The sequence below is a fragment of the Equus caballus genome, chromosome 7, assembly GCF_041296265.1.
Source record: "Equus caballus isolate H_3958 breed thoroughbred chromosome 7, TB-T2T, whole genome shotgun sequence".
In the NCBI taxonomy this organism is placed as follows: Eukaryota; Metazoa; Chordata; class Mammalia; order Perissodactyla; family Equidae; genus Equus; species Equus caballus.
Genome location: NC_091690.1, coordinates 49,951,397 through 50,023,270, shown reverse-complemented (window position 1 = coordinate 50,023,270; position 71,874 = coordinate 49,951,397). Strand labels below are relative to the sequence as shown.

Sequence of the window (71,874 nt, the reverse complement as noted above, 5' to 3'; positions counted from 1 at the left end):
GGCCCAGATGATCCTTGGGGAGAGGCACAAGGATTTCCTGCAGTGAGGTTCCAGATGATTATTCTCTGCTTTCCTCTCATGTACAATATCCACATGATGAGGATGGAGGCTGCCCCAGGGAAAGAAGCCCAAGGCGTCCTGCCCTGCATACCAATCTGTATCATCCTCGGGAAGCACAGGACATCTTGACCTGATCCCAGCTGATTCTTATCTAAAGGTACAGGACCACCCAATAACCAAACCCACCTGCACCAGCCACTTTAATGACGTTTTTGTTTTGGAAGATTAGCCCTGAGCTAACATCTGCTGCCAATCCTCTTTTTTGCTGAGGAACACTGGCGCTGAGGTAACATCTGTGCCCATCATCCTCTACTTTATATGTGGGATGCTGCCACAGCATGGCTAGCCAAGCAGTGCCATGTCTGCATCTGGATCCAAACAAGCAAACCCTGCGCCCCCGAAGCAGAACGTGAGAACTTAACTGCTGCGCCACCGGCCGGCCCCACAACTTTTCCACACAATCTTTCCTTTGTCTTGTAAAGAAATAACTCACATACCTATGCCTTATAAGTTTAGCCCTGCCCTCAATCCATTGCAGCTCTTCCTGCCCATGGGTCCTGTCCACACGCTGTTCTCTGAATGAGGGAGCACTACTGCCAGACCTTGAGAGTCCAAGGAATCTTTCTTTCGACTTCTCTGCTCCCGGAGGCCGCATCACACAGACAAATCTAATCTTTACCATAGAGCCATCCTGGGCCCCCGTGTGGCCCAGTGGTTAAATTCGCGTGCTCCGCTTCAGTGGCCCAGGGTTTCGACAGTTCGAATCCTGGGTGGAGACATGGCACCACTCATCAGGCCATGCTGAGGTGGCGTCCCACATGCCACAACTACAAGGACTCACAACTAAAATATACAACTATGTGAGGGGTGGAGCTTTGGATAGAAAAAGGAAAAAGAAAATCTTACAAAAAAAAAAAAAATAGAGCCATCCAGGGCTCTGGGGGATAATGATAAACGGTTAACATATTGGCTCTGGTTGAAACGCGCCATGGAGGACCAAGTGTTGATAAGGATCCTGTGAATCAAAGAGGGGAAGTGGCTTTGGGAGTGCGCGGAGGCATGTGAAAATTTACGGATTTGCCTTCAGTCCCAAGAAGAGCAGCTGTGGGGAAAGGACTGGGGATTTGAGACCCGGTTCCCCGAATATATGGAAAATTCAGAGAAAACAGGTGCCCCCTGCGGAGAAAGGAGGCCCTGGGGACCCACAGACCGCAGGCCCTCCGCGCACGGACCCCGAAGCCCGAGGCCCGACTGTCCTGCGGGCCCTCCCGCGGGCCCCGCACCGTCTGGGACACGCGGGGCTGCTGGCGCACAGCGGCCCAGAGACGCTCCGGCCCCAGTCGCCGCGCGCAGTGACCACAGGACGCCCGGGGCCCGACTGCCGGCCCCGCCCCCACGCTGCGGCCGGAGGGGCCTGAGGACCGAGCGGCGCCACAGCGGACTCGGGGACGCAGACCCCGGAAGGGACCGCGAGAGGCCGGGCCCACCCCGCCGCTTCCCACAAGCCCCGCCTTCCGTGTCCTCGCCCCGGGGCCGCACACTCACCATTTCCAGGGCTGCTGGGTCCTCCTGAGTCCTTCCTACGACCCCAACAGTCAGTGCAGGTCACAGTGCGACAGAGGCTCTGGCAGAGCCACCAGGACACTTACGGCAGAAGACAGGTCACCCGCAGCGCGACAGCAGCCGGAAGCCACCTTCACAGGAAGTCCAGTGCACGGCCCCACCCTCCTGCCCCAGAGCCTCCCCTGATTGGAAGATCCCAAACGCCCCGCCCCTCATGCCAGAGTGACAGCAGGGGGGAGGCTGCAGAGCTCAGCCAAACCCGCCTAGGCTGCGGGCTGGAACCAGACTCACTTTGCACGTCTGCATTTAAACGTACCTTTTTCCTGACCTGGGGCTGCCTCTATTGTTTCCACCTTTGTGAACTCAGGAGTCCAGGTGTGCAGGGGGAAGTACTGACTGAGTTTCAAATGGCGCAAGTACAGACTGATGCAGCCTCGGTGAGCAGGGGAGTCCGAAGAAGGATTTCTTGTACACTCAATGTCTAGCAGTAGTGCTCTTTTATTCAGAGAATAGTATGGAATACCATGGGGACAGGACCCATGGACAGTAAAGAGCTGCTGCCTGGGGACAGGACCCACGGGCAGCAAGAGCTGCTGCAGTATGTAGAGGGTTGGAGCTAAACTTAAGGTATAGGTATGTGAGTTGTCTCTTTACAAGACAAAGGAAAGAACATGTAAAAACAAGTCATTAAAATAATGTCAGTGCAGGTGGGGTCTGGTTATTGGGTTCTATAACTTTAGATAAGAATCAGACCGGATTAAGTCAGGATGTCCTGTGCTTCTTGGAGGATGTTGATGGTGAGGGGAGTCAGCTACATGAGGTTACCAGACAAGCACAATAAACAACACTTAACTCCTTGCCGTCCCTATTAAGAGTTTCTAGAGATAAGGTCATCCCCGCTTCCTCCTGGTGCAGAGAGGGAGACACCCCCAGAGATGGAGACTTCCTTCACAAATTGAAATGTCTCTCATCAAACGGCAAGCAAATTCCACTCCTCAGAGCCTCCTTCCCATCTGCAGTTTTTTTTAAAAGTAATCAGCCTGAAATAATCCTCATCACAGACCATGAGGGTGACCCGGGCCAGGCCACGTGGAAATAATAAGATCTTATGTCCTCTAGGGGCCATGGGCTTGTGATAAGGCTGTGAGGCCAACCGTGGAACTCTGACCCTTGTTGAGAAACACTGACACTTAAATGTGACCTCACCATCTGTGAAAAAGGGTCAGGCTCCCTTTTATTCAGTGATCCTTGTTAGCAATGAGCCTTCCACCCATCCCTCCCCACCCCACTCACTTGCTCCTTAAGATAAAGATTCCATGGGGACTGGCCTAGTGTGTAGTGGTTAAGTTCACACACTCTGCTTCAGGTGGTCTAGGGTTCACAGGGTAAGATCCCGGATGTGGACCTACACACCACTCATGAAAGCCACCCTCTGGCGGTGTCCCACATCCAAAATAGAGGAAGAAAGGCAACAGATAGCTTAGGGCCCATCTTCCTCACCAAAAAAGAAAAAAAAAGATAAAATATCCCAATACACTTGGCTCTGGTGGGAAGTTTGAATGCCACAGCCTAGGCTGGGTGCAAGGACTCTTCTCAGTGTAACCCCAGGGTGTGACATGTGTTCATTAAAGTCTCAGGTGTACATATGACACTGGAAGGAAATTTATTTTAGATCAGTTTTTGCCCTTGTCCCAAGAGACCTCTCAAATGTTAACGGCTGTAACATCCAGATCTAAGGCCGTTGACTTACCTTCCCTGATATAAGAAATATGACGTCATTTTGAATGAATGTCGGATGCAGCTGGAAACTCTTCCTCCACCCCTTAGCTTTATCAAGGGATAACTGAACAACACAACTGTCCATATTTAGAGATCACAGTGCGATGACTTGATATATGTATACAAGTTGTATACTTGAAATTTGCTAAGACAGCGGATGAAGTCTTCTCACCACCACACACACACACACACACACACACACACACACACACACACAATGTGACTAAGTACCCAGGAGTGGAATTGATGGGTCACATGGTAATTTTAGCTTTTATATTTGAGGAACTCCCAGGGCCTTTTCCACAGTAACTACACCATTTTTCATTCTCACCACCCACGTGTGGGAGTTCAAATTTCTAAATACATCCTCAACAACACTTCTTACCTCACATCTTGATTCCAGCCATCCTAGTGGGGGTGAAGTGGTATCTCACTGGGGTGTTGATTTGCGTTTCCTTCCTCATTAAGGATGCCCAGCATCTTTACATATGTTCTTGAGCATTTCCCTGTCTTCCTTGGAAAACAGTGTATTCAGATCCTTTACCATATTTAAATAGAGTTTTTTGACTTTTTCTAATTAAGATTGAAGAGGTCTTGAGGTATTTTTGATACAAGTTCCTTAACAGAATTACGATTTGCAGAATTTTCTTCCATTCTGTAGGTTGTGTTTTGACTCTCTTGCCTTAAAATTTCTGCTTTTGATTGTGGTACCATACGCATACCATACAATTTACATTTTCAACCGTTTTTAAGTGTGCAGTTTAGTTGTAGCCCATGTCAGAATTGGCTTTCTTTTCCAAGCTGAATGATACACCATTGTATGTATGTGCCAGATTTTCTTGATCCATTCATCCGTTGAAGGGCACCTGGGTTACTTCCACCTTGTGGCAAATGTGTAAAATGCTAGTATAAACAGCAGTGGCCGTATATCTGTTGAAGTCCCTGCTTTCAAATCTGCTGCCATTCCCAGAAGCGGCATTGCTAGTTCAGGGATAACTCAGTTTGTAATATTTAGAAGAATTGCCATGTTGCATTCATACCATCATAATAATTTTTCATTCACAGCAGTAGTCACAAGAGTTGCAAAGGGTGTGTTCACCGTCTCGATGGGGTCCTTTGAAGCACAAAAGTGATTGATTGGATGAAGTGCAAATAACGTATTTTTTTCCCGTTTTTGCTCTCGGTGTCTTATCTAATAATTCTTTGCCAAACCCAAGGTGCTTAAGTTCTTTCCTATATTTTATCTGATTGTGTTATTGTTTACTCTAAGTTTTAGGTCTTCATCCTTTATTGTAAATTATTGTATGTGATTTCATATAAGGATAAAACCTCTTTTTGGGCATATGGCCATCCACTTGCCCAGCACCCGTTTATGAAAAGAATATTCTTACCCCGTTCTTGGCAATTTTAAAAAATATCAGTGGACCACAGAGGTATGGGTTTAGTTTTCAAATCTCAATCTAGTCCATAGATCTGTATGTCTGTCCTTGTGTTAGTACCACACACTCTTGATTACCGTTGCATATGACAAAGTTTGAAAACAAGAAATGTTAGTCCTACCATTTTGTTTTTCTTTTTCCAAGATTGCTTTGACTACTCTGACTCCCTTGCAATTCCCATAATTTTATGAGCGAGCCTGCCACTTTGTGTAGAGGAATCACTTGGCATCAATGACAGGTATGTGCTGAATCTCAGGTCATCTGGGGAATAGTGCCATTTCAACAATGTTAAGTCCTCTGATTCACGAATTTGGGAGGTTTTGCCATTTATTTATACCTTTTTAATTTCTTCTGCCCATATTTTGCACTTTTGTGGGCATCCATTTTGTACTTCTCTGGCTAAGTTTATTCCAAAGATGTTCTTCTTTTGAACTTATTGTCAATGCATTTCTTCATTTCATTATCAGATTGTTCATTGCAAGTGTATAGAAATACAATTGATTTTTATATCTTGATCTGGTATCCTAACATGTTGCTAACTGTAATTATCAGTTCTAATAAACTTTGTAGTGGATTCCTGACACTTTTCTAAAACCAAGATAGCTCAGCTGGAAGTAGAGATAGGTTTACATCTTTCTAACCCTTCTTTATGCATTTTCTTTTCTTTTGCTGCATAAAGATTCCAGCTAAAATCTCCAGTACATTCTGGAATAGAAGCCGCAAGAGCAGACATGCTTCGTTGGTTCCTTTCTTTAGGGGAAAGCAGCCAATCTTTTCCAATTAAATATTATACTAGCTGTGACTTTTCCATAGATGCTCATTATGACGTTAGGAAAGTTCCTTAATTCCTGGTAATCTGAGAGCTTTCACCATGAAAGGGTATTGCATTTTGTCAGTTATTTTCCCTGCGTTCTGTTGAAATGATGTGACACCATTGTTACTTTTTAGTCTGTTGATATCCTTGATGACATAAATGGATTTTGGATATTAACCCAACATTTCATCCCTTGAATAGATCCTTCTTGCTCATGGTGCGTAATTCTTTTCTATCTTTCTGGATTGGGTTTGCTGGTATTTGCTGCAACTGGCCTCAGAAAATGAGTGCAAATTATTCTCTCCATTCTGATTTTTAGACGAGTGTGTGGGGAATTGGTATTAAGGGTCTCTGAAGGTTTCAGAGATTTCTGTGATGAAACAATCTGGGCCTGGCCTTACTTTGTGGGTGGTCGCTTGTTTACCAATTCAACCCCTTCACTTGTTTACTTCTATTCCGATTTTCCATTTATTCTTGATGTAGGTTCCGTAGTTTCTGTCTTTTAGGAATTTGTCCATTTCATCTCAGTTCTCTAATTTGTTTCCTTTTCTTCTTGCTTTTGGGTTTGGTACCTCATCTTTTCAAGCCGGTTAAAGCAAAGGGTAGGTTACTGATTTGAGATCTCTCTTCCTTTTTAGTATAGGCATTAACGCCTATAAATTTATTTCTTTGTTCTGTTTTAGTTGCAGGCCATAAACTTTCACCCCACAGGTACGATACAATGTTCCTTATTAGCTCTAGTAATATTTTTTGTTTTAAAGTCTATTTTGCTAGATATTTGTGTCATCTCTCCAGCTGAGTTTGGGGGGCTGAATCCAGACGTACAATTTCCCCTGCGTTTCCTTGCAATCTGTATCTTTGAATCTATAGTGCGCTTCCTGTACAGACTATGTATTTAGATCATGGTTTGTTTGTTTTAATCTGACGTGACAATCACTTCCTCCTGCGTGGATCGTGTAATGGAATCGCATTTAGTATTCCTGACCTAGTTGCAATGACACCTGCCTTTTTAGTTTTAATTTATACAATTCTCATGTTCTTTTTAGTTTCTCCACTCCTTTTTTTTTTTTAAGATTTTATTTTTCCTTTTTCTCCCCAAAGCCCCCCAGTACATAGTTGTATATTTTTAGTTGTGAGTCCTTTTAGTTGTGGCGTGTGGGATGCCGCCTCAACATGGCCTGATGAGTGGTGCCGTGTCCGCGCCCAGGATCTGAACCGACACTCTGGGCCACTGAAGCAGAGCGCGCGAACTTAACCACTCGGCCATGCGGCTGCCCCTCTCCTCTCCTTCTTTATGGCTTTCTATTGCATTAACTGAATATCTTCTAATGTAGCATCACAATTTTTAAATGACTTCTTCACTCTGTTTTTGAAGTTCTTTCTTCTTTAGGGGTTGCTCTACTATTCAACACACGCTTCTTAATTTATAAGAAGGAGCTTCAGATCACACCAACTTCATTCCAGTGATGCACAGAATCTTTACTCATATAGAGCTCTATTCTCTTTTGCCATTTTTGTGGTATTATTCTGATGCAGATTACATCTACTAATGCTAGAACCAATAATATCTTGTTACATTTATTTCTTTACTCTCTATAGTCACTTCCTTAGCACAACACAGCTTTGCTCCCACCCAGGACCTTTGTGCTTTTAATGAGAAACAAATTACACATATATTACAGCTCTATATGGAATAAGGACAACAGCACATTAAATACATACTATTTTATACAGTTCCCTTGATATCAGCTAAAAGAAAGAAAAAATAGGTATGTATTCTGTCTTCAATATACATGCATAATTACGTGGACTGCTGTTCTTCTCTCTTTAGGTTGATATCAACTACCATCCTGGCTCACTTGATTTCAACCTGAAGAACTCCATCAATAACCTCCTAAGGCAATTGCCTATTAATACACGTTGTCAGTTTTTGTTAATCCGGGAAAGTCTTTATTTCATCGTTATATTCTATAAAGTAGTTTTGGTGAATGTGGGATTCTTGGCTGACAGGTGTTTTCTTTGTGCCCTTACAGTATGTTGTCTCTCTGCCTGCTAACCTCTCTTTTCTCTGCTGAGACATCGCTTGTTAATTTTACTGCGGTTTCCTCTAATTGTTGGGTTATTTGTTCAACAGCTGTTTTTTCCCCAGTGTACAGTTCCTACTTTCTGGAATCTTTGCATGTTTCATATCTTTGATACAATCCACACGTTATAGGTAATACATGGAGCAACTGGGTACTGGTCCCCTTCCTACTGGGACTCTTTATTATTATTAGTTTGTTTCTTTGTTCAGTGACTGGGCAGAGTCTTTTAGCTAACTCGCTGCCCTCCACACAGAGGAAAACTTCTGACTTAGCCCCTGGAATTGGGCATGGCTTTGGCTGTGTCTGCTGTCCTGACACAGTGGCATGGGGGCTCTCTTCCTCTTCCATGGACACAAACGGTGCTTAAACGAGATTAACTGCTGGCTCTTGCTCTACTGTTTTCACCAATGTCCTGGGGGCATAACTTGCTCTACCAAATACTCCAGTGAAATGCTGGCTCCTTTGAAGAAATACTTCCTGAAGCCCCTGTTTGATATCTGTTCTCATCGTCCACGTGTTCTTCCAGCAGTCTGATTCCCTGGTTCTCTCAGGAAACCTAGTCAGCCTACAGTCTAAGCTGTGTCTTCATTAAATATACAGATCTACTAATTGTCTTTCACCTCATTCTTCACTTTTTATTTTATTGAGGTCATATCATTTATAACATTGTGAAGCGTCAGGTGTACATTATTATGGTCAGTCACCACATACATGTGCCCCTTTACCCCTTATGCCCACTGCCCCACCCTCTTCCCAGCTGGGAACCACTAATCTGTTCTGTTTGTCCATGTGTTTGCTTATCTTCCACATATCAGTGAAATCCTGTGATGTCTGTCTTTCTCCATCTGCCTTATTTAGCTTAACATTATACCCTCAAGGTCCATCCATGTTGTTGGAGATGGGATGATTTTCTCTTTTTTGACGACTGAGTAGTATTCCATTGTATATATGTCCCACCTCTTCTTTACCCAATCATCAGTTGATGGGCACTTGGATTGCTTCCAAATCTTAGCTATTGTGAATCATGCTGCAATGAACATAGGGGTGCATAAGTCTCTTTGAATTGTTGTTTTCAAGTTCTTTGGATAAACAGCCAGTAGAAGGATAGCTGGACCATATGGTATTTCTATTTTTACTTTTTGAGAAATCTTCATACTGTTTTCCATAGTGGCTGCACCAGTTTGCATTCCTACCAGCAGCATATGAGGCTTCCCTTTCTCCACATCTTTTCCAACAGTTGTTGGTTTTTGTCTTGGTAATTGTACACAGTCTAACAGGTGTAAGGTGACAGCTCACTGTAGTTTTGATTTGTATTTCCCTAATGATTAGTGATGTTGAAAAATCTTTTCATGTGCCTGTTGGCCAACTGTCTGTCTTCTTCAGAAAAGTGTCTGTTCATATCCTCTGCTCATTTTTTGATTGAGTCGTTTCTTTTTATGTTGTTGAGTTGAATGAGATCTTTATATATCTTGGAGAAAACCCGTTATCAGATATATGATTTGCAAATATTTTCTCCAAGTTGGTGGGTTGTCTTTTCATTTTGCTCTTGTTTCTTTGGTTTTGCAGAAGCTCTTTAGTCTGACATAATTCCACTTGTTTATCTTTTCTTTTGTTTCCCCAGCCTGAGTTGACATGGTATTCAAAAACATGCTGCTAAGACTGATGTCCAAGAGTGTACTGCTTATATTTTATTCTAGGAGATTTATGGTTTCACATCTTACCTTCAAGTCTTTAATCCATTTTGAGTTAATTTTGGTGTTTTGACAAAGATAGTGGTCTACTGTCAGTCTTTTGCTCATGGCTGTCCAGTTTTCCCTACACCGTACATTGAGACTTTCGTTTCTGTGTGGTATGTGCTTGGCTCCTTTGTCGAAGATTAGCTGCCAGTACATGTGTGGTTTTACTTCTGGGCTTTCAATTCTGTTCCACTGATCTGTGTACCTGTTTTTGTACCAGTACCATGCTATTTTGATTGCTATATCTTTGTAATATATTTTGAAGTCAGTGGTTGTGATGTCTCCAGCTTTGCTCTTTTTTCTCAAGATGGCTTTAGTTATTCGGAATCTTTTGTTGCCCCATATGAATTTTAGGATTCTTGGTTCTATTTCCCTGAATAATGTCATTGGGATTGCACTGAATCTGTAGATTGCTTTAGGTAGTATAGACATATTAACTCTCTTTATTCTTCCAATCCACACACATGGAATAACTTTTCATCTCTTTATATCATCATTGATTTCTTTTAATAATGTCTTATAGTTTTCATGGTATGAGGCTTTCACCTCCTTGGTTAAATTTATTACTAGATATTTTATTCTTTTTGTTGCAATTGTAAATGTGAATGTATTCTTGAGTTCTCTTTCTGGTAGTTGGTTATTAGAGCAAGGAAATACAACTGATGTTTGTAAGTTGATTTTCTGCCCTGCCACTTTGCTGTAGTTGTTGATTATTTCTAATAGTTTTCTGATGGATTCTTTAGGCTTTGCTTAAATAGAATCATGTCATCTGCCTGCAGTGAGAGTTTCACTTCTGCCTTGGCAACTCGGATTCCTTTTATTTCATTTTCTTGTCTGATTTCTCTGGACAAAACCTCCAGTAGTATATTGAATAACAGTGGCAAAAGTGAGCACTGTTTTCTTTTTCCTGTTCTCAGAGGGATGGCATTCAGTTTTTCTCCAAGAGTATGACGTTGGCTGTAGGTTTGTAATAGATGACCTTTATTATACTGAAGAGCTTTCCTTCTATACCCATTTTATAGATAGTTTTTATCAAGAATGCATGTTGGATGTTGTCAAATGCTTTCCCTCCATCTGTTCAGATGATCATGTGATTTTCATTCCTCATTTATTAAAGCGGTATATCACATTGATTCGTGGATGTTGAACCATCTCTGCATCCCTCGTATAAATTCCAGTTGATCATGATGTATGATCCTTTTAATGTCTTGCTGTACTCAGTTGGCCAATATTTTGTTGAGCATTTTTGCATGTATGTTCATCAGCAATATTGTAATTTTCTTTCTTTGTTTTGTCCTTGTCTGGCTTTAGGATCAGGGTGATGTTGGACTCATAGAATGAGTTAGCAAGTATGCCATCTTCTTAAATTTTTTGGAACAGTTTGAGAAGAGTAGATATTCTTCTTCTTTGAATGTTTGGTAGAAGTCTTCAGAGAAGCCACCTGGTCCTGGAGTTTTTTTTCTTTTTTCTCTCTCTTTTTCATTTGAGGAAGATCAGCTCTGAGCTAACATCTGCTGCCAATCCTCCTCTTTTTGCTGAGGAAGACTGGCCTTGAGCTAACATCCGTGCCCATCTTCCTTTGCTTTATATGTGGGACACCTACCACAACATGGCTTGCTAAGTGGTGCCATGTCGGCACCCAGGATCCAAATCGGCAAACTGCGGGCTGCCAAAGCAGAACACACGCACCTAACTGCTGCGCCACCAGGCTGGCCCCTGGACTTTTATTTTTAGGGAGGTTTTTGATTACTGTTTCTATCTCTTTACTTGTGATTGGTCTATTCAGATTCTCTATTTCTTCTTGACTCAGTTTTGAGAGATTTTATGAGTCTAAGAATTTATCCATTTCTTCTAGATTGTCCAATTTGTTGCCATATAGGTTTTCAAAGTATTCTCTTATAATCCTTTGTATTTCTGTGGTATCTGTTGCAATTTCTTCTCTTTCATTGCTTATTTTATTTATTTGAGCCTTCTCTACTTTTTCTTAGTGAGTCTGGCAAAGGACTTGTCAATTTTGTTTATCTTCTCAAAGAGCCAGCTTTTAGATTCATTGATCTTTTCTACCGATTTTTGGGTTTCTATTGCATTTATTTCCCCTCTGATTTTTATTATTGCCCTCCTTCTGCTGACTTTGGGCTTTCACTTTTGCTAGTTCTGTTAGGTGTAGTTTAGGATTGATTATTTGAGATTTTATTTTTTGTTAAGGTGGGCCTCTATTGCTATGAATTTCCCTCCCAGGACAACTTTTGCTGCATCCCATAGGAGTTGTATGATGTATTTTCATTTTCATGTGTCTCCAGGTATTTTTTGATTTCTCCTTTAATTTCTTCAATGATCCATTGGGTGTTCAGTAGCATGTTGTTTAGTCTCCATATATTTGTCACTTTCTCAGCTATTTTCTTGTTGTTGACTTCTAATTTCACTGCATTTCACTAATTTCACTGCAAAGATGCTTGATATGATTTCAATCTTCTTGAATTTATTAAGGTCTGCCTTGTTTCCCAACATATGGTCTCTCTTTGAGAATGTTGCCTGTGAACTTAAGAAGCATGTGTACTCATCTTGTTGTTTAATGGAGTCTTCTATATATATCTATTAAGTCCTTCTGGTCTAGTTTTTCATTTAATTCCACTATTTCCTTGTTGACTTTCAGTCTGGATGATCTATCCATTGGTGTCAGAGGGGTTTTGAGGTCCCCTACTACTACTGTGTATCTGTTACTTTCGCCCTTTAGTTCTGTTAATAGTTGCCCTATGTACTTTGGTGCTACTGTTTTAGGTGCATATATATTTGTAAGTGTTATGTCCTCTTGGGGGAGTGTCCCTTTCATCAGTGTATGCTGCCTCTCGTTGTCTCTCATTGCCTTTTCATCTTGAAGTCTCCTTTGTCTGATATAAGTATTGTGACACCTGCTTTCTTTTCTCGGCCATAAGCTTGGAGTATCATCTTCCATCCCTTCACTCTGAGTCTGTGTTTGTCTTTAGAGCTGAGATATGTTTCCTGGAGACAGCATATTGTTGGGTCTTGTTTTTCAATCCATCTTGCCACTCTGTGTCTTTTCATTGGAGAATTCAATCCATTTACATTTAGAGGGATTATTGATATATGAGGGCTTGATACTGCCATTTTAACACCTGTTTTATGGTTGTTCTGTCTTTCTTTGTTTCTTGTCCTGTGTATTTCCGACTGCCAATTCAGTTTTGTGATTCTCTATGATGGTTTTCCCAGTTTTCTGTGTTTCTCATTTGTGTGTCTGTTCTGATTTTTGTTTAGTGCCTACCATGTGGTTTGTATAAAAGATTTCATAAATGACATAGTCCATTTTCTCAAAGCCTCTTAATTCCTTAGTATAAGCAGGTGCCATCCCTTATTTAAATTTTTGTTTAAATTTAGATTATTGCTGTCAAAACTTACTCCATTTTGTGTTGTGAGTCTGTGATTAAAATGAAGTAATTATAGTCATTCTTGATGCTTTCCTTCCATTTATCTTTAATGTTATAATTAAGTGTTTAGTAACCTGTTCTGAAAGAGAGCTGCAATTTTCTGATTTTGTCTATTTATCTCTTTGCTCAAGGCTTTCTAAATCCTTTTTCTCATGTCTGAGGGCTTCCTTGATCATTTCTTGTAGGGGTGGTCTTGTGGAAATGAACCCCCTCGGCTTTTCTCTTTTAATATGGGAAAGTTCTATTTCTCCATCTTATCTGAAGGATTGTTTCACCGGATAGAATATTCTTGGCTCAAAATTTTTGTCTTCCAAAATTTTGAATATATTATTCCACTCTCCTAGCCTGTAAGGTTTCTGCTGAGAAATCTGCTGAAAGCCTGATTGAAGTTCCTTTTAGGTTATTTTCTTCTGCCTTACTGCCCTTACTGTTTTTTCTTTGTCATTGAATTTTGCCAGTTGTATGAATATATGCCTTGGAGAAGGTCTTTTTACTATGATGCTATTAGCGGTTCTATTAGCTTCATTTACATGTAATTCCAGCTCCTTCCCCAGGTTGGGAAGTTTTCAGCGATTATTTCTTTGAACAAGCTCACTGCTCCCTTCTCCCCGTGGAATGTGTACAATCCTTATGTTGCATTTCCTGATGGAGTGAGGTATTTCTCAAGGGTGTCGTCATTTGAGTCTTAGTTCTCTCACCTCCTCCATCAGAAACATTTCTATATTTACATGCTCTAAATTATTGATTCTGTTCTCCATAATATCAGCTCTGTTCATTAAGTATTCCAGATTTTTCTGCATCTCATTAATTGCTTTTCATCTCTAACACTTCTGATTGGACTTTTTTTTATACTTTCAAGCTCTTTTGTGAAAAATTCCCTGTGTTCATTAATTTTATTCCAGATTTTATTGAACTGTCTTTCTGAATTTTCTGGTAACTCACTGAGTTTATTTATGATAACTATTTTGAGTTTTCTGTCATTTGGATTTTACATTTCTGTGACTTCTTGATTGATTTCTAGGTACTTGTCATTTTGCTTCTGGTCTGGAGTGTTAATATACTTATTAATGCTGTTCAATGGAGTGGACTTTTCCCACCAAATAGTGGTACTATGTGGTTGCAGAGTCCACTGGCCACCCCTGGAGGAGGCGGGAGCTGTGTTTTCTGAGCCCACCATGACCCCTGGCAGTTGTTCCTATTATTGGTAGCTGTGCCACCAGGGCCCATCTCTGTTTGCCTGCTGGCTGCTGCTGCTTTACACACATAGGCACAGGCACTCTGTCAGGGACCCCTGCTCTGACTGGCCAGCAGAGCCTATGCACCAGGTAGGAGGGGTGCTTTCTTTCCTGCATGTGGTCCTGCACACTTCTGCTCTCCACTCACTGTCTGCCTGCCTGGGCTGTTTGGCTTGGTGGGGACACCCTCACAATTGCTTAGCTGCCTTGGTGTGGAGCATTCCCACAGGCTGAGGCAACTCCAAGAGTGAGAGTGTTCCCATGGATGGCTGCCTTTCTCCCCTTCTTCTCCGAGTCACGTGCCAGGCACCACATGAAGTCCCACACCCAAATGGCTGCCACTCAGCAGGGAGAAGAGATCTGCCTACTTCCTCCCACTGCCTGCTGGGGTGGGGTTCTGCACCACGACCTTCAGACATATGGCGGCTTGGATCTCTCAGACATCTGTTGTCTCTTGTGAATGTCTTCTCTTTGTTTGCCACTATCCTTTTCATTGTATCTTAGGGGGACAGACTAAGGGAAGATCTCACTCTGCCATGATGCTGACGTCACCTCATTTTTGATATTTGACTCTCAATAAGCTTTAGCTACCTGCTCACCCTGTCTGGCCCACAATGGATAAATAAGTCAGGAGGGTTGACACATGTATTTTTCTTTTTGTGTGAACTCTTAGGAGGGTCAAACCTTGGAAAGCTGCAGCCTCTACACAAATGCACCTTAAAGTTCAAGCTATTCTCCCTCACACAAGCCACTCCAGCCTGCTTAGCATTGCCCTGCTCTCCGTAGAAAGTACCTGTGAGCAATGAACATATTCTTATTCACTTTATGCATGTGGCAACAAAGTGGTGGCATCCAATCCCATTTTATGTAGGGTGTTAATCCTTACCTTCAAAAGGCCAGTGATAAAACAGAAGATAACCAATGGAAAATGTCTTTTGGGTAACAAATGGGTATTCAGGTAATGGAATTTTTAGAAAATGAGAAAAAGAAATCCAAAACCAGAGAAAACAATCTTTTTAGATGCCTTAGACAAAAAAGAAAACTTTGAAACCACCCACATTGCTCTAGCAGTAGGATTCACTCGTGCAAATGGGATAGTCTCCCAAAAGGAAACACAGCAACAGAGGTGAATGGATGGTTTCTTTTCTGATGTATAAAGAGCTCTGAGTGATCTCATCTTCACAAGAAGAAAAAAACAACCACCTGAAAAGCAACACTTCTCCTTAGATCCAAGGGAGATTTGAGATGACACGGCAAATCAATGCTTCCCAAATGAGAAACTGAGAAGTATGGAGAATTACTGGTTACCTGGAGGAGAAGCAACTGCAGCCAGCAACCCCTGGAAACACATATCTGGTTAACAATGAATTTGCTAGAGATACAGTTTGGAGTAGTTTGAGAGTTAAAAGCATCAGGGAGTCCAGTCTTAGGGAACCCGCAAAATGTATGTATATTTCCACTAGTAACCCAAGGACGTTCTCATTTTGAAGACTGGAAAAAATTGTCTCATGCTTCATGCAGGAAAGCAGGGTAAAACTTTTCCTATATGCCCAAAGCTTTCCGTGCTCTGCTAACTTAGGCCATCACTCAAAGAAATCTAATTGGCCAAAACCTTGTCTGATCAAGGAAAGAGCTGTAAGACAACTCCCAGATTCTTCAGAATTTCTCTGACAACAGGGGAGGAATGAACGCTAACAACCTGTTCTGAAGCTCACAGTCCAGAGATTCTGTCTCATCAAAACATTACAGCTTCTTTTTTCTGAGCAAGAGTCACCCTGAACTAACAAGTGTTGGCAATCTGCTTCTTTTTTTGCTTGAGGAGAATTAGCCCTGAGCTTACATCTGTGCCAATCGTCCTCGATTTCCTATGTAACTGCCACAGCATGGCTGAACAGTGGTGTAGCTCTGCACCCAGGATCTGAACCTGCAAACCTGAGCCACTGAGGACGTCAGCATCAGGCAGAGTGAACTTTCCTGGTAATCATCCCCCTCCAATACACAACGAAAAAACATTCATACTCAGAGGACATCTAAACACAACACAAATAACGTCAGAGAGACACAAGCAGCCCTACTACGGAGGGTGGCGAGGCTGGAGCCCCCCTCGGAGGAGGTGGAATGGGGTAAGTGAAAACTTCACCCCACCCAAAGGCCATGATCGGGGAATGCGGGAGGCCTCTGAGAGGGAATGAACGGGGGAGGGGCCGTTCATTTGTGGGAGCAGCAAGCATCCCAGAGGGCCCATGCAGCCTAGAGGGAAGACCTCTAGTGAAGCAAGAGCTTTTGCAGGAGGTGACCTCATCAAGCCAACACCCCAGGGGAGCAGATGGTGAGAGCAGAGGGGGAAAACAACAAGAGCATGCAGGAGAAGGAACCCCTCCCCAACCCCACCCAGCATTGCTCCAGACCCTGGGATTTCAGCTGAGGGCTGATGGCTCAGCATACATGGCTCTTGACCCCCACCCATTAGCGTTGGGAGGTAACTGCAACCTAATAATACCAGGATGCAGAAAAACAGAGTGACCCCTTCTAGCAATATCAAAAACCATTATCAAATTTCCAGACCAGAGAGAAAAATGAGAAGTACCCAGAAATCAGTCCTGAGGACACAGAAGTATCTCGTGTAAATGACAGTGAATTCAAAATAGCTATCATCAAAAAACTCAACGAGGTAAAAGACAATGTAGAGAAACAACTCAGGGAGTTCAGGAGCTACTTCATAAAAGAAATCTAAACTATAAAGGAGAATCAAACAGAAATATTAGAGATGGAAGACACAAAGGAAGAAAGAAAAGAACAATGGAGTCCCTGAACCCTCGAGCAGACATCATAGAGGAGTGTATCAAGAGCTGGCTCAGTGGCACGTCAGTTAAGTGCACAGGTTCCACTTTGGCAGCCTGGGGTTCACCAGTTCAGATGCTGGGTGCGGTCATGTCACCGCATGGCAAGCCGTGCTGTGGCAGGAGTCCCACATATAAAGTAGAGGAAGATGGGCACAGATGTTAGCTCAGGCCTAATCTTCCTTCAAAAAAAAAAAATAATGTACAAGTGACATCTCACAGTGATCTAAACTATTATGAACTCAATAATAAAAAGAAATTGCAAATAAAACAACAATGATGCCTCAACAAACACTTGTTAAATGAGTAAAACTCAAAACACTCAGAACACCAAATATTGGTGAAGATGCAAAGCTACAGGTAAGCCTCATTCATTGCTGGTGGAAATGGAATTAGGTCCACCTACAGTGAAAGACACGAACGGTCTTTCAAATCAAAATGGACTGTTACTATGTAGAGTGAGATCCAACAATCATGCTGTTGGTATTTTTTCAAATGAGTTGAAAACACACAAAACCTACACATGAATGTTTGTTGGCACTTTATTCACAATTGGCAAGAGTTAGGATTTTAAGCAAGATGTCCTTCAAGAGTTGAACAGAAAACACAAACAGTGGTGAATCCATACAAAGAAATACTGTTCAGTGACACAAAGGAGGATGGGGATCCATGAGCAGCCACAGGAATGAAGTCTGGGAGCTCTAGAGGACAAATAGGTTTAATAGGACAAATTAGGCTGTCAAAAGCCCTGGAATAATCAATCCTTCACTAACTAGGCTTCCTCTATAAGTTTTCAATCCTTCAAGGCCCTGGGTGATTTATATTGGGCCGTATTAACTACTTTCTTTGGGTGCTAAGGTCCCTGGGTCCCAATTTGTCAAGCCAATTTGTAAGTGGCAGAGACTTCATTTAATTTTAACTCTGATCACTTAGCTCTGATCATTGGTTCAGAACTCCTCAGCTCACTATGGGATATTTTATGAGGATGGGTGTTATGACCATGGAGACTTTAGGGAGGAACACGGTTCTCATGGCTAAAGATGAAATACTTGTCCTATTTGTCCTCCATATTATATTCTTTAACACCCCTAAGATGATCAGGGGCACCTCTCTTAAATTTAGTGGGTTCCCAGGTGGAACTGTAATATGACACCTAGCACCACCAGGGTTGGGAGCCTCCCCTATAACAACTGGGCTTAAGTCAGGTTTGAACTAATCCCTTGTGTCACAGGGGTGCCATGGGTGTTGTCCCCTGCAACCCTGAAGGTCAGGATCCTTGTGGCAGTAGAGGCAGGGGCAGCAGCAGAGGTACTGAAGCTGCCCGGGGAGCCCTCTGGTGTCAGGAGCGTGGACTCAGCCTGCCACCTACTGCCTGCCTTTCCCCTCACTTCTCTTTTTCTTTAAATGACGGCTCTTTCAAGAGTGACCATGTGATGGACCCACCTCTTGCAAAGGGTATAGTCCATGTCTACCCCCATCCCTGGAGTATGTCAGGGTCCACCCAGACTGTCACAGCTTCACTCTAACAAACAGAAAGATCCCACCAGAAACACGACCCAGGACTCATTTATGGAGGCCCCAATCCATAGTCCTGTAACCGAAAGTTCGGTCTCTGAACCCGATGCCAATCCAAATAATGAGAACAGAGTCTTGAGTGGAAGAGGAAAGGTTTTTACTATGCCAGGCACAGGGAGCAAAGCAAGGGCTCATGCCTCAAAAATTGCTAGCTCCCGGATGGGGAATGGGTAGGGATTTTTATTTGGGGTTTTGGGTAGGGAAGGGGGAAACATGTAGCTTGTGCAGCTCGGTGCTTTCCCACCAGCCTGCGTTTGGCCTTGAAAGGCTGCTTGCAGCAAGGCATGGGGGGTGGGTGAGATAGGAGTATGGCAAGTGGGCGTCCTTCGCTGTTGTCTCCTCTTCTTGTTTGAGGCGGGTTCGAGCGCCCGGAGTCGAGGAGTTGAGGTCTGGGAAGCCTCTGCTCCTTGACACTCTTGAGACAGCAGCTTTCCCGGCAAACTCAAGGACACATGATTAGCTAAACTTTAGTGTGCATCCAACTCCAGGCCACCTGGGCTTTTAACAATGTGTAACTCCCATTTAGTTGTAAAGCTCAAAGAGCCCAAGTTTAAAGAAACAAGTATTTACATATGAGTGGAGCTAGAGAAGCAGGAAAGGGGGTGGTGGGTTTTAGTTTTCACCCCATATACAATGGGTTCAATGTAGGGAACTGATATCAGGGCTGACGTTAAGAGCCTGTAACAGTCCTGCTCCCAACTGCCTATAAATTCTTCAAACTGCCAGCACTGGGCAGCTGAACCTACAACTGTGGCTTAGAACTATAGGGTCAGCAATGCAGCATGGGGCCACTGAGCTCACAGCACGAGCTCCCCAGGAAGCTGCACCCACAGTGCCAGTCACCACAAGGCGGCAGAGCCGGTAAGCAAGTCAGAGCAGAAGACAGACCCACGGGTGGGGTCATGTCTGGACATGCTGTGCAGGGTGCCAACTGTTATGGTCACCTGCAGAGGGCTGGTTCCCTTGTTGACACTGATGCCAGGGTGGCACACACACACACAGACAGGATAGGAAAAGGCTCAGGACTCACATAATAGAGGTCTGAGGGGAGGGCAGGGGCAGCCTCTCAAGCAGCTCTGACAGGGCTCAGAAAGCAAGGAATGGAGCCTGGCCTGGGGGTTCACTGGCCCTGGGGGTGGGGCCGGGGCAAGAGCTCCGTACACAGGCAGGGGCTGGGGTGGTCGGAATCTCCTGCCTGCTCTAGAGGAGAGAGCACCCAGGCTTCCTCCTCAGCTTGTCCAGGTCGGGGCATAAGGGGAAGAGGGTGGGTGATGCTTTAGCTGTGAGCAGTCACCCAAAAATGTGGAGTCTGACTGCTCATTACAAGGACTAATGTCGTTAAGAAAAATATGCATTCCCATTGATCTATCTAAAGAAACACTGACAGCAGTCTCAATGATCAAGGGCCGGCCCCGTGGCCGAGTGGCTAAGTTTGTGCACTCTGCTTTGGCGGCCCAGGGTTTCGCTGGTTCTGATCCTGGGCACAGACATGGCACCACTCATCAAGCCATGCTGAGGCGGCATCCCACATGCCACAACTAGAAGGACCCACAACTAAAAATGCACAACATGTACCAGGGGGCATTAGGGAGAAAAAGGAAAAACAAAATCTTTTTTTTAAAAAAGGGAAATGATCAGACCTGTATTTGGGGGTGGCTAGATTAACAGCCCTGGAGGAGACAAGGCTATATTGGCAGTGAGTCTTCTAGAGTTCGACTTTGCTATCTTACAGATTCATTTCAACTAAGCAAATGTATGTATATGTAGGGGAGGAAGACATTTCCACTACCCACTCTAGGTCCTTCTGCCTGGACAATAAATTAAATTCACATGAGACAGAATAACAGGAGAAAATCAAACAAAGCTTTATAACATGTATACACGGGAGAGAGCCAGAAAAACTGAGTTGCTCCCCAAAATGGCAGAGTTTCTCACCTTAAATACCCTCCTCAGCTAAAGACAAAGGAGGATGCTGGGGGTGGGGAGAGTCAGTTATGGCAGGTTCCCAGAAAAGCACAGTAAACAAGAGTAAGGTCATTATGCAGATTTGAGTCCTTGTCTTCTACACTGAGAAGAGTTTCTAGAGAGAAGGTCATCCCCCCTTCTTCTTGTTACAGAGAGGGAGACACCTTTAGAGATGGAGATTTCCTTTACAAATGGACATGTCTCTTACAAAGGCTAAATTCTACTTTTCAGAGTTTCTGAAAACTAACTCTGATGTGACAGCATTTGTATGTTGTGAAATGTGAGTGACCATAATTGTGACTGGTGCCTGGAGAATGTCCCTCCAAATTGATGCTCTCCAAATAGTATGGCCTTGAAGGTGAAAATTGTCCCACTTCCATTGGCCCAACCAAACCACTAGCCTGTTAGCAACCACAAATGGGTCAGTAAAAATGTGGACAAGAGGCTTGTCATGGGCAATGGCACTCTGCACAGCCATTTGTACTGCCACCAGCTCAGCAAGCTGAGCCAACCCTGACTTGCCATCTTTGATGAGTGGCACCACTGGCAGGAAGGTACACTACTGCTCTCCATCAGGCTCCACCGTGTCCAGGTGTAGCCCATTCCTGAAGGTACCATTTCCATTTTAACAAAGAGGTATTGGTGTCCATGTCGAGCCACTGTTGGGAGGCATCCCTTATCCATGATGTGACAGGAATGTGGGCATGCAGAGACCAGGCCCCTGTCCTGTGAAGGCCTCTGTTTCTAACAAAGCCCAATGAGTGGCCAGAATTTGATATTCCCATGGGGTATAGCAGGCAGCTGGGGGAGGCAGCCCTCTGTTCTAGAAGCCCATAGGCAACCAGGAGGAGGCATGTTTAGTCCAAGGGTCCAGGACGCATAGTGCATGGTGGCCAGGGCCTCCATCTGAAGGAGGAGCCAGGAGCACACAAGGGGAGAGCTTGATGGACTGACCTTTACACCAGCTGTGAGTCTTGCTGTTGAGATTCTCCCTGATGAATTGTGGGGGATTGTGTGACTGCGTGAATGAGTCTGAGAGTGATGGCTAAGTGCGGTGTGTTCCTCCAAAATGTGAAGAGACCTAAGATGTGTTGGGCTTGTAGCTTGAGGGGAGGCTGAATAGTTAAGAATTGATGTTCATTTGCAAGTGAAATTGCCCAGCCTTGAGAGGACCCATGAAGCCCCAGAAATTTAACAGTTGTGGCTGCCTTTGAATTTTATGTGGGGCCAGCCATAGCTCATCCTCTACATTGTAGGTGGGTCACCAGCGATGCTAGGATCTCATGCACCACATCCTCTGAAGGGCCCTGACTTACAATGTCATCAATATAGTGTCTGACAGTGGGAGGGAACACTGTAAGGGCATCCAGGTTTTGCCAGCAAAGATTGTGGGCAATAGCCTGGCTGTTAAGATCACCCATAGGCAGCCGGGTAAAGGTATGTTGGGTCCCTTCAAATATGCAAACAATTTGACTGGGACTCCTTGGGATCAATACTGAAGAGAACACATTAGCTAGATTGATCATGGCACAGTGGTCCCCTGCAGCCCTTTGGATGTCTTCTAATTGGAGAATGTAGGGAATGGGAGCCTTAATAGGGGGCACCTGAGCATTTAAATTTCCATCGTGGACTGTGAGGCCCCACTCCACAGTAGCAGGCTTCTAGCCCAGCCAAATGGGAGAATCGAAAGGAGATGCAGTGTTTCATAAATCTTGAATTGTGGGCCATAATTCCTCAGTCCCCTGTTGGAAATGATACTGGGGGTATTTACTGTCCTTAATCAGGAGTGGTAGTTTACTGGCTCCCAATGGGCAGCTCCCACCAGGAAGGCCAGGAATGTGGGTTTGTTCCAGATGGTGTGGTGGCACCTTGAGGCGTCCATACTATAAGAGGAAAGGGTAGGGCCAGAGGCATCACCACTACTAAAAGATATATATATATTTTCTTGATGAAGATTAGCCCTGAGCTAACATCTGCTGCCAATCCTCCCATTTTGCTGAGGAAGACAGGCCCTGAGCTAACATCTGTGTCCATCTTCCTCCAATTTTTTTTTTAACATATGTGGGACGCCGACCACTGCATGACTTGCCAAGCAGTGCCATGTCTGCACTCAGGATCTGAACCCGCGAACTCTGGGCCACTGAAGCAGAATGTGAGAACCTAACCGCTGTGCCACTGGGCCGGCCACGAAGGGTTTTTTCTTTTTATTATTATTGACTTATTGATAGGTTACAATCTTGTGAAATTTCAATTGTACATTAATGTTTGTCAGTCATGTTGTAGGTGCACCACTTCACCCTTTGTGCCCTCCCCCCACCCCACCTTGCCCCTGGTATCCACTAAACTGTTCTTGGTCTATAGTTTTAAATTCCTCATATGAGTGGAGTCATACACAGATTATCTTTCTCTTGCTGGCTTATTTCACTTAACATAATTCTCTCAAGGTCCATCCATGTTATTCGAAATGGAATGATTTTGTTCTGTTTTGCAGCTGAGTAGTATTCCATTGTATATATGTACCACATCTTCTTTATCCATTCGTCTGTTCATGGGCACTTAGGTTGCTTCCACGTCTTGGCTATTGTAAACAGTGCTGCAATAAACATTGGGGTGCACAGGACTTTTGGGATTGCTGACTTCATGCTCTTTGGATAAATACCCAGTAGTGGGATGGCTGGATCATATGGTAGTTCTATTTTTAGTTTTTTGAGGAATCTCCATACTGTTTTCCATAGTGGCTGCACCAGTTTGCATTCCCACCAGCAGTGTATGAGGGTTCCTTTTTCTCCGCAACCTCTCCAACATTTGCTGCTATTAGTTTTAGATATTTTTGTCATTCTAACGGGTGTAAGGTGATATCTTAGTGTAGTTTTGATTTGCATTTCCCTGATGATCAGCGATGATGAGCATCTTTTCATGTGCCTATTGGCCATCAGTATATCTTCTATGGAGAAATGTCTGTTCATGTCTCCAGCCCATTTTTGGATTGGGTTGTTTGATGTTTTGTGATTGAGTTGCAAGAGTTCTTTATATATTAAGGATATTAAGCCTTTGTCAGATATATGACTTGCAAATATTTTTTCCCAGTTAGTGGGTTGTTTTTTTGTTTCAATCCTGTTTTCATTTGCCTTGAAGAAGCTCTTTAATCTGATGAAGTCCCATTTGTTTATTCTTTCTATTGTTTCCCTTCTCTGAGAAGGCATGGTGTCCGAAAAGATCCTTTTAATACTGATGTCAAAGAGTGTACTGCCTACGTTTTCTTCCAGAAGGCTTATGGTTTCAGGTCTCACCTTTAGGTCTCTAATCCATTTTGAGTTTATTTTGGTGAATGGTGAAAAAGAATGGTCAATTTTCATTCTTTTACATGTGGCTTTCCAGTTTTCCCAGCACCATTTGTTGAAAAGACTTTCTTTTCTCCATTGTATGCTCTCAGCTCCTGTGTCAAAGATAAGCTGTCCATAGATGTGAGGTTTTATTTCTGGGCTTTCAATTCTGTTCCATTGATCTGTGCACCTGTTTTTGTACCAGTACCATGCTGTTTTGATTACTGTAGCTTTGTAGTATGTTTTGAAGTCAGGGATTGTGATGCCTCCCGTTTTCTTTTTTCTCAGGATTGCTTTAGCAATTCGGGGTCTTTTGTTGCCCCATATGAATTTTAGGATTCTTTGTTCTAATTCTGTAAAGAATATCATTGGGATTCTGATCGGGATGGCGTTGAATCTGTAGATTGCTTTAGGTAGAATGGACATTTTAACTATGTTTATTCTTCCAATCCATGTACATGGAATGTCTTTCCATCTCCTTATGTCGTCATCCAATTCTCTCAGAAAGGCCTTGTAATTTTCATTATATAAGTCCTTCACTTCCTTAGTTAAATTTACCCCAAGGTATTTTATTCTTTTTGTTGCGATTGTGAATAGTATTGTATTCTTGAGTTCTTTTTCTGTTGGTTCATTACTGGAGTATAGAACTGCTACTGATTTATGCAAATTGATTTTATACCCTGCAATTTTGCTGTAGTTTTTGATTACTTCTAACAGTTTTCCAATGGATTCTTTGGGGTTTTCTATATATAAGATCATGTCGTCTGCAAACAGTGAGAGTTTCACTTCTTCCGTCCCTATTTGGATTCCTTTTATTCCTTTTTCTTGCCTGATTGCTCTGGCCAGGACCTCCAGTACTATGTTAAATAAGAGTGGTGATAGAAGGCATCCTTGTCTCGTTCCTGTTTTCAGGGGGATGGGGTTCAGTTTTTGCCCATTAAGTATGATGTTGGCTATGGGTTTGTCATATATGGCCTTTATTATGTTGAGGTAGTTTCCTTCTATGCCCATTTTGTTCAGAGTTTTTATCATAAATGGCTGTTGGATCTTGTCAAATGCCTTCTCTGCATCTATTGAGATGATCATGTGGTTTTTATTTTTCAGTTTGTTGATGTGGTGTATCACGTTGATTGATTTGTGGATGTTGAAGCATCCCTGTGTCCCTGGTATGAATCCCACCTGATCCTGATGTATGATTCTTTTGATGAATTGCTGAATTCTGGTTGCCAAAATTTTGTTTAGAATTTTTGCATCTATGTTCATCAGTGATATTGGCCTGTAGTTCTCTTTTTTCGTGGTGTCCTTTTCAGGTTTTGGTATCAGCGTGATGTTGGCCTCATAGAATGTGTTAGGAAGTGTTCCATCTTCCCTAATTTTTTGGGATAGCTTGAAAAGGATAGGTATTAAATCCTCTCTGAAAGTTTGGTAGAATTCCCCAGGAAAGCCATCTGGTCCTGGGGTTTTATTCTTTGGGATGTTTTTGATTGCTGTTTCAATCTCTTTCCTTGTGATTGGTCTGTTCAAATTGTCTGCCTCTTCTTGAGTGAGCTTTGGGAGATTGTAGGAGTCCAAGAATTTATCCATTTCCTCTAGGTTATCCATTCTGTTGGCATATAGTTTTTTGTAGTATTCTCTTATAATCTGTTGTATTTCTGCAGAGTCTGTTGTTGTTTCTCCTCGCTCATTTCTGATTTTGTTTATTTGAGCTTTCTCCCTTTTTTTCTTTGTAAGTCTGGCTAGTGGTTTGTCAATTTTATTTATCTTCTCAAAAAACCAGCTCTTTGTCTCATTGATCTTTCTACTGCCTTTTTCATTTCTATAGTATTTATTTCTGCTCTGATTTTTATTATTTCTCTCCTTCTGCTGACTTTGGGCTTCATTTGTTCTGTTTTCTCTAGTTCAGTTAGGTGTGCTTTAAGGTTGCTTATTTGGGATTTTTCTGGTTTGTTAAGATGTGCCTGTATTGCGATGAATTTTCCTCTTAATACAGCTTTTGCTGTATCCCATATGAGTTGGTATGGCATGCTATCATTTTCATTTGTTTCCAGGTATTTTTTTATTTCTTCTTTAATTTCTTCAAGGATCCATTGCTTGTTCAGTAATGTGTTGTTTAGTCTCCACACCTTTGTGCCTTTCTCAGCTTTTTTCTTGTAATTAATTTCTAGCCTTATAGCACTATGATCTGAGAAGATGCTTGTTATTATTTCAATTTTTTTAAATTTGTAGAGGCTTGCCTTGTTTCCCAACATATGGTCTATCCTAGAGAATGTTCTATGTGCACTTGAGAAGAATGTGTATACAGCTCATTCAGGGTGGAGTGATCTATATATGTCTATTAAGTCCAATTGTTTTAGTTTTTCATTCAGCTCCACTATTTCCTTGTTGATTTTCTGTCTGGATGATCTGTCCATTGATTTGAGTGGGGTGTTGAGGTCCCCTACTATTATTGTGTTGTTTTTAACATCTTCCTTCAGGTCTGTTAATAGTTGCTTCATGAATCTTGGTGCTCCTGTGTTGGGTGCATAGATATTTATAAGCGTTATTTCTTCTTGATGAAGTGTCCCTTTGATCATTATATATTGTCCCTCTGTGTCTCTCTTTACCTGTCTTACTTTGAAATCCACTTGGTCTGATATGAGAATTGCAACACCTGCCTTTTTTTCCTTGCTATTTGCTTGAAGTATTGTCCTCCACCCCTTCACCCTGAGTCTGTGTTTGTCCTTGGGGCTGAGGTGTGTTTCCTGGAGGCAACAAATTGTTGGATCTTGTTCTTTAATCCATTTTGCCACTCTGTGTCTTTTTATTGGAGAGTTCAATCCGTTCACATTGAGAGTGATTATTGATGCATGTGGAGTTAATGCTGTCAATCTGTCGCTCATTATCTTGTTTTCCTGTGTTTCTTTTCCTGTGTGCTTTAGACTACCCATTTAATACTGCAATTTCTTATGCTGGGTTTCTTAGATTTTTCCTTATCTATGATTTGTGACTCTGTTCTGTACTTTATTTTAGTGTCTACCTTGAAGTTTGTATTTAGAATCTTGTGTATAATATAGTCTATTCTCTGGTGGTCTCATACTTACTCGACCAATACTGATTTAGACCCTTTGCTCTTCCCCTCCTAAATAATTATTTTCATTTTTTATTCCAACTCGTTTTAATTTGTAGTTAGAGTGCTAAGATCGTCCTTGTTTTGGTAGTTTCCTTACTTTTACCCTAATGCTATAATTGAATATTTGCTATCCTGTTCTGGTTCTATCCATCGGTCTCCCTAGTCTGTGGCTTGTGTCCCCTTTCTCCCTTTTTTCTTTTTTCAGGTATGAGAGCCTTCTTGAGGATTTCTTGTAATGGAGGGCTTTTAGTTACAAATTCTCTTAACTTTTGTTTGTCTGGAAAAGATTTAATTTCTCCCTCATCTCTGAAGGAAATTCTTGCTGGAAAGAGTATTCTTGGCTGAGGGTTTTATCCTTTAAAGCTTTGAATATATCACTCCATTTTCTCCTAGCTTGTAGGGTTTCTGTAGAGAAATCCGCTGACAGTCTGATAGGGGCTCCTTTATACGTTATTCTGTTTTTTTTCTTACTTCCCTGACTATTCTTTCCTTATCATTCCTATTTGCCAACTTTACTGTTATGTGCCATGCGGTGGGTCTTTTTACATTGACAAATCTAGGAGATCTAAAACCCTCCTCTACACGCATTTCTCCATTGATCCCTAGATTTGGGAAATTCTCTTCAATAATTTCATTAAGCACACTTTCTGCTCCATTTTCCTTTTCCATATTCTCAGGAAATCCTATGATCCCTATGTTCTTACTCCTCATTGAATCCATTATCTCTCGGAGATTTTCCTCATTTTTTTTAATTCTTAGTTCTCTTTCTTCCTCTGTCTGGCGCCATTCAGCCTGTCTGTCCTCGATTATACTGATTTGCTCCTCTAGGTTGTCTACACGGGCATTCAGGGAATCCGTATTCTGTTTTATCTGGTCCATTGTGTTTTTCATCTCAAGTAATTCTGTTTTATTCTTCTTTATGATTTCAATCTCTTTTGCGAAATAACTCCAGAACTCGGCTTGTTTCTCTATCTTTCTCTCTACCTCATTGAGTTTTTTGATTATAGCTGCCCTGAATTCATTATCACTTAGTTTACCTAATTCCAGGTCCTCAGGACTTAATTCTGTGTTTTTATTGTTTTCCTTCTGGTCTGGGGCTTTCATAAATTGCTGGATGATAGAGGAGCGGTTTTTTCTCATGGTGGTAGAATTCAGTTGCAGTTACAGCCTGTCGCCACTAGATGGGGGTCGAGAGCGGCGTGTTAGCTCTCCACCTTTGGGGCAAGATGGCTGCGCCCACTGGCTTTGTTAGGGGGGAGGGGCTGTTACTCACACGCGCTGGTCTGGGTTCAGATCAGTTCTGCTCTCTGGTCTCCCAAGGCCCTGGATTTATGGGGTCCCCGCGGACAGAAGCTTTCCCCCCATCAGCAGGTCTCCACTGAATCAGCGGCAGGAGTCCTGGATGATCCCCCGGTCGCGTGGCCCCTCCCCCGCTCCTTCCCGACCTGCGCCACAGCGATCGCAGACTCTAGGGGAGGGAGCAATGTTCTCTCCTACCATTCCAGCGCCTCCAAAGGGGTAAAGCTAGGTTTATGATCTCCACCTTCTTGGTATTGTACGTCTCTAATGAGCTGGCATTATGTTTATTCTCTGAAATTCAGTTCTTCCAATCTTTTGTTGTATTTTGGAGGGGAGAGAATCCCAGGTCAGCTCACCCCGCCATTTTGCTCCGCCTGAAGGGTTTTTAATGCAGATTGTTTTTTTTTTTTTTGGAGGAAGATTAGCCCTCAGCTAACTACTGCCAGTCCTCCTCTTTTTGCTGAGGAAGCCTGGCTCTGAGCTAACATCCGTGCCCATCTTCCTCTAGTTTATACGTGGGACGCCTACCACAGCATGGTTGCCAAGCAGTGCCATGTCCGCACCCAGGATCCAAACCAGCGAACCCCGGGCCGCCGAGAAGCGGAACGTGCGAACTTAACCGCTGCGCCACCGGGAGGGCCCCTAATGCAGATTGTTTGGACAGCAACATCCAATGGAAGTTGAATGCCTTCTCCTGTCCCACCTGTTACCCCTTGTAATTTAAAGGGCGCCCCTGGCTTAGGTTTGGAGGGGTTCCCAGGAAGCACTGTAACTGGTGCTCCAGGGTCAATGAGAGCAGGACAAGGTTGTTTCTTACGTGTGTCCCAATAGATAATTAAAGAAGTCTGCGGGTGATTGTCTCCCAGGCGACAGACACTCTCTGGGGAACGGCCAGGTTCCTAGCACAGGGGCCTCGATTGCTGCCACTGTCAGAGATCAGGGGACGGATCCCGGATCCTGCTGCCAGGGCTGGGGCATTCTGAGAGTTGACAGCATCTATCCTTGGGTTGGGGGGTCGGCAGTATCTTGCAGTGCCCGCAGTGCCTGAGCAAATGCTTCTAACTCGTGGCCGGGCTGTCCTGAAATTAGGTCATTCGGGACCCATGATCTCCATAGCTGCCAGTGCAGGGAGACCTGGTGGTCATCTCATGAAAGACAGAGATGGGACAAGGTGCCACCCCTCTGTGGTACCAATAAGGAGCCTGGAAGCCCCCATATTCCCTAGGGACCCTCAGTTGTGTTTCTGGGGGAGGGGGCAGTGGGGCTCATTCACCTTTACTGGCAAACAAGATCTGGAAAATTCTCTGTTCTGTGTTCAGCTACAGCATCGATGCAGTCTACTGCTTCTTGTAGTGTAGCTGACACTTCTATGAATTGTGACAGCATGGCCTTAAGAATAGCTGACCCCCATTTAAGAAGTACTCCTGAGATACTGGCCTCAAGGGTGTCTCCTCTGGGGTGGAAATGGTCAGGGGCTCTGTGGGGGCCTGCCTCTCAACAGAACGATACACCCATTGAACCATCCAATTTGACGTAACAGGAGGTGCGTGTCACGCAGGGTTTTCCATGCACAGTGAGCCTTCGCTGTGACAACCATGATGGAAGGCTGGGCTTGGCACCAAGCCATAAAAGTCAAAGTCAGGAGAGCCACGGTGTCTCCCCCTCATCCCTGTGGGCTCCAGAGCTTGGGCGGGGGGTCTCTTCTGCAGAGTCCATTTCCTCCTTTCTTTTGTCTGCATCTTGTGCCCTGGTGGCTCACGTCTTTTGGGAGTGTCCTCGCTGTGGTGACAAGTCCATGGTGTCCCCTAGGGTATCTGTAATAAAATGGGCCCCCAATACCTTGAGGTTTTTTTTTTTCTTAACAAATTGTGAATTCTGCGATCCTTGACCAGTCCAGCCAGCTGGCATGACTCAGTCTCAGTGAGCAACAGCTCGAAGCTGGGTCCAAAGACCTGTAAGAGCCAACAAGTGCCCCTCTCCTCCTCCCTTTGAACAATTTTTTCTAAAAAACCTTGCACTTCTCTCAGAATAATTATTATAGTTACGTGTCTCTGTCTCTCATTTCTGCTGGATAGTGACGGCGAAGACCTGAGCATGTTGCCTCTTCCCGACTCATATGCTGCCGGCTCCCATTCTAGTGTGTCCCCGTCATCCCCCAGAGACTGGAGCCCACCTCTACCAGTGCAGTGTTAGCTGATGCGCTCAGGAAAGCTCCCAAGCCCCGAGAATGGAGCAATGGTGATTTGGCCTTTTGATGCACCACCACACTCAGTGGAGCCCAGGCCATTGGAGCAGGGGTCTTACAAGCAGCTGGTAGTTTTCCAACCTCCTCTGGGGACTTGGGAGGACCTGGTACAATGTGCTCAGGGGCCCTGCTTTTAGGGAGAATTCACTCTGCTGCACCATGTTAGGGGTGGGCCTCCTGATGTCCCCTGGGGTCAGGGATGATTTGTGACAGCCGAAGGAATGCAGCACCATAAGAAGCACTTGCCTCAGCAGCGTTTACCTGACCAGCATGCCAGGATGCCCCTGGGAGAATTCCCTCTGTTATGGTGTAGGGCTGCCTGGCCAAGCTCAACACCTTGATACCTCCCACTGACACTGTGGACTCAGCAGTGGCCTCTCCTCCCAGCACCGATCTAGATGAACTCTCCTCAACTCCAGGACCTGATGGCTCTGGCCCCTGGTCCCTGCCTGGGGGGAAGGGGCAGAGCCCTACCTTTCCAGTCAGCTCTCCTGGGCTCCATGCCAGGGCTTCCTAATGTGATTACAACCCATCACCAGCCCTGACACCCAGCGGGGTCTCTCAGAAAGGAGTGGGAGACACACCCACCTCAGACAGAGGCCTGCAGGCTGGTCTCTGCATGACGCTCTGAACTACAGCACTGACAGTGTACGGCGGGAATCTGAGGCTTCACCCGGCAGCAGCTTATGCAGCAGTGGAAATCCCCACCCCAGACCCCAGCAAGCAGTAGTTCCTCCCAGAGAGACTGGGCAGTCCAGGAGAGGAGGTTAGTAAGCCCTTCACAGCTCCGAGGCATCAATGCATACAAAAAGCCCAAAGCCCCATCCCCATGGCCAATTGTGTGCAGAAGCTGGAGCTGGTGTACTGAATTGACAGGCAGATTATGACCCACTGAAGGAGGGGGCACAGGCCACCCACACAGGGTCAGCAGGGAGCTCCCTCAGCATGCGAGCTCCCACTGTGGGGAAGTGAAACCCACAGGCTCATTTTGATTGAAGGGGCAGTTTCAATGCACCCACCGAAAGGGACCAAGTCACAGGATTTATTACTCACAGGTCACAGAAGCGGTGGCTGAGGGTGCAGTGAGACGGGGGAAGGGCCGTCCTCTGTCCAGATCAGGAGCGAGCAGGAGACAGAGAGCAGGGAGCAAGCACCCGGTACCTTGAAGTGCGCTGTGGCAGAGGTCACTAACTATTCCCGGGCTGAACTCTAAGTGCTTAATTTAAAACGCCCTGGGAAGTAAAGCGGGAACTTAGGGCAGAATCCTAAACTCAGGTCCTTCTCAAACCGTACAGATTCTGGGTGTGAGCAGGGGCCTCAGACTGTAACACGCTGACGCAGCAACTCAGAACAAAAGTTGTTTCTCACCAGCCGCCATACAGAGAGAAACCTCTTCCCCAGCTCCTCAGGTGGGCCCTGCTCTGGGTGAGCCCACTGCTGTCCTGGGGGACAATGGTATTGCCAGGGCACTCTTCCTCCTTTAGGGGCCACACGCGGTGGTTCCATTCAGTTAGCTGCTGCCTGATTGCTCTCCTGTTTTCATCAGGGTTCTGGGGGCATCATTGGCTCTACCAGTTAGTCCAATAACAGTCCGCTCCTTTTTAGAAACACTTCCTGAAGTCACTGTTGCATATTTGTTCCGACCCCTGCAAGCCCATTCCGAGCAGTCTAATTCTCTGGTTCTTTCCAGAAAAGCAGTCAGCCCACAGTCTAACCTGTATCTTTATGAAATACACAAATCTACTCCTAGTTGCCTTTTACCTCATTCTCCACTTCTTTGAGAGTGTCCTTTCACTTGCACTTTTCATGATCTCCTGCCAGCTATCTTAATACTTTGGAAAGGGATGAAGAGCTATGTGCTTTATGGCTTGCTTCACCCCCACATTCAGGAAAAATCTCTGTGCCAGGACCCTGGAGTTGTCTGGAGGACAACGGGAAGCCTCTTTCTGCATGACAATCCCACTTCAGGAGTTGAGTGCCCAGGGGAGGGGAGAGACAGCAGCCAGAGGTCATCTTCATTGTGTCTCCTGGCATCTCATGGATGACTTATGTTCCAGCCACCTCAGCAGCTGGGACAGGGGGACTGGTGCCCCAGGATTGTCAGGTCACCGCCCCATAGATGTCACCTCAGTTCCATGTGGAGGGAGTGAAACAGTGTCCCAACTTTTCGATCCAACTCGCACCCCACTTGGTCACCCTCAGCAACAGGCCGTGGGGGCAGGCTTTGACAATTTGAAGTCCTCTCCTTTCCAGGAGGAAAGCCCTCGGAGGGGCAGCTTGGGTGACAGGGCCTGAGTTTGTTTTTGCTTTATACTCCACGTGAGGAAAACATACGGCATTTTTCTTTCTCCTTCGGACTTACTTCACTTAGCATAACACCCTCCACATCCATCCACGGTGTCAGAAATGGCAAGATTTCATCTGTGACAACACTGACTCAGTAGTTGTTCAGCAGCCTGTTGTTTTCTCTCCACAGATTTGTGATTTCTCCAGCTTTCTTCCCATAGTTGACCTCTGGTTTCATACCATTGTGGTCAGAACAGATTCTTGATGTGATTTCAGTCTTCTTAAATTTACTGAGACTTGCTTTGTGTCCCAACACAAATGTTCCGCGTGCACTTGATGAGGATGGTATTCTGCTGCCTTTGGATGGAACGGTCTGTATATATCTAGGAAGTGTGTCTGTTGCTGTGTTTCATTTAAGGCCAATGTTTGCTTGTTGACTTTCTGTCTGGGTGACCTACCCAGTGATGTATGTGGGGAGTTAAAATCTGCTACTATTATGGCATTGCTATCAATGTCTCCCTTGAGGTGTGCAAATGGGTGCTGTATATATTTGAGTGTTTCCGTGTGGGTGCACATAGATTATTAACTGTTACGGCATCCTGAGGGGTTAGCCCCTTTATCACTATATAATGTCCATCTCTGCGGTTACTGTTTTGTGGTTGGAGTCTATTCGTCTGATGTCAGCATGGCCACACCCCCTTTCTTTTGGCTGCCATTTGCCTGGAGGCTCCTCTTCTGCCCCTTCGCTTTGAGCCCGTGTTTGTCTTTAGAGCTGAGCTGAGTGTCCTGGAGAGTCGGGTCATGTCTGTTACTCCATGCAGCCACTCTGGGCCTTTTGGTGATTTCAATCCATTTACATTTAGGCTGATTATTGATCTGGGAGGACTTACCAGTGCCATTCTGCCTTTTGTTTTCTAATTGGTCTATATCTCCAGTTTTCTTTTTCCCTTGTGTTTCTGTCTGCCATTTTACTTTGTGGTTTCCAATGATGTTTTTCTGTTTCCTCTTTTTTAATGCTTGGTTCCTCTGCTCTAAATTTTTGTTTTGTGGTTACCATGAGATTTGCATAAAGCATCTCATAGATAAAATAGTCCTTTTTCTGTTGATACTTTATCTTGATTTTCCTATACTGCTTCTAAGAATTCCCTACACTGAGGTCCTGTGCATTATGAGAAAGACATTTTCCATGAGCTACCTTCTGTTTCATCATTGCCATTTTGGGGGCAGGATTAATACACTACCTTCAGACAAGATGCCAGGACTATGTTGCCACATGCAGTAAGTTCATATAAAAGTTTATTACTCCAAAATACCTTCTAAAGAGAATAGGCCAAGCGAAAGCTTTTTCATGTGGCTTGTGCAAAGGACCACAGGCTGGCTATTTAAGATGTGTAGGTTTAGAGGCTTCAGGATTTACAGGCCTGAGCCTCCCATCTGCAGACACAAAAAGCAAAGGGGCACATGTCAACCTTCATAACTTGTTTACTGTTGTGGGCATGACAGGGTGAGCAGGCATCTACAGCTGATTGAGAGTCAAATGTTGAAAATGAGGTCAGCGTCTTTATGAGTGTTCACTCCTGAGGTTGGTTGACTGAATAATGCCACTATTCAAATAACTTTGCTTTGAATACTACTTAAACAGCTATGTGAAAAGTGCAAACATATTTAAGATGACAAAGCCCCAAAAACCATTTGAATCAAGTCATCCAAATGTGTGGAGGGATCCAGAAACGTGTAAGTATGTTTCCAGAACTCTGTTCAAATATTTAAGTGATATTATTTTAATCTGTTGTCTTATTTGTTGTGTTATTGGTGTCAGCTTCCTACCCACATACCACAGGCAGGCCTATTAGAGGAAGAGAGCTCTCCCCAGATGGGTAATAAAAACTTTAAGGCCAACTGGTCAGCAGCTACCACGGCTGCCAGGGAGGTTTCCTTCAGGGAAACATCTCAAACACTAGCTGTCTGCTACATGTATTTCGAGTGTTTTGGACATTTCTTGATTGTCAGGAAAGATGTTTGTTGAATGACGTCATGTGTGCCCGGGTCAGTAGCAGTGACTCCCATGACAATGTGCACGTTAGTGCAAATGGTAGGAAAACAGCACATCCGTATGTGATGAGCCAGAGGGGTTTTGAAGGAGGTGCCCCAAATGAAGTATCGACATGCAGGGAACATAGACCACAGGTGATGTGAGGGGAAGACCTGGCAGCAGGATATGACAGTGGTGGCCAGGGTGCACTGTTACAATAAACCAGAGACCTGCAGGAGTGACCGTTCTGGCTGGAATGTCCAGTAGGGAAAGGCCTCTATCTATCAGGTGCCACTGAGCCTGACGATGACAACAAATCAATGAGCCCCAAAGACTGGGATTGAGTCTAATCAATGCCTCCCACAGCAGGAAGGTCCACTGAGAAGAAAGCAAATTGGCCTGAGGAGGCCATTAGACCATCCTAGGAGGGGGGTAGCCTGCAGTGGTAGAAGAGGGAAAATGTCCACTGAACAACCTATTCGAGAGCCCCGTGTTTCCTCTTTTCAGGATTGAGCTGATAATATCAATAAATTTAAGAGCATCTTGGCAAGTCCTTGCATTTTGGCTTCAGCAGGGTAATGTATGACATGAGTAATTTGTCCACATCAAGTTCTACCATGGTATAAGCACACCAAGTAGCCCAAGGAGGGGGATGGGTCTACCAAGCCTATTTGCCGTCAGCTGTAGGGACCCCTTCCTCACCCTTGAAGGTGTGTCCACTGATTTCACCAGTGACTTGCTTTTTCACATCAGGTTCACTGGTCCATCACTGGGTTAACCATGGCAGAGGAGGGAAATCGCTTGAATTTGGCCTAGACTCTTAAGTTGGAGGTCTGTAAGTGGTTTCACGTTATGTGGGACAATAAGGCCAAGGTTAATACCATCAGGTCTGAGGTGCTGATATGTGTCTCAGAAATTCAAGTCAATTTATCACCCTGAACAATACAAATCAGCCTCTGCAGATTGAGGTTTAATATGGGCAGAGTAAGGAACGGCCAGACTTGTACTTGGATATTTGTGAGGCAAGATATTCCCAGAATTCTGAAAGACATAGTGGGCAACCTTGGAGAAGTGGTTGGTGCTATTGGTGGGACCACACAGCTAGATCATCGGTAACGGCCCAGGATCTGTAAAAGTGTAGACGGGTTGGATTTTGGGCTAAGAAACTTTCTATTCCTAACATGACTGCTGTTTGACTGATCACTCTGAGGCTTCAGTCCATTCTTTGATCAAGGACAGCCTGTCTGATGTAGTGACAGAAGGCAGCATCTCTGCAGTGGACTCTGTTGGGTGGGGTGGTGCACACTGTCCATAAAGTTTATGAACACCCTGGTCACCCATGTGCTCCTAAGTGACTGTCCAAGTGGCCAGTGTGTCTAAAATGGAAATGATCTCCTCAGAATGGATCACATCAGACAAGAACAAAAACACTTCTCACTTGTTCATCGGATATTCCAGAGGAGCAATGTTGGCTCCATGCTGTAAATACCCATCTCTTCAATGAGGAGGCTTCTGATTAGATAGCCTGGGATGTCCTGCATGCAGGACCCAAGGCAAAATGGGAAGCTGGCTTGGATCATCATCCACTCAGGCCCCGGAAGGCACTCCATTTACATAAAGACTCCGTCAGTTGACAGCAGTGGCTTCTCTAATTGTGTGCAGCACCCAATGAAGACAATAGTTCTGTAACAAGAATGCCGTGGGTAATTTATGTCCACCACGGGGGTTTAGAGACTCTTGGATGCTCAGTGAGAGGCTGCTAAGGCATCTTTGAGAAGGACTGTGGGGAGGGGGACACTAATGGAATGTTCTATCAAAGATTCCAGAGCTTTCGTTTCCCAATTCAAAGTCAGTCCATTTTAAGTCTCCTGTGAATGAGTAAGCAAGCAGATCTGATAAATTTGAAATGGCTGTCATTGTGGCTGACAGAATGTGCCCATGACATGGTTTCTACCATTGCTTCTGTCACCCTCTCAGCTCACAGCCCCCTCCTTTTGCCTCAGAGAAAATGTACAGTGGGACACGTGTGGATTTCTAAAGATGTTCCAAGTAAGCAGGCACAGAGTAGGCCTGGGTTGGGAAATGAGCAGCTGAAAATGGTCTGTGGATGGCAGTGAGATCTGATGCTGACACACATGAATGAGGATGTCCCCAGGCAGATTCTGCTTGAGACACACATTTACGTTTTAGACCATGGTATTTCCAAAGACCTCTCCATGAACCTGACTTAAACTCAAAGACAGAGTCTGGAAGCCCTCTCACTTCACTCCTAGTTTTGAGTATGAGCTGAGGGCAGGTGCAACCCTAGAAGGCGTTTTTTTAAATTGAGACAGGGGTGCAAGAAAGGCCTGTTGAGGACTGAGTCCTTCTTCTCAGTCCTGCAATCTTCCTAAGAAGGATCCCACAGTGGTTGAAAATTTGAACACGTAAAAATCCAGGTTCAGGAGACCTTAACATTCTTCCAGCATATGAAAGCAAGTACACTATTCACTTTCTAATAATTACATATACAACATATATATAATATACTTAAGTGCTCTCATGAGTTTTCAGAAATGTTAGGAATACTGCCATCAAAAGATGAAAAAATTCCATCACCTCAAAAGAACAATCCTATGGTGTCCATTTGAATGAAACCCCTCCAATTCATAAGTTCACACTAAAAAAAACAGGAAAACATTCTGTTCCCTTCGCTGTTTTAAACCTTGAAGCTGTTGTTGCTGTTTCGCAATTTTCCACACCATGTGCTGGACGTCTAAGCATACGGAAATGAAACCTGTGATCAGCTGCCTGGGCTCCGCAGCGTTCTGGATCATTGAAATTAAAGACTTCCAGTCACTCCTGTGATGAAAAGTTGTTGAAAATTTCCCATTTCTCCTCTTACACTCAATTAGGATGTTACTCAGAGTGACACCCTCTCTCTCCAGCTCAGTCACTTATTCCTTGGCTGGTTGCCTCTAACCAGCCAGAGCTCTTTGTGTTGTTTCCATGGGGAGATCACAGTGGACTCACAGAGATGTCACTCTACTCATAGAATTCACACAGGATGAGCCAGAACAGTGCAGATGAAGGCTACTGTCTCTCTAAGTGGGAGGAACTCCATGGTTTAATGGGGTGTATGTTGCACACTCCAGTCTGTAGAGCAGCAAAACAAAAATGCCAAAAACGATAAGATGTTAAATATTTAATGGTAATATAAAAATCCTCTCAAATGACATTAAAAACAAAAGACAATACAAACATCTGTGGCTTAGATCAATAGGAGGTCTCAAGTCCCAGGTAACAATAATAATGACATCCTCGCTTACTCCTACACTCATGGAAAAGATATAAACACACCTCAGCCTAATAGCTCAATGCTATTTTTTACTTTTCTTCAAAGGCCTTATTTCTATTATATAAAACAAAGCTTCACTGTGACCACTTCTGCTTTTCCACAAACATAGAAGCACCAGGACTACCAGGACTCATCTGTTTCATGTTCTGTATCCAGATCCTACTGTGTCTCAGCTCTGCTACAGTGTGTACACCAACTCCACACTGCATGGCCTGTGAGGGACGCTGAAACGGTACCAGCAACAGCAGAGTTTCAGAGAAGGAAAGGCTTCAGAGTGGGACAGCGGTCCTATTTGGCCGGCTGGGTTTGCATTGTCTCACAAGTTACCTAAACTCAAAGGCCTCAGCTGAGTCTAAAGGACATAGTGAAAATATTATGTAGAATACCAAGGAGAGAATTTATGTATTTCAATGAGGTACTTCACAGTAAACAGGGTCTAATTCACCATAGGAAATACAGTGGTGTGTTGAGTGTAAGTAGGAAAAGCAAAGCTGTTCCAGTTGACCATGAGTTGGCTGCATCCACTGCAAGGCCAGGTCTTACCCTGCTGAAAAGAAAAGTGTCCGACGGCTTGTTCATTAAAAGTACAGTTTCCAAGACAAAACTAACAGTATTTTGTGACCATAGAGGTAAAAATGATAAAGGATAAAAGTCCAAATCCTAAAAATCATTCTTTTCCTTCTTCTTACTAAAATGACTCACTGGAACTTCTTAAAAATTAACTTACCTTCACTACATTGTTTTTCCGTTCTACAAAACAATGATTCGGTTCACGAAAAAAAGGTTTACAAAAGGTAGAATTACGTTTACCTCCTCACATCAACAAATACAGAAAATAACCTGCCTCCTTGAATTGCAGTCAAATACACAAACACAGGTCAAAATCTTGTAAGAAGTCCTTTCAGCACCGTTACGGTTACACCTCAAGGTGCTTTAGGTCTGTGGTCATTCTTACTAGAATTCCTTACACCCCTCTCTGACTGCAAGTGTAATCCTGCAGGTCACTGGAAGAGGGCACTGAAAAAAAAATGATGGTTAATTTTTGGCTTAAAAATGCATGAGAAATTATTTTCATGTCAAAAATTGTAACTGTAAATGAATAAGAAATACACTTTGCCCAAGGAAGAAATCCCTGAATTGGTCTGCACATGATAAAATTGACTCACAATGTATAATGATTAAATGAAGAACCTTGCAAAGTATATCTGAAAATCCATAATCAAAAATGGATATTAATATAGTCTGTAAAAATGAAATCCACAATAATATTTATTAACATAGGATGCATTGGAACAGTTGATAAAATATATCAATGAAACTACAGAAGTGTTTATTTCACAAACAAATGGACATAGTTTTATTGACATACAGTCAAATGTTACTGAGAACACATCAAGGGAATCCATTCAAGCTACAAGTAACAGGAAACACACAGTCTTCCCAGCACACGCAAGGTGATTGTTCTCACATAGAACAACTGGGTCAAGGCAGCCACTGCACAACGCAGCAGGGAAACAAACTCACAGGTGCTTCTTTTTATGTCCCATTGGAGATGCCATGGTCAAGCAGGAAAATGTGCTCACTAGCACTATCAACAGCACAAGGTGTTTCCTATACATATCAGACCTTATTCCATTATCATCTAGAGAAAAGAGGAATCAGACAATACTCCCACCCACAAAGGTCTGAATTAGCTTCCTGGTGGACACAAGAGGCCTTACAGAAAGACCCTAACTCGAATGGATCTTTGATGTGAAACTGGTGGAAAATGCATCTCTAACAAAATGGAAATCAACTAGTTATTGGTGGTTTTCAAGATACTCTTGACAAGAAGGGCAAAGAATCCAGAAAAACGGATGGAAGGTGGTGTCCTTGAAGCTCATATGGAACTGTGTCCCTCCCTGTGTCGTCACTCAAAAATCTGCCTAAGGCCCTGTGTGCTTCTGCCTTCCAGATCTCATGTAAGTGAGGCCATTGGGCAATTCCAACACGGCACATAAAGGGGATGGATTCTTAAAGATCTAGCTCTTCAGATTACCCTCACTGACATGATGCAGTACAGGGGTGATGTGTCCAGCACTAGATTTTGTTGCCCTGCCACAGGCCTCTACTTAATTCAAAGTCTATTCACCAAATGCCAGTCAGAAGGAAGGACAAACAGCAAAGGCCCAAATAGGAAAATAATTCACAGGAAGTACACTACTGGATAAACTTGCCATACATAATTTTTCCAACTGTTTAACAGTACAGAAAATAAAAACAGGCTCCTCCACCCACCAACCCAATCAAGGAGCTTTCTCTAAAACATGTACAATATGTACAATGGATGAGACACATGCAGGAACTGTAAATACAAGGCCACTAAGAAAATCACAACAAATACAAACTGTCACTTTTCAATGGCCCCTTAACAGAGAAAAATTAAAACATTATAAAAAAAGTAAAGATAAGAAATTATTAACTGATTTAAGGGAAAAGCACTACCTATGAATCTTATTTACTATTTATGAAGGATGACCCATCTCACCTCAATATTCATTTCTGAAGTAATTAATAGAAATCCACAGTCCAATGTTGCACTTTAAGAAAGAAGTTTGATAAATACAATCTACTTACTACTTTTATAACAATTCTTTCCTGTTGAAACTTTTCTAGAAGCTCACATCCAAATTAAATTCCATGAAGCTTTTTCATAGGACTTACCTTTACATTTCTTTTTGGTAGGAGTTTCACACAGAAAGATGTAGGCCAACTGAAGTCTTTCTCATGCTGTTTACATTCAAGACATTTTTATCAAGTGAGTCCTTTCATGGCTTCAGGAAGAACTGGGATGACAAAATCTATCCCAAATTGTTTATGTCTACATGGTTTATCCTCTCGTGTGCATTTGTGCATATCCTCAAAAGTCTGCATGAGAAGTAAAGACTATCTCACTTTCCTGCCATTCATGAGGCTTTCTCTCCACTGTGAGTTCTTTCATGTTTTTCAAGAGAACTGGAAAAAGTGAATACTCTACTGCATGTTTTACATTCGAAGGGTTTCTCTCTTGTATGAGTTCTTTCATGTCTTGAAAGAGAACTGTTATAACTGAAGGCTTTACCACAGATTTTACATTCAAAGGGTTTCTCTCCAGTGTGACTTCTTTCATGGACTCGAAGATTACTGGAACAAAGAAATACTTTACTGCATTTTTTACATTCATAGGGTTTCTCTCCAGTATGAATTCTTCCATGTACTCGAACATAACTGGAAGAAGTGAATGCTTTACCGCATTTTTCACATTCATAGGGTTTCCCTCCAGTGTGAGTTCTTCCATGTCTTGAGAGACAAACAGTAGAAATGAAGGCTTTACCACATATGTTACATTTAAAGGGCTTCTCTCCAGTGTGAGTTCTTTCATGAACTCGAAGAGAACAGGAAGAAATGAAGGCTTTACCACATTTTTTACATTCATAGGGTTTCTCTCCAGTATGAATTCTTGCATGTATTTGAAGATTACTGGAGGATGTGAATGCTTTACTGCATTTCTTACATTCATAGGGTTTCTCTCCAGTATGAATTCTTCCATGTATTTGAAGAGACCCGGAAGTAGCGAATGCTTTACCACATTTTTCACATTCATAGGGTTTCTCTCCAGTGTGACTCCTTGCATGTACTGAGAGACTAGTGGTAGAAATGAAGGCTTTACCACATATGTTACATTTAAAGGGTTTCTCTCCAGTGTGAGTTCTCTCATGTATTTGAAGATAACTGGAAGAACTGAATGCTTTACCACATTTTTTACATTCATAGGGTTTCCCTCCAGTGTGCGTTCTTCCATGTGTTGAGAGACAAATGGTAGAAGTGAAGGGTTTACCACATATTTTACATTTAAAGGGTTTCTCTCCAGTGTGAATTCTTTCATGGACTTGAAGACAACTGGAAGTAGTGAATGCCTTACTGCATTTTTTACATTCATAGGGTTTCTCCCCAGTATGAGTTCTTTCATGCGTTTGAAGTAAAGTGAGATAAGTGAAGGCTTTCCCACATTCAATACATTTATATGGCTTCTCTTCATATTTTTGACTGTCATATGTTTTATGTTCAGCGTGACATCTAATGTGCATTTTCAGCAATGAATGATGTGTGAAGGCTCTTCCACAGGCACTGCATCCCCATGGTTTAGCTCCTGTAATTTTCTTGCTCAGACTGAGATTTGCAAGAAGGCTGATGTTTTCTCCACACTGACTATCCTCTTCACTTTCACGGAGTCTCCCTACCATATGCCTTCTGTACAAATGAGAAGCACACTGTTAGTGATTTCTCTATCAATGATTTTATATTTCTTATGTTATTATGATTTATAGGAAATGTTTGTTTTCTTCTTTCTGTGAATTCTCTGAAATAAATACACTGAATTTTCTATTATCCAAACAGCAATATTCATAGATATGATTCATTATTACTATTACTAAGTGAAAATATATTGCAAAAAGTGAACCACTGCATCACATTTCGGAAAGTGTACTTGACGAAAATCCTTGAAGAATACCTAAATGTGAAGCAAGGGCTTTTTCTTTTGTTTGCTCTTTTAAAAAAAAAATGTCTTGACATGCAAGGATTCTTACATGAGACAGAGGTTTTACTGTGTCACTCACCGGAGTTTTCTCCCCAGGTCTTTGTACTGATCTTCAATATCATGACCTTCCCATGTTATTCCTGAAATGTAGACAAAGAACGTTTATTACAATTATTAGAAACTATAGAAGAACATTTACATTCTAAGTATGTGATAATCGATGACCATTTCTACTTTAATAACATCACCTTTCCACATTCTACACCTTAGAACACTGTTGTTGGTTTTCTTTTTGAGGAAGATTAGTCATGAGCTAACTTCTGCTACCAATCCTCCTCTTTTTGCAGAGGAAGACTGGCCCTGAGCTAACATCTGTGCCCATCTTCCTCTACTTTATATGTGGGACGCCTGACACAGCATGGCTTGACAAGCGGTGCCATGTCTGCGCCCAGGATCTGAACCAGTGAACCCTGGGCCACTGGAGCAGAACGTGTGAATGTAACCACCATGCCACCAGGCCAGCCCCTTACAACACTCTTGATGGTCAAGCAGCACTTGTTCTCTCATTGATGCAGTGAAGGAATGTCCTCATTCTTACCTACTGAGGCCAGGTGCCTGAAGGTTTCCCACATCACATCTCTGTGGAGTCTCTTCTGTGAAGGATCCAGTAAAGCCCACTCCTCTGGTGTGAAGTTCACAGCCACATCCTCAATGGCCACTGAGTCCTAAAACACCACAAATGTGTGTAGAGTAGGATACATGAGCCTGACAGCACTGGGGATCTAGACTCCAATTCTAGGAAGGTCACATGGGATTCAATTATCTCGAAACATTTACTCTACGTTGTGATCATCACAAACTCGCTTTTTCTGTACACAATGCTCATCAATTTAACAATATTATGAACACATGGAAATATTTACACACTTTTACTGTGATGACATTACATCCTATTTCTCTCTAATAACAAGTTCCAGAACAGGTTGGGAAATGACAGAAATGCTATACAAATGAAGCAAATATCGTTTGTGGACCAATGATTCTTCGTAAGAAAACTTCTTTCATCTTCTTCCACATTACCCACTGGTTACAGCACTCCATGAGGCTAGGGTGAAATCTACAGGATGTGTCAGTGAATAAAAACATAGTGAACAACTGGAAGCTTTTTGGTCTGGTCCCATCACCAAACTGAGAGTCTAGAAGGCCTGTGAAATCACACTTTGACCAAGCCCAGCTGCCCACACTGTCCTAAACTACTCCAGGCCATTAGAGGTAATCAGATGCAGCTGGCTGAATGTAAATATTCTTGTGGTGAAACGCTGCTTTTAACTTGCGTAGTATCTATCACAGACTCGGTTCTACCTTTGTCACTCTGTATGATTTGATGGGGCTGGAATTATTATGAAGTGAGAGCTCAGCAACAAGGAAGAAGCCATGAAAACTTAGACCAGAAGATCCCTACACTCACTGGCCTCAAAGCTACTTGTCACCATTTTTAGAACACACTCTGAGATAATAATGTGCCATAAGAGCTCTTTCTAGTCAAATGTCAACGGAGTACCCTGAGCTTTGCTCCCCTTGAGGGGTAGGTTAAGAGCTGCAGATTGGGGCTGACCCGGTGGCTGAGTGGTTAAGTTCGCACACTCCACTTTGGACATGGCACTGGTCATTAGGCGATGCTGAGGCAGCGGCCCACACAGCACAACCAGAAGCACTCACAACTACAATGTACAACTATGTACTGGGGGGTTGGGGTAAAAAAGCAGGGGAAAAAGAAAGAAGAGGAAGATTGGTAACGCTTGTTAGCTCAGGGGCCAATCTTTAAAGAACACAAAAAATAGAGAGCTGCAGATGGCAAGGGAGTTCCTTGAAGTCCACAATGCTTTGATGTTAAATGTGCCCATGATGATAAAATACATGAAGGATTTAACAGTGGTTTCCTCCAAAACAACATAAAATTTCCTTTCTCCAACATCAAGAGGAACTGTTTCCTGACCACCCACTCTGGATGATGCCCTGCCGACTTCTGATCCTGCGCCTAAGGAGCTTAGAAGTTGTCATTCTTGATCTCACAAGAAAAAAATTAGCAAACTTGAGATGGACAACCCTTCTTAGATCCAGGAGAGCCTTGAGGTCCCAGGACAAACCAGAGTCTCCAAACTTGGGAAAAAAAAAAAAAGATGGCATTTTGCAATATGCCCCACATGTTCTGTTCTTAATAAGGCCTGTACTAAAAAAAAAGAAATCTATTTCCCCAGAGTCTAATGCAAGGGCAAAAATCACAGGAAACACAGAACCCAATTTCCATGAAGCCTAGGACAGCCTCTATAAGAGAAGGTTTAAAATCCACATAATGGGAAAACCTCAAGGAAAAGAAAAGCAGAGCGAGACAGAGGAAAACGTGAAATAGTAATGACCAAAAAACCATAAAATTAATGATAGCCAGAACACTGTCCATCCAGGAAGCTCATGGAACACTAACTACAATAAAGTACAAAGTGCACACCCAAGGGTATCAGACTGAAACTAGAGACACATCACAGACAGAGAATGTACTGAAAAATCCCAGAGAAGAAACACAACTTCGACAGAAAGACACAAAGATTGGAGTTAAATCGGACTTCTTCTCAAAAACCATGCAACAAGAACAGAGGAGACTGAAAGATAAGTGTTGAAAATAAAACCCACTTTCCCAGAATTCGGTCAAGCAAAATCATCCTTCAGTACAAGGAAGAAATAAGGACTTTCTGAGACAAAATGTGAGGAAATTCGTCCCAAATACACATACTTTGAAGGAGACTGTTCGAAAGCTTACAAGAAAGAATGTAAATGATAAAGGCAGGGGATTAGAAGAAGAAAAAATGAGGGGAAGTATCTTTTATGTTTCCTATAATTAATACAACAGATGACACTTTGTTTAAATTAACATCAGGAAGAACGTATTTGGTAATGAGAAGCTTCCGGCAAGAGAAATAAATGACAGCAATGTGAGAAGACACAGGGAAAGGAAAATTGGGGACAGTGTGTTAAGAGGTACTTGCACACAGTGAAGTGGCACAGTGTCACTTGGCAGAGGGGTGGCTTAGTTGTAAATGTATGCTGAAACTTTAAGGGGAACCGCTAAAATGCGTTTTTTAAAAAGTGTGTAACAGATATGCTAAGAGAGGAGAAAAAAAGAATTACAGTAAATGCTCAATTTTAGCCAGAGAAGGTGGCAAAAAGACAAAAACAAACAAGAGTAAAAATGGAGAAAGTAAAAATTTTTGTAAATACTAATCCAACTGAATCAATAAAAACTTTAATCATCAACGGTGTCATTACACCTGAAACACACAGTAATAGATTTCAAAAAACACCATCATAGGGGCAGCCCTGAGGCTAAGCGGTTAAGTTCGTGCACTCTGCTTCGGTGGTCCAGGGCTCAGATGCTGGGCGTGGACATGGCACCACTCATCAGGCCATATTGAGGCAGCATCTCACATGCCACAACTAAAAGATATAACTATATACTGTGGGGATTTGGGGAGAAAAAGACTGGCAAGAGTTGTTAGCTCACGTGCCAATCTAGAAAGGAAAAAAAAATGATTGGCAACAGATGTTACCTCAGACGCCAATCTTTAGGAAAAAAAGAGATCATTATATGTTGTCTACAAGAAACCCACTCTAAGTATAAAGTCACAGAGAGATGCAGGGTAAAGGGATGGAGAAAAACAGACCATGCCAACACGAATCCAAAGGAAGCTGCCAGAGGAACAGAGATCATAGACAATGCAGATTTCAAACTGAGGAAAATGCCGAGATAGAGGGGCAGTAGGTATGGATAAAGGGGCCTATTCTCTGAGAAGACACAGCAACGCTGCATGTGTACCTGCCTAACAACAGAGGGGCAACACACCTCAGGGAGGAACTGATCAAATGCAGGAGAGACAGACAGATCCAGTACCACAGCTGTACAAGTCAACACCCCCTCATCGGGAATTAGACATTTCAGTAGGCAGGAAGTGAGGAAGGACAGAGGTGCAATGAACAGCACTGCGAAACTGCTGGGTTTCATTGTAATCTGCGGAATATTTCACAGAACAGCAGAATATACATTCTTCTCAGGTTCACATGGAACATTCACCAAAACCAACCACATTCTGGGACATAAAGCACACCTTAACAAATCTGAAAGAACAGAAATCATCCAAAATAGGCTCTCACACCACATAGGCATTCCTCTAGAAGGCAATACCACCAATAGTCGGAAAACCCCCTCATATGTGGTGATTTAAAAATACACTTCAAATAATAGAGAATATCAAACTAGAAGTCTCAAGAAAAATGAAAAATTATTTTGAACTAAAAGAATGAAAACACAAGATAGCAAAGGTTCTTGGATGTAGCGAAAGGAGTATATAGGGGGAAATTCATGCCATCAAACAAATACACGGGAAAAATCAAAGATCTCTAATCACAAATGCAAGCATATACCTTAGCAAAAAATAAAAAGAAGAGCAAGTTAAACCCACAGCAAAAATAATAAAAATCAGAAAGGAAATGAACGTCATTGTGGGAAATCAATGGACAAAATGAAAAGAAAAAAGCTGCTTGTCAGAAATGAATATAAACTAAGAATTGAGAAAACGCAACATCCACTTATGATAAACTAGTAATAGAGGGGAACTTCCACTTCTTGAGAAAGAACACCTTCACAAATCCTGTAGCGGAATTCATGGTGCTTGTTCCATACGATATGACTGTCTCTATGCAACAACTGGAAGAATTCACAATGACAGAAATGACTCCTGGGATTAATGAGAGCACAGCAAGTTTGCAGGATATGTGAGTCGACTGCTTTCCTTCTAGACCCACACGAATAGAGTCAACTGAGCTTTGACAAAGAAGGAAAGGAGATTCAAATGAAAAAGAAGGTATTTTAAACACACAGTGGTCGAAATAATGGATATGCCCGTGCAAATACACACGCACGAAACAAATGTAGTCACAGGCCTGACACTTTTCAGGAAAATTAAGTCAAAACACATCACACATCTGAATGTAAAATGCCAAAGGAATACACTCCTACAAGAGAACGTAGAAGAAAATCTGGATGACCTTGTGTATGTTGATGAATTTTCACATAGAAAACCAAAGGCAAGGTCCAGAAAAGACAACACCAGAAATTTTACTTAATTAAAAGGAAAGACTCCTCCTCTGAGAAAGATGGGGTAAAGGGAAGATCAACATAATTCAGAGTCAGAGAAAATGTCTGTAAAACACTGTTGGATAAATGATTGGTATGCGAAATATGCAAAGTATTCTTAAACTTTGATAGAGTAAAAAAATGCAATTAAAAATGGGCAAAAGATCTGCAGACAGCTCACTGAAGAAGAGATCTAGATGGGAAATAAGCAAAATGAAACATGCTCCACATCAAATGTCATTAGGAAATTGCAAAGAAAACAATGGGGATCACTAAACACTTCTTAAGTGGGTAAAAGTCAAAATATTCAGAACAGCAAATATCGGTGAAGATGCAAAGCCACAGGGAATCCTAGTTCATCGCAGGTGGAAATGGCATTTGCAACACCCACACTGGAAGACAGGAATCTTCTTTCAAAATAAAATACACTCTCACTACATAGAGTAAGAGCCAGCAATCACGGTCCATGGTATTTTCCCAAATGAGCTGAAACCTTATGTTCGCACAAAACCTACATAAGAATGTGTTTCTTTTGTTTGTTTGGGTTTTTTTGAGGAAGATTAGCCCTGAAGTAACTACTGCCAATCCTCCTCTTTTTGTTCAGGAAGACTGGCCCTGAGCTAACAACCCTGCCCATCTTCCTCTACTTTATATGTGGGACGCCTGCCACAGCATGGCTTGTCAAGCGGTGCCATGTCGACACCGAGGATCTGAACCGGCAAATGCTGGCCTGCTGAGAAGCAGAACATACACACTTAATCACTGTGCCACCGGGCCGGCCCATAAGAATGTTTATAAGCACTTTACTCATAATTGGCAAGAGTTAGAATTTTGAACAAGACGTCCTTCAAGTATCGAACAGTCAATCAGTGGTGCATCCAAACAATGAAACACCATCCAATGATAAAAAGAAGTGAGGTATCCAGCCATGAAAACACACGGAGGGACCTTAAAACTTATTCGTAAGTGAAGAAGCCAATGTGACAAAGGTTCTGTAGAGTATGATTCCAAGCACATGACATTCTGGAAAAGAGAAAAGTATGAGACACTAGAAACATCTCTACTTGTGAAGGGTCTGGAGGTTGCAGGGAGGGATAAGTCAACAGGTGGAGCACAGGGGAGTTTCAGGGAAGCAAAACTACACTCCATGATACAGAAATGATGGGGACATGTCATTACACGTTTGCCAAAACCCACACAGTGTGTAAGACACAGAGTCAGTGCTAATGTGCACCGTGCACTGTAATCCGTCCACATGGGCTTGGAAATTGTAAGAAGTGTGCCACAGTGATACCAAATGTGAAAGAGTGCAAACCGTGTGGATGCAGAGAGAAGGGTTATGTGCAAACTGTCAATTCTAATCAGTTTTTCTGTAAACTTAAAACCGGTGTCTTTTGAAAAAATGATGAAGACAGACTCATGACAATTCACCCCTTTTTTACTGAAACAAGACATTTCTCATTCAACTGACTTCAAGTTATTCTTTTTTCAAGATCGGCCCTGAGCTAACATCTGTTGCCAATCTTTTCTTCTTCTTCTCCCAAAAGCCCCCAATACATGGTTGTATATTCTAGTCATAGGTCCTTCTAGTTGTGCCATGACTTCAACTGATCTCAGGGAGCCAGTCTGGTGCTCTAGGAGCCTGAGACCCACAGGGGAGGGGAAACTTCCATCGAATGCCTTGTTGGGGAGCACAGCACTGGATCCTCTGAGAAGTTCCATGGTCACTATCAGGAGTGGCAGAACCCCAAGGAGGATGACAAGTGTACTGCTATTGTAGACCTATTAGTGTACATACAAGTGTGACTCTGACTTCTATTTTGGGGATCTCTGAGTCAAGAGATTTCCAGAGTTCTTTTCCCACAAAGGGGCACGACAACTGGTTGCTTTATAGAGTTCAAGTGCCTGGGCTTAAGTTGGGTTGAAACAATCCCTTTGCTCTGACAAACTCAGACTGCAGTGTTGTCACTATAACCCAGAGGGTCAGGGTCTTTGTTGCAATAGACCCTCTGTTGCCGCGGCAGAGCGACTTGGGGGCCCTGGGGAGCCCTCTTGAATCTTGCTTCCTACTGGCTGCACTTTCCTGTCTCTTCTTTCTCTCTGAAATAATTGCTCTTGAAGGAGTGACCATTGGATGGGCTCAGCTCAGTGACAGGGTACAATCATCCTCATAACTGCACACTCCCCCTAATGTCAAGGTGACTCCAGCCTCAGTCTCCCCTTCACTCTCAACACACACACATGTGCCACCCAAGACAGTGACAGAAGATCACATTAAGGAGGGCCTGATTCCCAGACTCCTGCTCTCAGAGGACAGGAATTTCCAAAACTGCCAACTCACACTCCTCCACAGTTAGAACCCAGGTTTGGAGGGGTCAACAGTGCAACACAGGGCAGCACGGTGCCCAGGAGGAGCTGCCCAGCAAGCAGCAGCCCACAGAGCAGGAGCCTCCAGGCTTTCTCATCAGCCTGTCCAGGGAAGAAGGCTCAGGGGAAAGGGAGGGTGAGGCTTAAGTGTTCAGTCATCAAACATCATCAGTACCAAACCCTCCCATTCATTACAAGAACAAACTTTGGGGACAAAAACAGGCATTCACACTGGCTTGTTTTTATATAAAGAACCACTAGGAGGATGGTGAAGCAGTGAGCAAAACTGGTCATGTAGGGAGGCTGGAGTCAGAGGAGAAGAGTGGGGCAGGACCTCAGGCAGGGAGTCTCCTTAAGTGTTTCCTCTCTTATGAATTTTTTAAACCTTCCCACTATTTATTTAAAATAAGGGGAGACACGGGCTGGCCCAGTGGTACAGTGGTTAAGTCCACGTGCTCTGCTTCACAGGCCTGGGCTTCACCAGTTTGGATCCTGGTCGTGGACCTACGCACCTCTTACCACGCCAGGCTGAGGCAGGCATCCCACATATAAAATAGAGGAAGATGAATGCAGATCTTAGCTCAGGGTGCATCTTCCTCAAAAACATAAAATGAAATGAGAGATTTATATACGCCATATTTTCCTATGTTTGATCACTATTGTTAAATAACTTTTAGTTTTAACATTTCTACGTAGGAAACCATTCCAAGATTTAATCTTTTAAACACTAATGGACATAAAACTGTAAAACATTAAAAATTTACCAATCTCTTTCTAACAAAAAAGACAAGGGGCATTTTGTTTTGTGCCTCCACTAGATTTACCCAGGAATAAGACTGACCTAAACATGGAAAATGTACCTGAGAACTGACATACACACATCGCACATCTTGAGGTTCTCTTGTCTAAATGGAAAAAAACTGCTGGTTTCCACAAATTTTTGCCTTGGTCACATCATATCTCTGAAATTACATTTTCAAACCCCATGTGGAAATGGAATCAGAGGATTGCAATCTTCACCTGATCCAGGAATCCGAGGACAGAAACAGGAATATTCCACTCAGCTCACAGAAGCAGCCTGCTGGCCTGCAACTGCAAAGGAAACCCACACTCAGAAAGAGACCATATTCCCAGACTTGAGGTGTACACTCTCCCAGTGGAGACAGATCCCCTGGAGAGGGTCAGGCCCTGGGGAAGGAGGGTGGGGACCCCTGAGCAGCCACAGGAATGCACTCTGGGAGCCCCACACGCCCTCTCTCTGTGAGCGTGGAGGCACTGCTTCCCCCAGGCTCCCACGCTCACAAGTGAGGAAACCTCAGCCGGATTCAGTTTAAGCTTCTGACCAATATGAACTCCAAAATCATGAACCCTTTGTCCACAGGATGGAACACTTGACCTTCACAGACTTTCTCACACTGCACAGATTACACTCTCAGTGCACCTACAGTGTGGATGCAAAACTCAAACGATGTCTAAAATGCCCAGGCCTAAGGAACCACAACCTCAGAATGGGTGTCACTCCCCACCCCATGGGCATGTGCACCCCCAGCTTTCCAGGGCTCTGCAGCTCCTCGCAGAATAAAGGTTCCTTCCATGGAAGGAGGTGAGCAGTAGGACACCTGTAGGGGAGGCCCCCAGGAAGGACAGCTAGGACTGCAAGGCCTTCCCTCTGCAGGCCCAAGGGGGCCTTAGCTTGGGTCTTGGCCTGGGGGCCTCTGCTTCCCACTGGAGATGCTCTGGAACATCTTTGTTATTTTAAATCGCACAAACCCAGTGTTGGAATAATCCAGCAAAATCACTTAAACCCAGTCTTTCCACAGAAAATAAGGGAAAATATTATACGGTATTTCTACCACTTCAACTAGAAAAGCACAAATGTCTATTCCTTTAAGAAAAAAGGTGAGTTGATACTGTTACTGAGGAGGGCTTGCCACCTGATGCACAGAGAAGCTGAGACGACGGCACAACAGTCTTTGAAAGAAGAAACACTTGACTGTGCCATCGATTGTCAAGGAGACAGGAGGACAGGCTCTCAACACCATCTCCCTCATCCAGAGCATGGGCTGAGGCTTAAGGGAGCAGGGAGGGCCGGCTTGGATGCAAAGACCTGGCAGGGTGAGGTCTGACTGACAGATCAAAACTTTCTCTTCTGCACAGGCTCCTGGCTGGCCGCCTCCTGTGACAAAGATGTTAAGTTGTTAAGGTGGGGTTAGTGATGGGAGGTTACCAGGAAAAGCACAGTGAACAAGGGGCAAGTTGTCATGCAGATTTAACTCCACTGACAAAAAGTTTCTAGAGATCTAGAGTCATCCTGCCCTTCCTGGCACACAGAGGGAGGCACCCTTACAAAGGGACATTCTCTTAGAATGTAAATTTCCCTTACAAAAGGGTAACTTCTCCTAGGCTTTCAGAGCTTTGCCTGTGTCTGCTGTTTCATACTAATCATCAGCTCAAAATAGCCCTTATGCCAAAGACGCATGGTTTGAGATGACAATTCTGTTCCTGGGCTGGTGGTGACATTATTTCCATGACAAGAAATCACACTTGAACACTTGTGGTTTGCGTGTCTCAGACCTGGAATCTCCTTTGGAAGCATCCAAAAGTAAGGAACACACCTCAGAAACTAACGACAGACACTCAAGGGAAGAGAGAGTGAAACAAGTATTCTTAACAAATGGAATGTAACAAAGGAATAGTACATTTTTTCTGAAATTCAGCTCTTTGTTGCCTGTCTGGAACTATTTTATAGTGTCTTTCAAGCTCTACTGACTAGATATATTTACCCTTCTTGCAAAACGGACACTTAAATAAGTGAATAATTGGGGCTGGCCCAGTGGTTAAGTTGGCCCGCTTCACTGCAGGTGGCCCAGTGTTTCATTGGTTCGAATCCTGGGTGCGGACATGGCACTGCTCACCAAGCCATGCTGAGGCAGCGTCCCACATGCCACAACTAGAAGGACCCACAACGAAGAATATACAGCTGTGTACCGGGGGGCTTTGGGGAGAGAAAGGAAAAAAATAAAATCTTAAAAAAAAAAAAGAATAAAACTGGACCACTTTCTGAAGAGAATAATTTTTCCTCGTTCACAAACCTGGGGGTGTGTGGCAATGCCAATGGCACAGATCACCCAGCACATGTTTCCAAGGGGAAACCCCACCCAAAGGACTTGCCATAGGATGTCTGGGCCCAGATGATCCGGGGAGAGGCACCAGGATTTCCTGCAGTGTAGTTCCTAGTGCTTATTCTCTGCTTTCCTCTCACGTAAAATATCCACAGACAAATATAATCTTGAAAATAGAGCCATCCAGGATTCTGGGGGATAATGATAAACATTTAAAATATTGGGTCTGGTTGAAACGGGCCAGGGAGGACGAAGTGTTGATAAGGATCCTGTGAATGAAAGAGGGGAGTGGCTTTGGGAGTGCGAGGAGGCATCTGAAAATTATCGGATTTACTGTCAGTCCCAGGAAGAGCAGCCTGTGGGGAAAGGACTGTAGATTGAGACGCTGCTCCCCAAACATTTGGAAAACTCAGGAGAAAACGGGTGTCCTCTAAGGAGAAAGGAGGCCCTGGGGACCCACAGACCGCAGGCCCTCCGCGCACGGACCCCGGAGACCCAGGCCCGACTGTCCTGCGGACCCTCCCACGGGCCCCGCACCGTCTGGGACACGCGGGGCTGCGGGCGAACAGCTGCCCAGAGACGCTCCGGCCCAAGTCGCCGCGCGCAGGGACCACAGGACGCCCGGGGCCCGGCTGCCGGCCCCGCCCCCACGCTGCGGCCGGAGGGGCCTGAGGGCCGAGCGGCGCCACCGCGGACTCGGGGCCGCAGACCCCGCAGGGGACCGCGGGAGGCCGGGCCCGCCCCGCCGCTTCCCACCATCCCCTCCTCCCGTGTCCTCACCCCTGGGCCGTACTCTCACCATTTCTGTGGCTCCTGGGTCCCCCGAGTCCTTCCTACGACCCACAGGACAGGCGCAGGTAAAAGCCTGAACAGGAGCCGCGGCACAGCCACCAGAGAGCACTGAAGCACGCCGCACGCAATTCTAAGCCCGCAACCAACCTGACGTCCACGCAGGTGCATCGCGTAGCACCAGCCACGACCCTGATTGGACAGTTCCCGAGGACACGCCCCTCCCGAGGAGGCCAGGCTCAAGGGACCCACCTTCCCCAGCTGGGCCGGAATCTGTCCTTTCTCGCTTATTTGCATTGAAACAGAACTTTTGCCTGGCCTGGGGCTGAGTCTGCTCTTCCCGCAGCTTCTGCAAGACGACTTGTTGCAGGTGTGCACTGGGAATCCCTGATTCAGTTTCAAGGAGCAAGTACAGACAAGAGGGTGGCCCAGGCCAGGACACACTGGAAAAGAAGTTCTTCGGGCCTCTAGGGGTCAAGGGCTTGCCGTAAGGCTGCGAGGCCACTCATGGAACTGTGACCCTTGTTTAGAAAAGCAGACACTTAAACGTGACCTCCCCAGCTGGGATCAAGTGTCTGGCCCCAGTTTGATCTTTCCGCCTTGGCAGTGATCAGCCTTCCACCCATCCCCGCCCCACCCCCACTCATTTGGTTCTTGGGCTAAAGAATCCCGGGGCCCTGGGCTCTGCTGGGAAGTCGGAACCCCACAGCCCTAGCGGGGGGCAGGGACTCTTCTCACCAACCACAAGCAATGACATGTGGTCACCAAGTTTCCAACTGTACGTTTTCCACTGGAAGGAAGTTTCTCTTGGATCAATTTTTTCCTGTGTCCCTCGAGAACTTTCAAATGTAAACCGAGTAACATCCCTCAAGCAACTGATTCCCATTTTCATTTCTATATTGTTATGCAAATGTGGGATGCTCCCGGAAACTCTTCTCCACACCCCCTCAGTTTTAATGAGGTATAATTGACTAATAAAAGTGTCCGTACTTAAAGATTACAACAGGATGATTTGATAGACTTTCTCTGTATTGTATAATGGAAATTAGCTAAGAGAATGGCTCTTAAACTTTCTCACCACACACACACACACACACACAAAAGCTAACTGAGGTAATGGATGTGTGAAGTTGGAAATTCTTATATGCCTGGATTTTGGAACTTTATTGATTTATTTACTTCAACAGCTTTCTCGAGATGTAATGCATAGACTGCACAGTGCACCCCCTTAAAGTGTACAGATACGTGCGATAATCACAACAGTTTTTCAACATTTTCATCCCTTCAAAAAGAAACTCCTCTGCCCTTTAGCTATCGCTTGATGAGTGGTGTGGACGTCCACATCCGGGATCTGAACCTGGGAACCCCTGGCTGCTGAAGCAGAGTCTGTGAACCCAACAACCACACCACCAGGCCAGCCCCAGTCTTAGGAAAGTTTTAACCTTCTCACTCATTATTTATTGAAAATAAGGAGAAAAATGTTTATACTCCTTATTTTCCTATTGATCATTATGTTTAATTAACTTTTCATATTTAAAATTAATTTGATTTTAACTTGTCTACATAGAAACCACTCCAAGATTTAATCCTTTAAACACTAATAACCCTCATACACTGCTGGTGGGGGTGCAGGCTGTGCAGCCACTGTGGAAAGCAGTATGGACTTCCAGTATGGACTTACCAGGTGAGCCAGCTGGTCCACTGCTGGGTGTTTATCCCGGGAACTTGAAAAGACAAATGCATCAAGATACCTGCACCCCATGTTCACTGCTGCATTATTCACGGTGGCCGGGACTTGGAGGTGGCCTAGATGCCCATCGAGGGACGAACAGATAAGGAAGACGTGCTGTGTGTACGCAGTGGGGTGCTGCTCTGCCATGCGAAATGAAGCGACAACATGGATGGACCTTCAGGGTGGGCATCAGAGGGGCAGGGTCAAGTGCCATATGATCTCACTCATAGGGAGAAGATGAAAACAACAAACACACACATCAACAGAGATTGGATTGGTGGTTGCGGATTGGGGGGGTGACGGGAGTGACTGGGCACACGTGTGGTGATAGATTATAGTTAGTCTTTGGATGGTGAACATGATGTCATCCACACAGAATGCAAAATATATTACGATGTACACAGAAAAAAATAAACATATATGGAAAAATAAACTTAAAGAAAATTTAAAAACACTAATAAAGCCGTAAACATTAAAAAAAACTTACAAAACGCCCGTGTTTTACTTTAAAGATTGCCACCTAGGCTAACAACTGTTGCAAATCCTGTCTTTTCTCTCCTTTTTCTCCCCACATTCCCCCAGTACATAGTTGTATATTTTAGTTGTGGGTCCATCTAGTTGTGGCACGTGGGACGCTGCCTCAGCATGGCATGATGAGCAGCACCATGTCCTCCCCTAGGATCCGAACCTGTGAAACCCTGGGCCACCGAAGCAGAGCAAGCAAACTCAACCACTCGGCCACGGGGCCAGGCCCACAAAATCCTTTCTAACTAAAAGCACAAGGGCATTATCGTCTGTCCCTCCACTATATGTCACACTGGGGATATTTTCAGGAACGAGTAGCATATTATAACACATTGGGGTGTACAATTAAGCCCTGTGATTAACTAGGAATTCCAAACATTTACATAAGCTTTGACCTGTTTCCTCCTCTCAATGAAAATAGAAATTCAAGGGCTTTTCCTTCACCTCCATTAAAGTTGGAATTCATCTGCCTGGGTGTACAGAGCTCACGGACCTCCCCGCCTTCCAAGGACACTGGGCCTGGGCCCTACACGAAGGAATGTGTCTGGGCTCAGGGCAAAAAAGGTGGCCACTTCGGCCCTGACTCTAAGGCACAAGTTACAAAGTGTATGTCCTGCGCCATGTTCCTTGTCTGGACTGGCCACCCTGACAGGCACCTGATGGGACTTTAGAAACATCCCATCCATGGGAACAAAAAAGACAGAAGCACCCCACCCGTGGGAACAAGAAGAAATGACTCAAAGTATCCAAATGTCTGAAACCTGAGTCGGAACCCAGAGAAACCCTAGGATAAAGGGAGTCCCAGGCACGGAACGATTGGGAGTGTCACCGAGGAAAGGACGCTTTGCCTCAGACTCGGACAATCGGCATCCCGCCCACCGTGCAAACTGTCGGGACTTCCCGGCTGACTGTGGTGTGGATGGTGTGAGTACCGGCTTGTTGTTTCCCTGTATCCCTGCTCACTCGTCCTGTTTCCCTTTATCAATACCCTCTGATTACTTAAACAACCAAGTACCCTGGGTGGTACCTGTCATTCCTTGCCCTTTGAGGCTGCGGGCAACATTGAGGAATAGTATAGACTTTTTTTTTAAGGAAGGTTAGCCCTGAGCTAACATGTGAGCCAATTCTCCTCGTTTTTGCTGAGGAAGACTGGCCCTGAGCTAACATCCATGCCCATCTTCCTCCACTTTATATGTGGTACACCTACCACAGCATGGTGTGCCAAGCAGTGCCATGTCCGCACCCAGGAGCCGAACCGCTGCACCACCAGGCCAGCCCTGGAATACTATTGACTTTTTTTTTTTTGAGTTCGTAATAGTTTACATGAATGTGAGATTTCGGTTGTTCATTATTTCTTGACTGTCACCACATAAGTGCTCCCCTTCACTCCCAGTGCCCCGCCCCACTCCCCTTCCCCTGTTAACCACTGACCTGTTTTCTTCGTCCCAGTACTTGTTTATATTCCACGATAGTAAAATCATCTGGTGTTTGTCTTTCTCAGACTGCCTCATTTCACTTAGCATGACTCCCTCTAGCTCCTTCCATGTTACTGCTGTATACACATTTAAGCGTCTTCTAAGGACATGGGCACACAAAAAGTGACCTAAAATAGGAACAAGCACCTAAGAACTTAAGTAAACCCATCTCACATCTTGAGGTGCTTGAGCCTCAACGGAACAAAAATTCTATTTGCTTCTACAATTTTCTCACCTGACTCACATCATCTCTATCAACTGACATTTTAAAACCCCAGGTGTGAACGGAAACTAGAATCAAAGGGCTGCAATCTTCACCTTATACAGGAATCCAAGGACAGAAACAAGAGTATATTAATCAGCTCACAGGAACTGCCTGTTTGCCCACAGTTCAGAAGGAAAACACACTCAGACAGTGACTACATCCCAAATAGAGGATCGAAACACCCCAGTTGAGATGTAAGCCCTACAGTGCTTTGTGGCTGGTGAAGGAGGGTGGGGACCCCTGAGAAGCCACAGAAATGCACTCTGCAATCCCCACACACCCTCCCTCTCCTGTGAGCATGGAAGCACTGCCTCCCCCAGGCTCCCACTCTCACATGTGAGGAAACTCTCAGCCAGATTCAGTTTAAGCTTCTGGCCCACATGAACTCCAAATTCATGAACCCTTTGTCCACAGGACACAACACCTGATCTTCACAGACTTCCTCACTGTGCACAGATTACACTCTCAGTGCACCTACAGTGTGGGTGCAAAACTCAAACGATGTCTAAAAGGTCCAGGCCTAAGGAACCACAACCACAGCCTCAGAAAGGGCATCACTCCCCACCCCATGAGCACGTGCACCCCCAGCTTTCCAGGGCTCTGCAGCTCCTCTCAGGATCAAGGCTCCTTCCATGGGGTGTGAGCCGTAGGACACAGGCAGGGGGAGGACCCCCAGGAAGAACAGCTGGGCCTGCAAGGCCTTCCCCCTGCAGGCCCTGGGGGCCTTAGCTTGGCCCTTTTACTGCAGGCCTCAGCATCCCCAGAGGCTTTGGAACATCAGGTTTTTTTAAATGAAACAAACCCAGTGTTTGAAGAATCCAGGAAAATCACTTAAGCCCAGCCTTTCCTTGGAAAATAGGGCAGAAAATTATAAGGTGCTTGGACTACTTCAAGGAAAAATCAAAAATATCTATTCCTTCCAGAAAAAAAAGATGCTAGTGAACTATTTCCATGGCAAGAAATCACACTTGACCACTTGTGGTCTGCAAGTCTGAGCCCTGACATTTCATTGGAAAACACCCAAAAGGAAGGCTCAGCCCTCAGAAACTGACTACACACGTTCAGGGGAAGAAAAAGTGAAATAGATAGTCATAACAAATGGAAGGTAACAGAAATATTTGATTTCTTTCTGAAATTCACCTCTCTGTTGCCCGTTTGTAACTATCCATACTGTCTTCCAAGCTCTATTGATTAAATATATTTACCATTAGTGAACAATGGAGAAATCAATAAGGAATCAATCTTTGCAAGGTCACAAACCAAGGCAGCAGCAATGCCAAAAGGACACAACACCCAGGAAAGCTTCTTAAGTGGAAGCTCCAACTAAACGACTTCCCAAAGGACATCTGTGCCCAGAAACATCCTGGGGGGAGAGGCACAAGGACTGCATACAACGTAGTTCATATGGGTATTTTCTGCCGCATTCTAATGTAAGACAAACAAAGAAACATAATCTTTTAAAAAGAACCACCTAGGGCTCAAGGAAAAAAATGATCCACAGTTAAAATACTGGGTCTGTTTGAAATACCCCAGGGCAGATAAATAGTCCCTAATCAGGCCGTTAACCAGAGACAAGAAGTGGGCTTTGGGAACGTGGGGAGGGACCGGAAAAGTCAGGGACTTCCTGCCAGTGCTGCGCAGAGACAGGCTGGGGTACAGGATAGGGGATTTGAGAGGCTGCTCCCCAAACATTTGCAAAAGCAGGAGAAAACGCATGCCCCGGGGGGGAGAAAGGAGGCCCTGCATGGCCCACAGCCCGCGGCTCCTCCCACACGACTCCTGGAGACTGAGTCACAACTGTCCCTAATGGCCATCCCTGGGGGCAAAGCACAAAATGGGGAGACAGAGGCTGTGGGTGCAGAAGTGTGCAGAGAGCGGCTCTGGGGCTGAAGTCACCACATGCAGTGACAGACAGGATGCCCAGGATCCTGGCTGCCGGCTCAGCCCCCATGTAGCAAGGGGGACTGAGGTTGGATCAGTGTCACCTGCAGACTCGGGGCCCCAGACTCCAGAAGTGTCCACAGGGAGGCTGGGTCCTACTGTGGCCGGTGCCAACCAGCCCCTGCTGAGCGTCTCCTCAACCCAGAGCAGCACACTCAGCATTTCTGGGTCTCCTCGGTCTCCCTGAGTCCTTCTCATGGCTCCTATGGCCAGTGTAGGTCACAGCAGGACAGAGTGGCAGAGCCACCAGGGACCATTAAGCGCATGTGACAATATACCCCACGCATGACAGGAACAAGAAAGGAGCCCCACGTTGGTGCAAGGCATCACCCCAGGCACCTGTCCCAGGGGCTCCCCTGATTGGACAGTCAGGAAGGCCCCACCCTCTCATGGATGAGTGACAGTGCGGAGGAGGCTGCATGGCTCCGAGGAACCGGGGTTCGCCGGTTCGGATCCTGGTGAGGACATGGCACGGCTAAGCACGCCATACTGTGGTGGGCGTCCCGCACATAAAGGAGAGGAAGATGGGGACGGATGTGAGCTCAGGGCCAGACTTCCTCAGCAAAAGAGACGAGAACCGGCAGTAGTTAGCTCAGGGCTAATCTTCCTCAAAAAAAAAAAAAGAAAAAGAAAAAAGAAAACAAGAAACTATGAGAACCTCCCTCAGTAAACTCCCTCAACCTGAAATAAAGCATCAATGAAGAACCCACAGCTGACATCATTCTTGATGGTGAAGGACTGTGGGCTTTCTCTCTCAGATCAGAGAGAAGACAGAGATGTCTGCTCTCACCAGCTCCACCCACCATGGTGAGAAAGGTGCTACACATTTCAAAGACATACGCCAACAAAGGCTTCCTCACTGGACAAACACGTGCACAAACCCACACGAGACACACAAAGTCACCAACCCTCAGAGACGATGGCCCAGAGACCCACAGCTCAGGCCCTGAAGCGGGAGAGTCAGGGCCCACGATGGCTGCAGTGATCACCGTGTCCCAGCCCCTCACGCTGCTGTGATCACTTCCAGAAACATGCCCCTCACGACGTGTCCATTCCTCACTTTGCTTTCCCAGTGGAAGCACACTGTAGACAACAAAGTTCCGAGCATCATCGCCCAGCTGCCATGCCCTCCACTTCAGTCTCTGTGACCTCGAGTCCATCAGTGCCTGAAGTCTCAGCTGTGTGCAGACCTCTTGTGGGTCAAGCCCTTGAGCCATCCTCACCAAGGCCTTTATGACTGCCCCATCCTGGAACATTCCATGATGGAGAGGTGGACACCTGTGAACCTCAAACCCCATGTCACCCAGCCACAGAGACATCAGCTTAGGGACCCAGAAAAGTACTGCAAGTTGTTACAAGAGCATGCGGGTATGTGGCTTGTCTCATTTCTGCCTCTTCCCTTCAAGAAGCTGCGGGTGTGGCCTCTGACAAAGGGGGGATGTCCCCTGCACCTGTGCAATTCAGAAAAGCAGAAATCCCCACAATTTCCCACCTCTTCTGTTGGCATGGTGGGAGTTGCATTCTGGGACTCACATGAACAGAGGGGACCCACGACTGTGGAGGTCTGGCTGAGATCGCCATTTCCCGCAGGCCTCAGGGCTCCAACTCTGCAGGGTGAGTCCTGATCCAGAAAAAGTAAGCACTGCCCTTGGTGGGTGGGCTCCAAACTCACTCTGGAGACGGGTTCTGAGGTGAGCTGGTGGGCTCAGCACATGAGCTACTGAAACTGCAGGGTTGAATGTGCCAGAGATCTTAGGAGAGTGCTTTAGGTACAGCTGGGCACCTGGGGAACTCCCAGAGCTAGGACAAGGCAAGACAAATCTTTGACAATATTGGTGTCATCAAGACTATTGTGAAACTGTGCTTGTTGGTGCAGAGGTGATGTGTATGTGACAGTGGGGAGTACTGTGTTCCAGGGACCTGTGCCTCAGGACATGGGCTCTGGGTTCTGCCACTGCCTCACCTCCCAGTCAACGTAGAATTACAAATGTGAAAATAAATATGGGAAATCCCATTTACAACTGAGTCAGGAAGGGGCCAGCCTGGTGGTGTAGCGCTTAAGTTCACACAATCCACTTTGGAGGCCCAGGGTTCACCGGTTCAGATCCTGGCTGCAGACCTATGCACCGCTTGGCAAGCCATGCTGTGCCAGGCATCCTACATATAAAGTAGAGGAAGATGGGTATGGATGTTAGCTCAGGGCCAGCCTTCCTCAGCAAAAAGATGAAGACTGGAGTGGATGTCAGCTCAGGGATAATTCGCATAAATGAATGAATGAATGAATGAATGAATAAATAAATAAATAAATAAATAGAGTCAGGAGACCTGAAGGGTTAACACCCACCCACTAGTACTCGCCATGCATTGCAGACCCCAAAGAAGTGTCACCCCTCCATTCCCCAGCAGGAAACCCCTTACTTTACAGACCTCAGCAAGAGGGAGGAAGAATTTCTCCTTGCCCAGCAACAGCCCAGCCAATGAGAAGCCACCACACTCAGCCACTGTCAGTACCCAGATCTCTCCTCCTCCTTCAAGGGACTTCTGTTGTCAACAGCCCCTCCCAGCTCCCTCCTGTCCCCTATGAAAGCAAGCTCCTTTGTTCTCTTCTCCCTCCCGGCCTATGGCTCACCATAATTTGCAGGTCCTGAATTCTATTTCCTCTGCTAGTACCAAATAAACACATTTCCCCGGTAAAACCACTGACTTTTTCAATTTTAAGGTCAACACAACAGAAAACTTCCAGAGTGGGGCACATGTTGCATTGAAACATGTTTCCCAGCAAGGAGACACCAATTGGGCTTCAAATGGGAATCTTCAGAGGTGGAAAGGGCCTCAAGACCTGCTCTGGGAAGACATGATGTCGATGCCCAAGGGTTAGACGAGGATGCGCCCAGGCAGATCCCACATGGAGTTGTGTCAGGCCCAGCTTTACGTTTCACGCCACCACATTGCCAGGCTATGACGCAGGAAACCTAGTGTCAACTGAAAGATGGAGGCCGGGAGCCCCATCACTTTCTCACCAGTTATGTGAATGACACAAGGGCAGGTGTAGCCCTAGAGGGAGTTTTCTAATTCAGACTGGGTACCAGGTACAGTCCATAGTGGCCTATGTCCTTCTTCCCAGTCCTTCCACTCCTTCCGAAGAAGGAACCCAAGGTGGTGGAAGGAAGTGTTGCACACGTAGCAAAGTTCAGGAGAGTTTCACGTTCTCCTAGCATGTGAACATCTCTGTTGTTTTCTATTAATTGTTTTCAGTATATTCACATACAAAGAGCAGTGGTGAGTTTTCCTGAATGTACAGTTACACCACCATCAGGATGGAGGACACTCCTTCACCCCAGAGGAACAGGCTCATGCTGCCCATTGTACTGAACCTGTCATCCTTAAAACTTGATCCGTTTCAGGTTCCTATGCATTTCCCTCATCCAGAATGTCACACAAGTGGGTACCATTTTGCCTTATGAGTCCTGTTTGGAAACTGATGCCATATTTGTAAAATTGCATTAACTATACAAAATTTGTGGTATTCTGTGAGTTTGAAACTTTTGACATTGCCCAGGAGAAGGGCACACATTATGCCTTCAAACTAAGAGATTCCACTGTTATGAGGTATGTGAATTTGAGTGAGACCACGGGCCTAACTTCCTTCATTTGCATCATGGGGGGAGGATGGGGGCAGGGAATCAAATGAGATACCAATAATTATCAAATCACATAATCTCTACACTGCTAATAAAACACAAACTACTACAAACAAAAGGGAACAAGCTTGCATTTCCATTGTTGTTTGATGGAACAAAAGCTGCCACATTTTACCGCGGCGTCCATAACATCTCCTGGAAATGTGAACATGGCTGAGAGGAGTGGAGGCGGAGGGGGCGGCAGATATTCCACATCCTCTCTGGACACTCCACCCTCCCAGCACCTGATGTGGTCACCAGCACAGAAACCCTCTGAATTCTGTCTGTAAGGTTTCCGATGGAGGTTTCATTACACGGGCACAATTTATTCAATCATTGCCCAGTGGTGATTAGCTCAGTCTCCAGCTCCTCTGCTCTCCACAGACGCTGGGAGCTGGGGCTGAAAGAATCTAATCAAGGCTTGGTGTTTCTGGTGTCCAACCCCCAATCTGAAGCCACCAAGGAGCTGGCCAAGAGTTGTCTCATTAAAACAAAAGACACTCCATCACCCTTCTCACTCAAGAAATCCAAGGGCATCAAGAGGTTTTTACTAGGAACTGAGGACAAACAACAAATATCTCCCTTACAATACCACAGAAGGTCAGGCCCAGGGACACAGGCTCACTAGAGAATGAGAGCAAAAATCCGACTAGGAATGCTTCCCCTCTGTCCACACCGACCTCTACATCTACTGGACTCTCGTTTAATCATAGTGGACCACACTCAAAGAACTAGATGCTGCCTGGTAACATCAAGAAGACAAGGACGTCCCCTGCCAACACTCCGAGTCAAGCTGTACTGGAATTCTGAGTTAAGGCAATTAGACACAAAAAGGAAATAAAAGGGACAAACATTAGGAAGCAGGAAATAAAGCTGTTGTTGTGTCACAAGATTGTCCCCAGCAAGCAGGAGACAATAGCCCATGTTGCCGCCAGGCAGCAGAGCAGGGGAGCAAAGTCAGAGCAAGAGAAGACAAACCCACAGCTGGGGTCATGTCTCCATATGCGGCTCAGGGAGCCAACTATTATGGTCACCTGCAGAAGGGTGGTTCCCTTGGTGAGACTCAGGCCAGGGTGGCACACACACAGAGGGTAGGACAAGGCTTAGGACTCACATCACAGAGGTCTGAGGGGAAGGCAGGGCCAGCCTCTCAAGCAGCTCTCACAGGGCTCAGAAAGCAAGGAATGGAGCCTGGCCTGGAGGTTCACTGGCCCTGGGGGTGGGGGTGGGGCTGGGGCGAGAGCTCTGCACACAGGCAGGGGCTGGCATGGTGGGATTCTCCTGCCTGCTCCAGGGAAGAGAACACCCAGGCTTCCTCCTCAGCTTGTCCAGGTGGGAGCACAAGGGGAGGAAGATGGGTGGGGCTTAAGCTGTGAGAAGTCACCCAAAAATCTGGAGTCTGACTGCTCACTACAAGGGCAAAGTGGGTAAGAAAAATATGCATTCTCGACTGATTTATATAAAGAAACACTAACAGGGCTGAAAAATGATCAAAACTGTGTATTTGGGGTGCCCAGAGTAACTGGGATGGAGGGGACCAGGATAGGTTGTATCTTTGCTATCTTACAGATTTATTTCAAATAAACAAATTTATATCCTTTAATTTTAACTCTTGTACATAGGACGCTATTCTAAGATTTAATTCCTTTAAAGACTAACTTTGAGAAAAGTGTAAATCATACAATATTAAATTTTGAAATCTCTAAGTAAAAGGACCTGTGGCATCCTAGTTTGTGCTTCCTCTATAGCTCACACTCGGCTATTTTCAAGAATAACGGCCTATTATACGGCAATCGTAGTTTGAGTTTAAACCCTTAACTGTTTTAGATTTTCAAAGATTTACATAACATTTCAGAAGTTTTCCTCACATGGAATAAAACAGAATTTCAATTGCTTTAGCCTTTTAATTTTCTACGTTCTCTAGAGACATGCACATAGAAAATACCAACCTGAAAATGAAAAAATTTTCTTGCTTTCCTCACATCAAATTCCTCAATCAACTTACAGTCTCAGGGCCCAAACTGCCCAGGGAAACGAAAGCCAAAGGGCTGCACTAGTCCATCGATAAAGGAATCCAAAGGGAAGAAACACAAACATTGGAACCAGCTCAGATGAGCAGCCTGCTTCCCACAGGACAGAAGGAAAGCCACAGTCAGAGGTCCCACATTCCTGACTCTCCTGGTGGAGACAGAGCCCTGGAGGGGGTCAGTCCTCGGAGAAGGAGGGGAGGGCACCTGAGCAGCCACAAGAAGGAGCTCTGGGAGCCCCACACACCCTCCTCTCCACAGGGAACACTGCACATGCTCCCTCTCTTAGGCTCCCATTCTCACAGTGAGGAAACTCAGCTGGATCCAGTTTAAGGTTCTGACCCAAACGGACCCCCAGATTAATGGGCCCTAATCAAGGACACATAGCTCCTGACTCTGACAGACTTTCTCCGTGTAAACAAATTACTCCCTGCGTGCACCCACACTGTGGATGCAAAACTCCAATTATGTCTAGAAACAGGCCCAAGGGAACCACAGCAACAACTTCAGAAGGGCATCACTCCCCACCCCATGAGCACGTGCATACCCGGCTTTCCAGGGCTCTACAGCTCCTCTCAGGATAAAGGCTCCTTCCATGGTGGTGTGAGCAGTAGGACAGCTGCAGGGGGAGGCTCCCCAGGAAGAGCAACTGGGCCTTCAAGGCCTTCCCTCTGCAGGCCCAGGGGGGCCTCAGCTTAGACTCACTGCCCTCAGGCCTCTGCCCCCACTGGAGTTTTTTGGACCATCACTGATATTTTAAATACACAAACCCAGTGTTTGAACAATCCAGCCAACACACTCAAACCAGTCGTTAGGTGGAAATGAGGGAAGAAAATGGTATAGCAATTTGCTAAATCAACAAGAAACCACACAAGAATACACTGAATTCTGGAAAAACAATGATAATATCAGATTATTTCCAAGACAGGAAATATAAACTACGAATCCTACCTGAACAATTCAGGTCTGCAAGTCTAAGCCATGGAAATCCATTTGAAGTCACCCAAAATAAAAGAACAGACCTCAGAATATTACGACCCACGATGGGAGGAAAAAAGGGAAACAAGAATTGAGCGCAGGCCACGTAAAACCGGAATACTTTAGTTTTTCTGAAATTCACCTCTTTCGTGCCTCTTTGGAAATCCTGTACATTGTGTTTCGTGTTGATTAAATAAATTTTTCCTCATTTAAAAACTGAGACTTAAAATAAAGTGAATAAACCTTTCCAAAGGTGACTAACGCAGGTGGGGACAGTGCTGACAGGACAGATCATCCCGGGTATTTTCTGAAGAGGAACCTGCCCCCAGAGGACTGCCCACAGGATGTCTGCGCCCAGGAAGATACTGGGGAGACGCACGAGGATTTCATACAACGTAGTTCCAGGCGGTGGGAGGCTGCTTTTCACTCACGGAAAATATCCACACACACAAATTTTTTTAAAACACGAATCCAGTAACTGTGAGAAAACGATAAGCAACTAAAACATTCAATCTGTTTCAATTCCAACAAGGACAAATACTTGATGAAAATGCTGTGAATCTAAGGCAAGAAGTTGACATTTGGGAATTCGGCGAGACACTGGAAATTCAGGCATTTGTTCCCAGCCCTGGGAAGACCTGGACGCGCGGGACAGGGTCAGGGATTTGAGACTCTGCTCCTCAAACGTACGGAAAATTGAGAAGAAAACGCGTGACCCCTGGGCAGAAAACAGGCCCTCGGAACCCCACAGCCCCTCCGAGCACGGAGCCCGGAGCCCAAGGCCCGACTGTCCTGCGGGCCCTCCCGCGGGCCCCGCACCGTCTGGGATACGCGGGGCTGCGGGCGCACAGCGGCCCAGAGGCGCTCCGGCCCAAGTCGCCGCGCCCAGGGACCACAGGACGCCCGGGGCCCGGCTGCCGGCCCCGCCCCCACGCTGCGGCCGGAGGGGCCTGAGGGCCGAGCGGCGCCACCGCGGTACTCGGGGCAGCAGACCCCGGAAGGGACCGCGGGAGGCCGGGCCCGCCTCGCCGCTTCCCACCAGCCCCTCCTCCCGCGTCCTACCCCCGGGGCTGAACTCTCACCATTTCTAAGGCTCCCGGGTCCCCCGAGTCCTTCCTAGGACACTGCGGTCGCTACAGGTCACAACTCGACACCACAGGGGGCTGAGCCACGAGGAGCCCTTAACCGAGGGAGACGGGGTCCTCAACGCGGCCGGAGCAGGAACTTCTGGGCGGACGGGGAGCTTTGCCCCACCCACCAGCCCCGGTGCCGCCTCTGATTGGACAGTACAAAAGACTCGCCCTCTTGAGTCCGAGTGACAGCCCTTGAGTTGAGGTGTCTGAGCAGAATGCCAGACAGAATTCGTCCTCTGCAGGGACATTTGCATTGAAAGGTAGTGCGGGGAGGGGACTCGTGGGACTGTGATCCTTCTTTACAAACACACGCAACTGGAGGTCCCCTCACTATATGCAATGATTAGTCTCTCTCCATTTTGATGTTTGTTGACAACTGGAGTCTGACATAGTTTTGCCAAATAGGTACACAGACAGATAGGATGAGCAGAAAACTAGGCCAAGAAAGGGGTACAGAGGATGTGTTAAAAACTAACATTGTCTGTTGAGTGTCTGCAGATGGAAAGTTACAGGAAGAGCCTGAACACAGAGGGTTCCCACAAGCAAGCTGGCCGAAGCCACTTCTATCCGCCTCGATCTGCTCTGAAGTGAACTTTCCCCATTATTAACTCATTAATGTTTTCAATTCTCCTCCTCTGGGAGCGACCAGGGAGCCATTTCTGGATCATACTATGTATGTAGTAGCATCTGTCCCTTCTACCAATGAGACTTAAAGGAAAGTGACAGTAGGCAATAAACCCTGATGTCCTGCCTCTTCCATGAACTGTACTATGATCTCACAATAAAAGGACCCCTCAAATCCTTGTTGGGGGAGACTCTGCTTTGGCAGAGAGCCCTGGTGTTCCCTATTGCTTCTGCAAGAAATAAAAATTTCTTCACCTACTTTTGCTTTGCTTGTGTTTTCAGCTCTGCTCTGACTAAGAGGTGAACCCATTGAGTTCAGTTACAGTACCAAGGATGCAGTAGGTGCGCATCCTTCCATTGCTTCAGTGAGATTCAGAATAAGCGCATTGGGAAAAAAACAACATCATTTTAGAAGAAAACTGACTTCTGGGTGTTCAGAATAGTTACGCTTAGAAAATGTTTCTAACATTAAAATATTTGTGTCTTATAAAAAATGTAAGCAGAGACTCTTTCTTACCAACGGTTAAATCACTCTCTGTGGCCATGATCCACCTGTTCCTTGTGGTTACACCATTTAATCCAAATATAATGAGACATCGGAAAACTGAGTTTCATCAAGATGATCATTCCATTATGATACTACAGAGTGCCATTAATTCCAGCAGTGTTGGGGACACGTGGACGGGCATACTTTCCATTTAGTCTGCACAGATACCATCTCTGCTCATTTCCTCTCCCAATTCCCTGAGGAAGTGCTCACCTTTGATGTCATCTGAGACAAACAGCCCTCTCAAGTCCACCCAAAGTGTAACCATAACTCCACCACACTCAGGGACAGAGAAGCATTCCTGGAAGAATGCTGAGGGGACGGGCCTAAGAACCACAGTGATCTCAATGAAGAGAGAGAAGCAGGACCCAGTTTGCCTCCAGGGTTTATCATACCAAGGGAAGCACAGTTGGGCAGTAGCATCATCGATCAGTCACCATCCAATGTAGGAAGAGAAGTTCTGTGGATATTCAGCATCAAGCACTGAGAGATGCAGAAGATATTTCCATCATCTTATGTTACTCATCTTCCCTTTATGAACTATCTGGAAAATGATAGTCTAGAAGGAGGTCTCCAGGAAATCACTCTGATTTCTTAACTCAGGAATGCCTCTGTTGTTTGTTTTAACTCCCAACACCTCATCTCTACCTCAAACTAAGGACACACCATCCTAAGAATGGGCATTCACCTGGGAAGATGCATGAGTCTGGCTCCGCTCTCAGACTGTCAGAAACATGGTGCCGAGGAAACTACGTTTCATCACTGCCCTCCCCACCATACTTTCATCGCAGTGTGGGAATTGCACAGCTCCAGTAGTGGCCCCATCTGCACAGAAACTTAGGATGTGCTTCCCGCACTCATGAATCCACAAACTGTTCTGTTTCTCACAGGTAACATTAAGGACAGCCTGGCTCTGTCTTGATGTCGCCTCCAGGTGCTCTCAAAGGTCCTTTACTCACTGTGCTCAGCACGAGAGATGTGATACCTGAAGGCTGTGTTTGGTAATTGCACGTTCTTCCTGTTAGTCTCCATCATGGCAAACATGAGGGCAAAATGTACTTAGAGCGCTGGTGCATCCAGCTGCACTGAGGGAAGCCCATGACCACAAGGTGGTCTTCTCAACAAACAAAGAGCTCCACTGAAGCAGCACAGGGAGTTCTTTGTAGGTATGGAGAAATATTTTTCCCATGACCTTGAAAAATGGCCCCAGTGGAATGAACTGCCCAAGATTCCAGAAGCTGCTCTGTTGGAGGAGGTCACTGAGAGGATGTGACCACTGGTTGACACTCCAGATGGACTCGGTAAGTCAGAGGCTTCTTACTCCCCTGTCCTTGGAATCTACACTCCTCCCAATGTTCCTGAGACATTTCAATGATGCAGCCTGGAGAGAAGAATGTGCTGTTGAGATCATCTGGACGGTAGACATTACTGAGCCCCGTCAAAGCCTCTATAGAAACTTTTAAGATTCTGGAGGGCAGGTGCAGACATCTGCTCATTTTGCCTCGCCTAACACAAGCTCATATATATGTTCCCTTGCTTATTCAAACGGCCATCTGCCAATCTGGAGTGAGCTGCTTCTTTCTTTGCTCTCTATTTGCCCCCCATGCATGGGAGCCAGTTTCAGATGTCACCTGGAGAACTCCCAAGGTGGCCATCCAACACGATCTTAGCTCTGAATGACAATGAGAGCGCAACTGATTCTCTTTGTGCTGGGAATGATGAAGTACCTTTAAATGGCACGACCTCAAGACAGATGTTTCCACTTTTAAAACTGTTTTTTCTTCATGGTCTGGCTGAAATATTGGCATGGTGTTGGAGGTAGCAGTGGGAAGAAGGATTAACCAAATTGTTCTATCTGGTGAGGAAGGCCTGAATTACCAAAAACTAATTGTCACAGCATTTATATAGTGAAGATTTCAAAATATGGGATAGTAACTATCCATAGAGGAAATCAGAATAGTCATCACAGGAGTCTGCTGAATACATCAGTTCTCCATAGTCTCACAGGCCAGTTGTAACCTCACATGTCAAGGAACCAGTGGGTCATCTGCAATGTAAAATGTTAATTCCATGGAGAGAAGTTCTGCTTTCTAAGTTGTTATCAAGATGATGATGACAATGACAGTGAGAATACTAACAGGAGTGCTGACACTAATAATAAAGGCACTTTGGTGAGGCTTACTGAGTGTGAGGCAGGGCACTCAGCACCTTAGGGGGACTGGCTTATTGCTTTTCATCTGCACAGACTTCTAACAGGGAAGCATTAACATGATCCTATTTGATAAGAGAGGAAACAGAGAGTTAGGGGAGCTGAGTGATGGGTGTGACTTTACACAGGCAGTCAGCAGGGTGCTCGATTCATCACCAGGCTGCCTGACTCAGACCAAGCTTTGCCACCAAGCACACTTCACCTCTTATTATGAAATTAGGACAAGTGGTTCATTGACTAGGACTGATTCCTCTATGTGAATCACAAATAACTCTGTTCTTCCCCGCAGGCCTTATTCAAATCCCCACTATGGAACTGATTGCCCTTGCCCTTGGTTGAAATCTGAAGAGGGTGCCACAGTATTTCTAGTGACCTTTTCGTGCTAAAATCCCGTGGTCACCCCCAGGCACAATGACACCCAGGCCAGCTTAGTACTCATAGAAGATGTTTGTGAGCAGAGCATGAAGAGAAACTGCTGTGTGAGAGGCAGCCCATCGAAAGAAGGAACCAATCCAAACAAGAACCAAAGATGTTTCTTCTCACTCCAAGAGTT

The 71,874-nt window shown here is 44.9% G+C and overlaps 2 protein-coding genes across 11 annotated transcripts in view; both read right to left on the bottom strand.

Annotated features, from left to right (window-relative positions):
* Window positions 1-1,772, bottom strand: part of LOC111774448 (zinc finger protein 709-like) — a 19,712-nt gene extending 17,940 nt beyond the window's left edge. For 2 of the 5 annotated variants that reach the window (XR_011440964.1, XM_070274054.1), the window contains exons 1-2: window positions 1,606-1,738; window positions 558-826 (exon numbers count right to left, since the gene is read on the bottom strand). Coding sequence is in view for 1 of the 5 variants with exons in the window: in XM_070274053.1 (XP_070130154.1) it covers window positions 1,606-1,608 (3 nt within the window). In the remaining 4 variants the exon portion in view is untranslated. Of the gene's footprint in view, window positions 1-557; window positions 827-1,605 lie in introns of all 5 variants that reach the window. The other 3 variants (XR_011440963.1, XM_070274053.1, XM_070274052.1) reach the window with 3 other exon arrangements.
* A 31,958-nt stretch (window positions 1,773-33,730) lies between these two features.
* LOC100066576 (zinc finger protein 709) lies at window positions 33,731-68,064 on the bottom strand. 6 transcript variants are annotated; one of them, XR_011440968.1, is made up of 6 exons: window positions 67,891-68,037; window positions 51,295-51,366; window positions 43,321-43,447; window positions 42,802-42,862; window positions 40,868-42,433; window positions 33,731-37,962 (listed from the first exon to the last, which is right to left on the bottom strand). XR_011440968.1 is itself a non-coding variant. In XM_070274064.1 (5 exons), the coding sequence occupies exons 3-5, from the start codon at window positions 43,352-43,354 to the stop codon at window positions 41,110-41,112; spliced, it is 1,419 nt and encodes a 472-aa protein (XP_070130165.1). In that variant the 5' UTR covers window positions 43,355-43,447; window positions 51,295-51,366; window positions 67,891-68,064; the 3' UTR covers window positions 39,416-41,109. The 6 variants fall into 6 exon arrangements, 4 of the variants coding, with proteins under 4 accessions (XP_070130165.1, XP_014596941.2, XP_070130166.1 ...); XR_001381155.3 differs by lacking the exon at window positions 51,295-51,366 and having other exon boundaries at window positions 67,891-68,039; XM_070274064.1 differs by lacking the exon at window positions 33,731-37,962 and having other exon boundaries at window positions 39,416-42,433; window positions 67,891-68,064.
* Between the last annotated feature and the right edge of the window lie 3,810 nt (window positions 68,065-71,874).

Coding starts and splice junctions, on each gene's coding strand:
- LOC100066576 (XM_014741455.3), bottom strand. Junction 42,863..43,320: donor CAGGCACCTGGCCTCAGTAG/GTAAGAATGAGG, acceptor TCTACATTTCAG/GAATAACATGGGAAGGTCAT. Junction 42,434..42,801: donor GACCTGGGGAGAAAACTCCG/GTGAGTGACACA, acceptor TCATTTGTACAG/AAGGCATATGGTAGGGAGAC.